This window comes from Pelmatolapia mariae, linkage group LG16_19 (genome assembly GCF_036321145.2).
Source record: "Pelmatolapia mariae isolate MD_Pm_ZW linkage group LG16_19, Pm_UMD_F_2, whole genome shotgun sequence".
In the NCBI taxonomy this organism is placed as follows: Eukaryota; Metazoa; Chordata; class Actinopteri; order Cichliformes; family Cichlidae; genus Pelmatolapia; species Pelmatolapia mariae.
Genome location: NC_086241.1, coordinates 55396619 through 55468707, shown reverse-complemented (window position 1 = coordinate 55468707; position 72089 = coordinate 55396619). Strand labels below are relative to the sequence as shown.

The window sequence follows — 72089 nt, the reverse complement described above, 5'->3', positions numbered from 1 at the left end:
ATAAATGCATATATCGTTGAGATTACTTGGTCTCCATATGCAGTACACCTATATTGTCTCAGATGTTTAATCTCCCTCAAGATATATGTCATGTGCATTTGTCAGATCACCAGGCAAACACTCTCTATGTGACTGGTAGCCTGGCTGCCATGACCACAAAAATGCAGACAACACATGCACAACGTAATCTCTGCTGAGACCTGCAACATTCATATGATGTAAATGCAAAACAGCATGCGTAATTGCATTCCAACATACCCCAATAATTTTGCTCTATGGCTGGATTTTGAAACCAGGTAAAATATTGCAAGAAATTAAATAAAACAATAGCATCCCATTCCTTTGTTTGTTTCTGGAGATACTTTAACTTATATTTTTTTATACTTTAACTTTTCATTTGATTTGATTTTTTTTTTTTGTGGCAAAATTAAGTGCAAAAAAAGAGAAGGAGACAAATGCACACAGCTGTAAACTGCACTGCGCTGAGTTAAATTGGCAAACAGCTCTTCTTTCTTTTCATTTCTTCTCTTTTTTCATTTTTTTTACTTCAGGACTTAGAAAGAAATCTTTAGTCCCTGCTGAGATGGAGATGGATGTGTGGGTGCCCTTCCTCTTTGATTACACCCAGCTTTGCAGAGTCATCCTAGAGGAGAAGGGAGCAGCCTTTTCCCAGATCACCTGCAACGGTGAGCTGCAAAAATTCGTCTGTAACTGTATGCGCCCCCCCTTCCCATCTTTGTTTTCACTCTGACCTTCAGAAGATGCACACAAAGGCTCCCCTCAGCTCAGGCTGCTTGCTTTCCTTAAATAAGAGGAGAAGGGATGAGCAGAGAAAGGGCAGCTCTTTCAGCATTCAGAATAATGATCAGCTTTTCTCATCCCTGCACATTACAAGTAAATTCTCACAACAGTTTGCTCAGTAATAAATCACCCAAACACTCCGTCAGAGCTGAGGCCAGTGTCTGATTTGATGCATGTCATATAGACTAAAAGTTCCCCCAGGCCACTTCTTTATGTAGCATAAGTATTGATGCGCCTCGTGGAAGCAGCATCGGTGTTGCAACACATTGCAGATTGGTGAGATCCTGCACAAGGTGTGTCCTGCGGTAGGTTTTTCTTTTCCTTTTTTTCTTCCTTTTTTTTAACTAAGTGGGTGTGGCTTAATTCTTCACTGCACCAAGGCAAAACTTCCACTGGATATCTGTGTGATAGGTCAGCTCCAAACAAGCTCCAGCAGCGGACACAAAGTACTGCACCTCACACATTTCTGGTGTACATTAATCCCACTTTTATTTTCCACAGAAAAAAAAGATGTTAGTTTTTTTTTCTGATCTGTTTCGGTTACATTTTAAAACCATTCTATGAAAAACTGTAGCACCAGAGCAGATTTCTATTGCCCGTTCTTTGATAAAAATTTCAATTTTGTGCTATTTTTCAGTTTTTATCAGCTCGGTTTGGGGAGAGACATTTCTTTCTTGTATATAAAAAAAGAGTAGCACTTCATTTCTTCTTCCAGTCATTTGCAAAATAAAACAGATAAAATTTTATATCTCTTTTCTTTTTCGTTTAAATCACAACAAATACATTTAAAGCAAATAAGAAATTAGGCGGTATTTAGCATAATCCAAGCAGGGAATCGGCTTTCATGATGAATATTATATATTTATATATTCATATGTATACATATATATATATATATTATGTCTATATACAAGTATGGCACTTGATTACACAAAAGCAAGAAAACACTTCACAAATAAAAGCAGTGGGCGCTTTGGTGTGTCATAAATTAAGGAAATCACAGACGTTAGCGTTTTGCAGCAAATTCACCAGATACTGTTTTGCAAGTTAGCTATTAAGCAGTGGAATGGATACATGTGTTAAGGTCAGTGGTGCAACACAGGCAACAAAAAAACATGAAGTAAGCTGATGTGTTTTATCTACGCTGAACCATAGTCAGTAAGGATTTATATATCTATATTTATATATAAATCTGGGTGGTTGATTTTTTTTCCTTTGTATGGTGCCATTTAATTAGGTTGGTGCCAAAAACAAAACAGGTGGAAAGAAAATGTCTTAAAAACACCGTCAGGTCAGTAGCACATTTGGATAAGATCAGGCTCTCAAGTGTTCACCTCTTAGTGCAATTATTTTTGCATTTACTCTCTTCAAGTACAGCAGAACAGCCCCAGAGTAAATATGTGAACACGTTAACATGGTCTCCGTTTACCATCCTACAGAGTATAAACGTTACTAAAAAGTTGCATCAGTGCAAGAATAAATAAGTAAACAAACGTGTAATCCACGCTTGCCATGAAGTCTGTCAAAGACCAACAAATTAAAAAAAAATTGCCCACTCTTTAAGTCATGACACGAATTCGGCGTGCACAGCTGTCCATCATGTCCATCATGGTTTTTGTTTTTTGTTGTTTTGTTTTTTTTTTGTTTGTTTGTTTTTACATGTTTTCTTCCACGTGTGTTACACATAAGCTGAGTCACTGGATTGAGTACGGCCAAAATTAGGCACACTCATCCTTGGCAAGTCCTTATTTCGGATTTCATAAATGGACTTTCGCCGAGCCTGCACGCCTCGCACGGCCGTTTTGATTTTCCGCCAGCCCAAGTGATTGAGTTCTGCCAGGTTCAACACCACACAAAACCCACTGACAGCGAACATGAAGACCAGGAACACCGTCTTCTCCGTAGGTCTGGAGACGTAGCACTCGACATCTTTTATGCAGGGGTAGCGATCACATTCATACACCGAGGGGACGTTGAATCCATACAAGAAATACTGACCCACCAAAAAGCCTATTTCCAGCGCGTTTCTGAAAACCACCTGGATGATGTAAAACCTGGAGATGCCCTCTTGTCTCCTCATTTTGGACTTTGTAGTTCTCATGGCCGAATTGGGGATCTCTTTGACTTCTAAACAGTCTGGCTCGGCTTCTTTGGTGGAGTTCTCTGTGTTCTGAAGTACTCCATTAACAATGGTGTTCTTTATCTTTTTGCTCTCGTCTCGTTTCAGTGAATCTTGATCCTTATCTAGTGTCAGATAGACTGTTGAGTAGCGCCGCTCCTTCTGCTTGGCCGACTGATGCACCGAGTATGTGATAAAACAAAGGCTCGGAGTGCACACCATGATGATTTGAAAAACCCAATATCTAATGTGTGAAATGGGGAATGCCTTGTCGTAGCATGCCTGGTTGCAACCCGGTTGCAAGGTGTTACAAACAAACATGGTCTGCTCGTCATCATAGACAGTCTCTCCAACTATCGCTACGATTAGAATCCGGAAGATGACCACCACTGTTAGTAGGATCCTAAAAAGCAAGCAAACAACAATGTGAAAATACGTGTAAATATGTACGGTTACTGTAAGCGTGGTTCAGTTGTGCGCTGCCTCGGTGGCTGATGCGCTTGGAGTCAAAATCTGGCGTGTTGGTGTAGGGAGCTGTCCAGTGCTGAAACAGGACGCTCTTTGACGTGTTATGTGCTTCTAACAGCGTTATTCTCTCATGGATAATGTCACGTCTGTATATAGAGCGTGTGTTTTATGATTTAATGGGAATGACATGTAGGAATCGGTGTTGCCGTTACTGTACCTGTGTGTGCTTTGTTAATGGAAGGAGGTGATAACGCCGACTCTCGTTCAATCTTTGTCTGCCACCCATGAGTGCACAACCACCACTCAAACTCACCACCAAACATCAAATGGATAAATGGATGAATGAACACATGAAACGACACATGGATTTTAGTTTAGGCTTTCAACTTCGCAGCACCATCCCAGGTTCTGAAGAGACAGCTGTTAACTGATCTACTCAGCTGTCTCGCTTAGGAGGAGGAGGACGACGACGACGACAAAAAAAAGGATATCTGTGGAACAAGACAGAAAAATCCACAACACAGACACGAAGACTGGGCACCATGCTACAGAAGATCCTGGAGGTAAAAGACAGAAACGGGGGACTGGGAACCATGCTAAAGACGATCCTGGAGGCTGCTGCGTTTCTTCGGTTGATCTTGGTTTTTGTTGGTCATCTTACCTTCCGATCATAGTAGAGTGCTGCTGGACAGCAGCCTCCAGGAGCCTCTCTAGTATAGTCCATTCCCCCATTTCTGAGCATCCGGAGGAGACGAGAGCGCAACGGCACTGTGTTCAAATCCCTCCAAAAAGAAAGGGCTTTATTTCCCGTCCGGCTTCTTTCTGTCTATTGCTGTTGTCAGTCTCCACAAGGCTCGATTTTAGCTAAAAAATGCATCCGTCACGGGATGCTGCTACCGTCCTCGTCTCTCTCTTTCTCTCTGCGCGCTATCTGGTTGGTTATGCGCTGAGCGCGCAGCGCCAGTCCTGCTGTGTGTGCCGAGCGCTCCCACAACGTTGCCACACTTTTCCTTGTCATGAGAGTCTGAAGGGCTGATTACTATAAGCCCTCCTATTTTCGATCTTCAGATCAGTTTGATGGGCTGCGCGCTGCGTCTGGATGGAGGGAGGTTGGATTTAATGTCTTGCCAGCGTTAATCCGCCTTTAAGTAGTCTTCCCCCCTCCCTCCCACGCGTCACGTACGTGCAGACAGGTCGGTGGAGAGCAGCCAGAAGTATCAGGGTTTCTGATTTCCAGGTACTTAGTTTGGGACATAACGTGCACCGTCCAGTGGACTCTGCTGTAGACTAGGGTGTCCAGAGTGCTAGAATCAAAGGTTTATACATTTTTGCATGGCTTGCTTGAATCAAACCGGTACACTGTATTGTTACTTAACACATTGAGGTACAGAACTGCACGTGCAGCCACATACAGCAACATCTATATTTTCTGGACAGTGCTTGTGGGGGCACCGTGTTCTGAGAACAAGGTCATTGGGACTTTTCTGTTTTGTTTTTTTGTTTTTTTTTTAGTTTATAGAGAAACGCACACTTACAGGCAGGCTGCGTCTACCTAGTGTTTCACATTGCATCAGTTTTAACAAAATCTATTGTTTTATCTGCGGTTCTAGGTTATATCTGAAACACAAAGCGAATGCAGCTTTATGGGCTAAGTGGAGGCAGTATTTCTTTCTTGGAGCAGACAGCTTTGCATACCCGGAGGATTCCTCCCCATGTCGCCGTCATCTTTGCCCGGTTGGTAGCTGTTGTTTCCACCTCGGGCAAAGATGACGCTCTGGATATAGTGACAGAGTGAAAGTACCATCCGAGTTGCTAATCGCTTTACAAGGCAGCCTGCCTGTCTGCCTGCCTCTCTCTGTCTGTGTGGAAGTTTAAAAATAGAAGCAAAATATGTGACCCCGCCCTGTATAATGCTCTGAGGCTTCAACCTATGGCACGGCACTGTGTACTCATGCTAATATTAGACTATTGTGTGGCTTATAGAACATGTTAAGGCAAAGCGCCCCCCCACCCCAAATGTATATGTATGTATATATATGTATATGTATATGTATATGTACATATACATATATAGGAGCTTTATTACACAGACCTCTTTATATTAAAATTATAGCTGGTTTCAAACACTTTGTGTCCCCATATATCTGCATTTCTTAACCTCGGAGACGTGGTTTTCTGGTCACGTGACGGTGGCGTTTTCACTAAATGAAACTTTGTTAGGTTAATTTCTCATGAGGTGGCTTATCCTCTCCGCTCACTGTAATCTTTTCTAATTCAAATCTTTAATAACCATTACTCATCCATCACGTGATGAAAGGGCAGAGCTTTGGCGCTTAAGGGAGAAGGAAAGAAAGGGGCTGGGCAGGCTGTTTGTTTATTAATAAACTTGTACATCTTCACATAAAATTGCACTTGTGTAAACAAAAAACATTAACAGCAACGCGCGAATTGCTGTTTTTAGTCGTAACTTCGGTTGTAATAAAGGGTGAGGTAATAAAGGGTGAGTGCAATGCGGAGGTGGGCAGGTGGACTCTTAGAAGCACTTCCTGTGGACAATGGAGGGTCCAGCCTCGTCGTACTCCTGCTTGCTGATCCACATCTGCTGGAAGGTGGACAGCGAGGCGAGGATGGAGCCGCCGATCCACACAGAGTATTTCCTCTCAGGGGGGGCGATGATCTAAACACAAGCACGTTTGTCAACTTGGGAAAATTACAAATAAATGTGTTATTCAACAGTGTGTTAAGTTACCTTAATCTTCATGGTGCTGGGGGCGAGAGCTGTGATTTCCTTCTGCATGCGGTCAGCGATACCCGGATACATGGTGGTGCCGCCGGACATAACGTTGTTAGCGTACAGGTCTTTACGGATGTCAATGTCGCACTTCATGATGCTGTTGTATGTGGTTTCGTGAATGCCAGCGGATTCCATTCCTTGGCAAACACACAGAACAAGTGAATGAGTTTTTACCTCGTGCAGCAAAGTACACCTCTGACAGCGCGGTCAGCTGCCACAACAGGTGCTGAAAGGGACAGCTCCGCCAACAGCTGATGCTGGCGGAGCTAACGTCAATGTGAAGTGGAAGCCACTGCTTTAGACAACTGATATGCATTTAACGGTGATAAGGTGGTAAATCGGTGATGGATATATCGGAAGCTCCACTTGGTAGCCATAGTTAGTCACAAATGTGAGAAATAGACGTGTATATGCTTAGAAAACAATTCATGTACAAATGTGTGGTAGTATTCTATGAATAGGCCTAAGGAATAATTAACAGTTATAAGCAAGCATTAAATATTGAGAGCCATATTAAGACCCAGATATTAGACTGATTCTTTGACTGACAGCTACCCCTCCTGCTTCACGATTGGTTCACATTAATATTGTAACAAGTTCCAGCTTGGAATTGAGCTGATGGAAACGTTCCTTACACCAGAAGAAAGTGAGTTTAACAGTCTGTACATTGCAGTGAAGGTCAGACTATACGTGAATGACTATTGCAGGGACTTACAGTTAATTCAGCGCGACATTTCAACAGTGTCACTGCAATTAAATTAGTGCTTAGATGTTGTGTCCGCTTTTACGCACCAATGAATGAGGGCTGGAAGAGGGTTTCTGGGCAGCGGAAACGCTCATTGCCGATGGTGATGACCTGGCCGTCGGGCAACTCGTAGCTCTTTTCTAGAGAAGAGGATGAGGCGGCGGTGGCCATCTCATTCTCAAAGTCCAGAGCGACGTAGCACAGCTTCTCCTTGATGTCACGAACAATCTCGCGTTCAGCTGACGGAGGTAGACAGGCGTGTTGTAGTCAGAAAAGAGGTACGTTGGACACAAGATAAATCCCTCCTCTGATACCGTGTTATAATAATTCTTTGTACTTTATACCCGTGTTGATTATTGAAATAAAATAAAATAAAAGTAAAAATGATGTTTGAGTGATGTTTTAGTGCTTTACAGGTCGCCCTTGTTTGAAATTTGTGACTAACGTTTTACACTCACCGGTTGTGACAAACGAATAACCACGCTCCGTCAGGATCTTCATGAGGTAATCTGTGAGGTCACGGCCGGCCAAGTCTAAGCGCATGATGGCGTGGGGAAGAGCGTACCCTTCATAGATGGGGACATTGTGGGTCACACCATCACCGGAGTCAAGGACAATACCTAGAGCCAACAGAGAATATGTAAACATTTAATGTACTTTTTTTAATCTATTGAAATGCTGCACAGCACCTGACGGAGGTCTGTGTCATACCTGTGGTACGCCCAGAAGCGTACAAGGACAGCACTGCCTGGATGGCCACATACATTGCGGGGACATTGAAAGTCTCAAACATGATCTGTGTCATCTTTTCTCTGTTGGCCTTTGGGTTGAGGGGGGCTTCTGTCAATAGAGTGGGGTGCTCCTCTGGGGCCACGCGCAGCTCGTTGTAAAAGCTGTGGTGCCAGATTTTCTCCATGTCGTCCCAGTTGGTGATGATGCCGTGTTCAATGGGGTACTTTAGTGTCAGGATTCCTCTTTTGCTCTGGGCCTCGTCCCCGACGTAAGAGTCCTTCTGGCCCATACCAACCATGACGCCCTGAAAACATCAGGAATCGGTGATGTGATGTAGTGAAGGAGTTATTGATGATTAGAACAAAACATGGCTGGTCGGTTTCCTCCAGTGTAAACAATAGATGCGTGCGCAATTACGCACAACTCTGCTGATCCTTGCAAAGCCTTAGATTATTTTTTGATTAAGTATAAATCATGCATACACGTCTCTACAGTGCCACTGTTGTGTTTATGAACAGTTTAAATTACCTGGTGGCGTGGGCGACCAACAATGGAAGGGAACACCGCTCGTGGTGCGTCATCTCCGGCGAATCCCGCCTTCACCAGTCCAGAACCGTTATCACACACCAGGGCTGTAGTCTCCTCGTCGTCACACATGGCGGCAGGTCTGCAACAGACAGGCGGGTGCGCGCACGAGCACGATTAGTTCCGATAACAGTTGTCCTGTTCTTTTTATTTTGTTTGTTTTTTGATTGGGCGATTAAAGAGGTTCCCTTCTCTTTATAGGTTCAGCGCAAACAGCACACATAAGATCGTTTTTGGTGGATCCTGAAGCCAGAAAACTGGTTATGGATAATAATAAATTAGTTTTATGTAATATATCATATGACAAACTACATATTTCACGAATTTGAGAGTTGAATATTCGGATATTTAAGTCACTAACACTAGCGCTGTGTAGCGTAAAAGCGTTGTTAGGACTTTGCATCAGTTGTAATCCACAAAGAAGTTGATGATCCACATGTCGCTTTTGATGAAATGATCGGTTTAATTTAGATAATGATTCTTGTAAGTAAAAGATGGAGGTCATTGCCGTTTGCATTAAAGTCCTGGATCGATCCTAGTGTAATAAATCCAGTGTTTGTCATTTTTCACTCCCATTTGATCAGCTGTGTGAGTACTCACCAGATCAGCACCAGAGGCCGACTCTTGAGTGTGTAAACCAGGGGTGCTGAAATGTCATGCCCCGCCAGTTTATACTCTGACAGTGTCCATGAGAGGGGGGCAAGCAGTGCGACCCCTTCTCCATATTTGGTAGCCCACTGCCCCATTGACAACAGCTTCTCCATGAAAGGCACGACAAGTAGAGGGATATCCCGCGCGGACATCTGTGCCTGCTGCCCATTTATGGACGACAGGGATGCGGACAAAGAGACAATGAGAGGCTTCCTTTTGATCCCTCCCGATAAATCACTGTAGGATTATTTAGAAACATCGCCGTGTCTGGAAAAGTTCTAATCTAGTCACACATTTCTATCTTACAGAATTGTTTGAACCCAGCCAAACTAAGTAAATTCCTACATTTAAACATGGGTTACTCTTTCCTGTATAATCATTGTTTACTCAATTCTGTCCATAAAAGAACTGAAAGGTGTAATATTGGTCAATATATACACAGCTTTTTTTTTTTTTTTTTCTTTTTTTTTTTTGGGCTATTGTAATATATTTGCTTGTAGATTTAAAGGACACAGACTGTGCCAAGTGTAGAGACCACTTGTGCCACAAACCTGGTGTGAGCGGCTCTTTGACTTTTTAGAAGCTCCAAACCTCACGTGTTGATTTTGTTTTAAACAAAGCATCTTCCTGAAGAAATAGTCTTATTCTGGTGCAGCAACTATGTATATGTTTAACATCCTCGACTTGCCACGAGGCAAAGGAAAAGAGATGTTCACAGATGCATTCAAATATTTGCATAAAATCTTTAAGTTTCCATTACAGTAATGGTCTCTCTGTAAAATATTGATGTTGTGGCCATAGTGCACACTGCTTGTTTGCCTTTGGAATATACTCTAGTTCATGATTGAGCACCTTCTGTTGTGTTTGCATTGAGTGTATTGAGCATAAAATACATGCATGAACCCACAGTCAAAAATAGAGGCAATTACTTGGTCATAGTATAATGTCAAAGGTCATCGTGGTATGCTGAAGGCACTTCTACTTGTTTCTTTCTCTCTGTCTGAACAGATAGTATTACCTCAAACACCAAATACTGTTCTAATAATTACCTTGTGATGTAAGAACAGCCAGGGATAATGCATTCTTCCTTGTAGGAAACCTTTGCAGATAAGTCAGACGTAACGCTGATACTATTTGCTGTTTCCGACATCAAAACAATAAAGAAAAAGGGGAAATCTTCTGTTGTGACATGTGCCATATTCTTTCTTTATTCCTGCACTGAGGAAAGAACAAGACATAAGAAATGACATTGCCAGTATACTTGAAACAGACAGAGCCCAAGTTCTGAAGGCTGTAAAATAACATTGGCTAAGAGCAGTGGATGGTCCCACCACAAGGAGGACAAGACAAAAGGGCACAGCAAGCCATGAATCATATGCTGCTGTCACCCGACCCCAAGCCATAACCCTTCACTGTGTGACTCTTTGTTTTGGTGTTATGTAATAATTGGTAGGCAGTGGTCTGCTTTAAGCATCCTTTTGCCCCAGCATTTAAATATATTCCTAATATTTTTTTGACCATAGCTAAGTTAAGTCCATCTAGGAAGGCCAGCACTGTAACTGTAGCTTAAGGTGGACATCTTTGCCCGTGTTTCAAAATATTATAGTTTGAAAATGACATTTCAGTGTTAGCCGCTGTTCTCTGCAGGTTCTGTCACTGCCAGGGTTCGTTCTTAGGATATATATTGTGTAACCATAAAATAATTTTTATGTCCGTTTTCCTAGCCTGTTTTCCACAGGTGTGAAAGGCTCACACCAGTGCCTGAAATATACACAGAGACACTTGGAGGCTGCTCAAATAATCCTGTAGTGTGACTTTCACTTTAGCAGTTACTGAGATTAAATCATTGTGGCATGATCGTTCTTGTCCCGCTCACAACCCCTCTGGAGATCATCATCATTACTCAGCAGCGGAGATGAGCTAATAAGGACAAAAACTGTCCAGAACAAAAAAGTATATTGATTTTCTATGGGGAATTCATCATTAATAAAGCGCAAGTCTTTATAAAGAACCCAGCCTGGATGGAAGTCATTCACCTGATAGAGGCAAGGTGTTGTACCTAAGTGGGAAAAGTGAAGGGCTGTTGAAATGTCCCAGGATTGAAGCATTTAATCGGTCCATCAGAAGCTCGCTTGATATAAACTGTCTGGAAATGCTTTGGCCATTCCAACATTCATCTTTCTTGAGCACCAGGAGCCACTGAAAGGTCACAGCCAAAAGAAGACATGAAGCATATTGCTCAGTGAAAACTGGGTGTCCTCTTTCTGGCCCGTGCACTGAATACTGAGTGACATGTTGTTGGCTTAAGTTAAAGTCTTCTGCTGGGTACCGCAAAGGAGCGCACGGTTTGGATCACTGTCACTATGCCTGAAGTTACACTGCAAGCATTTGCTCATTCATTATCACTGATACTTGGACAGTAAGCTGCACTTTCCTAAAGTGCACAGTTTCCAGTTTTTAGACTTTATGAACATCTGTTACATAATAAGCTCATGAGGCTACTCTGAAGAGAAAATAAGTGCTGATTTTGGCGAAGAAAGTCCAAGTTTAGGTCTATCACATCTGTCTACACACATGCAGAAAATGTTACATTTTTAATTGAGTAATCTAAACAATATCACAATTCTTAGTGTATTTGTTTGTTTTCTATAACTAACTAATATACAATTCACAAAAAACGCCAACAAGAAATTCATATTTTACAGTCTAAACATGTTTTTCCCAATAAATCACTTAAACAATATTTTTTTTGCTAAAATTGTTTATGATTCATTCAATTGAATAATTAAAAACACAATTAATAGACTAATTTTAGTCTATAATTGTGTAAATCTTTGCAAAACAAAACTTTGCATGAATCTAATTATACGATTTTTTGTAATGTAGTTACACTGTTAACTAATTAATCATATTTCCATAATTAAGGTCTTAATGCAGCACAGTAAAACTGGGTCAAACCTCTTTACTTTGGGGGATGTTGACTTAAAGACATCCGTGGTGAAATATTTATACTTGTTTACTTAGTCTGTGATCATCTATTTCCTGATTTAAATTATTTGAGCATACTGAGTGTAGCATTTTCATATACTAGATTGCACAAAATAATGGGTCCAAACATGCTTATGGTATTATATATGCTCATTTTTTTGATGCAGAATTTATTGACTGTTTAATGTAACCAGCTATGGGAAAAATAAAATCTCAAATTCCCATTTAAGTGATTCCCATTAAAGGTAAAATTCCCACTTCTTGTTTCAATTGAAGGGCATTTTGTAGACAAGATACAAAGAACAACTACAACAACAAAAAACTTTGCAAAGGTTCTGAGACCAGTAGAAGTTCTCCCTCCTGGTGTCCAGACGAATGGCAAACTGACATTTACTCATATAGCTAGCATCCACATCACCATGTGTTTTTGTGTGCATGCGGGCGCCTGTGTTTGGGGGAGAAATTACAGAGCAGTATGTGGCCAATTGAATGGGGAAAGCATATACTCATCTTGTCTTTTTGCCTCCCAGGTTTCCCTGAAGCCAACAGGAACAGACTTTTTCCATAGCCAGTCTCAGACCCCAATAAAAAATTTACTAGCTCCTCTCTCTCTCTCTCTCTCTCTGAATCAGCATCAAGGCCCATTGCCTTCTGTTTCCTCTGCCAAGATTTCTGGAGTGAAAAACAGACAAAGTTGAATTAAAATCTGGCTTTTCGCAAGTGACTTTTCTCCTCGGGATATTTGGGAGCAGAATTGGGCAGACAAAAAGCAATCTAACTAGGTCTCATATTGCACCCACATAAATATTGCAATATGCATTTGGGCATTGGCTACTTCATTTATTAAAGAAATCTGTGTCAGATTATAGCCGGCATTTGAAAGAATGATTGAAGTTTTGTCACAGTTTCAGTCAATAGTGAGGGCTAGAAAATGGGGATAAGAAGCAGTTTAGTTTGAACATGAATAATTTATGAATCAAATTTGAATAAGCTTCAACAATGACAGCTACACGGATTTGTAGGTAGGCTGCTCGGCAAGAGTATTTTGGTAAGTATTTAGAGGCGCTCCTAAGTGTTGAATCCTGAGCTATTTTGGTGGTGGCTGAGAACACATGATGCCAGTCAAAACTGATAGGGAAGCTTCTGACTTTTTAAGCAAAGAACCAGCGCACCCGAGGACGCCCAGCTAAACAGGCTTTTGCTTTTTGCCTCGCACACATTTCAGCTGTTTTAGTTAGCCTCCACAGCATATACATATTTGCAATTCTAACACGCTGCTTGTGTTGCGTCATGCACCCTACTGGTTTCAGAGATGCTGTTATGGAGGTAAATCTGCTCCACACTCAAAAGGAAACTATGCCGCATGAAAGTACTGCACATTTTCCCTCCAATAAATAGTTCAGTTATGCACTGCTATTTCATGACCCCATCTGCCCCTTTGGGATTTCTTTTGAGCTGTAATTCTGTTTCATGTGGTGCTGTTCATCTCACCACCAGCATCAAAAAGTATGTATATTACAAGATAAAAGAAGGTAAGGTGCTTCAGATGGACCTTTGAGCTGACTTTTTCATTGAACTTACTGTGATGTTTGCAGTGAATATATATACCGGACACTTTACACTTTATTAGCTACACCTTGCTAATACAGAGTTGAACTCCTTTAGTTCAGTTCCTTCAGAACTGCCTTAATCTTTTATGGCATAGATTCAACAAAGTGCCGGAGATATTCCTCAGAGATTTTGGTCCATATTGATATGATAGCATCACACAGTTGCAGAGGATTTGTGGCCTAAAATTCTATGGTACAAATCTGCTGTTCTACCACATCCCAAGGTTATCTATTGAATTTGACTGTGGAGGCCGTTTGAGTACAGTGAACTTACTGTCATACTTTGAGTTTTCTGACATGTAGCATTGTCTAACTGGAGACAGCCATCAGAGGATGGGGACACTATAGTCATAAAGGGATAAACGTGGTCTCCAACAATACTCTAGGACAGGGGAGTTGAACTGCAGGCCTCGAGGGCTGGTGTCCTGCAGGTTTTAGATCTCACCCTGGGTCAACACACCTGAATCAAATGATTAGTTCATTACCAGGCCTCTGGAGAACTTCAAGACATGTTGAGGAGGTCATTTAGCAATTTAAATCAGCTGTGTTGGATCAAGGACACATCTAAAACCTGCAGGACGCCGGCCCTCAAGGCCTAGAGTTCGACACCTGTGCTCTAGGATGTGGGGTTTAAATGATGCTCAGTTGATACTGAGGGATCTAAAATGTGTCACGAAAATATGTCCCACACATTACAACCGCAGTACTCTGAGCCATTGATAAAAGACAGTATGGATCCTTGTTTTTGTGTTTTTTTCTGACCCAATTGTGACCCTACCATCTGGATGTCACCGCAGAAATCAAGACTCCTCACACCAGGCAACCTTCTTCAATTTTGGTGAGCCCATGCAAATTGTAGCCTTAGTTAAGTAGTTGGACCTGGTGCGGTCTTCTGCTATTGTAGCTCATCTGCTTGAACGGTTGATGTGTTGTGCTTTCAGAGATGCTGTTCTGCATATTTTGGCTGTAACAAGTGGATATTTGAGTTAGTGTCTCCTTCTGATCAGCTTGAAGCAGCCTGGCCATGATGCTCTCTGGCATTTCACCCAGAGAACTGCTACTCGCTGGATATTTTCTCTTCTTTGGACCATTCTCTGCAAATCCTAGAAGTGGTTGTGTGTGAAAATCCCAGTAGATCATCAGTTTCTGAAATATTTAGGCCAGCCTATCTGAGACAATAATCATGCCATATACAGAGTCACTAAAATCACATTTCTTTCCTATTTTGATGCTTAGTTTGAACTTTATCAGGTCATCTTGAGCATAACCCACATGCCTAGATGAATTGAGTTGCCACCATGTAACTGGCTAATTAGATATTTGCATTAATAAGCAGTGGAAGCGGTGTGCCTAATAAAGTGGCTGAGTGTATTTTCTAATGCCTTTGATACCTAAAAAAAAAATAATAATAATTTATAAAATGTATTGTTTTGTTTTTTTTAATGTAGCCAAGTGAGAACTCTTCAATTTAGCTTTTAGTGAAGTGCAAGTATAGGTGCAGTTACCTTAAAACTGTGATTAATACATTGCCTGTGTAAATGTATGTAGTTATATTCCACCACTGCACATGCTTTCAATATATTTTTTTGCTGATGAGTCATGGCAGAGCCCCCATTTCAAAGAGACCAGAGTGGAATGTTCCACATAACCTCTGGAGCCACATTACCTTTTGCCTTTTAGCTTTGGTTCTTTTCCAGGTTGCCGGTTACTACAAGTGAATGGTACTGGGGGGGAAAGAAGCTTTTATGCTTTCATAGTAACCTTTTTTCCCAGAAAAGAACAACTCATGAGCACAGTTACTGCTGGTCTCACGGCTCAACAAAGCTTTACTAGAGCAAATCTTACTCACCCCAACAGCAGTAACAGAGCAAAAAGGTGGCTTACAGTCACTAAATTAGTATGTGCTAGATTAAAATGATAATTTACCATGATCTTCCTCTAAAATGTTTGGTCAAGCACAAGCATTCCCTCCCCTATTTGTCATGGTAGCTCACGGCACACTGCACTGAGTCATGTGGGTTGAATGTAACAATTAGCCTTAAAGAAATGGAATTAAACATAGGCTAATGTCCCTCTGAGACACTACATGGAATAATAGCATAGACTTAACTTGACTTAAGGTCAAAGTTAAAGTTTTATGGCAGTTTATTTGAAAAAGACAAAGAAAAAAGGGCATTAAGGTCAGAAGAATGTGGAATTGCGTAATGCTTGAATAGCCATGAATAAAACACAGAATAAAATAAAGTAGTGAATAAAATGAAAACACCAGTAATGAAAAGTGTTTAAGAAATAGGAAACAGAAAAGAATTCATTATAAACATCAAAACAACAAAAAAGTATATAAAGTATATGGTTGTATGGTTTTATCTGAAAGTAATTAATCAAAGAAAAGTAACATACTGGTTACTTTTTTGCCTTCTGCCAATACAGAGATTTGAACAAGATCAACATCTTCACATTGGCTAGTCTAATATCTGGCTCTATTTATCTTATACAGTGGATAATGTGTTTATTGAATACTGAATGTCCAGTGACCTAGCTCTAGCCTTTAATCACGTAAAATAGTTTGAATGTAAAAGCGACATAAAGTCCAAAAAACTCAGCAAACAGCACGTTATCCAATTATCGGATGAAATATCTCAGATTAATTATAATTGGCTCACAAAGCCAGGCTGAGAACCATTTAAGTTTTCCTTTGGGCTTTCACTTTTAAAATTTTCAATAACTTTCTCAGACTGGACCCCACAATGTCAAAACGCCTGTTCAGCCCTGCAGCACTTTGAGCCCCCTTGACGGTAATTCTTTGGAGAGTTTTCCCTTTTTTTTTTTTGTTAAAACTTTTCAGTGTTTACTTAAGATGTATGTTTGCAAAGGAAAATTGGGTCTATACACTGAACCTTAACCTCAAAACTTTCATAACAAGTTTATTGTTTAGTCCAGTGCCAGTTGCAGTCTCTAAGTTATTACAAATTCCTCTGTAGAAATAATAGTACAGATAGAAGTAGCTTAGACAATCTTTGAGCTAATGGTTCTGAACACTCCATTTATCATTGGAAAGTTGACACTAGAGAAGTGGATAGAGAAGTTTATGATCTACCCGCAAGTGCGAGGGTTAGCAGCTCTTTGCCAGTAAATCATTTTATTTTAACGTTTATTTTCTGAGTGCTTTTCCAGTGTTTTGCTGACTTAGTGTGGTCAGTTTGGTGCTGTGTTATCAGAAGTGCTCTAGACAGTTTTTACTACTAAAAATAAATTCTTATACCGTGCGACAGTGGCCATCAAATTCCAAACAGGGATAAAGCTGACAGTGGCTGAAAAAAGTATGTCTATATACATATCTTTAAAAACTCTAATATTTGTGTGTACTGCTTACTTTACTGCCTCCAGGTGGCCAGAACAATCATTTAAAGTCATCGTTTTGGTTTTCCTCATTTTCTTGTTGTATGCATACATTTACAGCAGTGGAAGCTCATATTAAACAGACAGGTCTCAGCTCTGTAGGATGTCAAAGAGAAGGGATATCGTTAATGTGGTCATATTAGCTACATGGCAATGGTTGTGAGCCCCAAAGAGCCACTTACCTGCTGTCCGTACATACATATACAGTGGCTTGCAAAAGTATTCGGCCCCCTTGAACTTTCCCACATTTTGTCACATTACAGCCACAAACATGAATCAATTTTATTGGAATTCCACGTGAAAGACCAATACAAAGTGGTGTACACGTGAGAAATGGAACGAAAATCATACATGATTCCAAACATTTTTTACAAATAAATAACTGCAAAGTGGGGTGTGCGTAATTATTCAGCCCCCTGAGTCAATACTTTGTAGAACCACCTTTTGCTGCAATTACAGTTGCCAGTCTTTTAGGGTATGTCTCTACCAGCTTTGCACATCTACAGACTGAAATCCTTGCCCATTCTTCTTTGCAAAACAGCTCCAGCTCAGTCAGATTAGATGGACAGCGTTTGTGAACAGCAGTTTTCAGATCTTGCCACAGATTCTCGATTGGATTTAGACACCAGACAGGTCAGGGATAAAGTTATTGAGAAATTTAAAGCAGGCTTAGGCTACAAAAAGATTTCCCAAGCCTTGAACATCCCACGGAGCACTGTTCGAGCGATCATTCAGAAATGGAAGGAGTATGGCACAACTGTAAACCTACCAAGACAAGGCCGTCCACCTAAACTCACAGGCCGAACAAGGAGAGCGCTGATCAGAAATGCGGCCAAGAGGCCCATGGTGACTCTGGACGAGCTGCAGAGATCTACAGCTCAGGTGGGGGAATCTGTCCATAGGACAACTATTAGTCGTGCACTGCACAAAGTTGGCCTTTATGGAAGAGTAGCAAGAAGAAAGCCATTGTTAACAGAAAACCATAAGAAGTCCCGTTTGCAGTTTGCCACAAGCCATGTGGGGGACACAGCAAACATGTGGAAGAAGGTGCTCTGGTCACATGAGACCAAAATGGAACTTTTTGGCCAAAATGCAAAACGCTATGTGTGGTGGAAAACTAACACTGCACATCACTCTGAACACACCATCCCCGCTGTCAAATATGGTGGTGGCAGCATCATGCTCTGGGGGTGCTTCTCTTCAGCAGGGACAGGGAAGCTGGTCAGAGTTGATGGGAAGCTGGATGGAGCCAAATACAGGGCAATCTTGGAAGAAAACCTCTTGGAGTCTGCAAAAGACTTGAGACTGGGGCGGAGGTTCACCTTCCAGCAGGACAACGACCTTAAACATAAAGCCAGGGCAACAATGGAATGGTTTAAAACAAAACATATCCATGTGTTAGAATGGCCCAGTCAAAGTCCAGATCTAAATCCAATCGAGAATCTGTGGCAAGATCTGAAAACTGCTGTTCACAAACGCTGTCCATCTAATCTGACTGAGCTGGAGCTGTTTTGCAAAGAAGAATGGGCAAGGATTTCAGTCTGTAGATGTGCAAAGCTGGTAGAGACATACCCTAAAAGACTGGCAGCTGTAATTGCAGCAAAAGGTGGTTTTACAAAGTATTGACTCAGGGGGCTGAATAATTACGCACACCCCACTTTGCAGTTATTTATTTGTGAAAAATGTTTGGAATCATGTATGATTTTCGTTCCACTTCTCAAGTGTACACCACTTTGTATTGGTCTTTCACGTGGAATTCCAATAAAATTGATTCATGTTTGTGGCTGTAATGTGACAAAATGTGGGAAAGTTCAAGGGGGCCGAATACTTTTTCAAGCCACTGTATACTGTTTGTGAGGGGCAGCCAATCAGAAGAAAGCTAGCTGGAAAGTAAATCATGTATGTGGAAAGCTGTGTTGAGCTTGGCATGACCTAGAGAGCATGTCTCAATATTGTCTCCTTGACTTCAATTTAATTAATTTTGTGATGAGACTCAAACATCTGCGACCCCCTAATGTGAAAACACAGGTAGATAAAACTCAATGAAGGAAATGTAAAATGAATCTGTTCAAATCTGCAGCTCTCTCTTTCTCCCCATTTACTTTCAGTATTTCACGGCATGGATTTTCCTCAAAATACGTGCACCAAAAGTCAATTAACAAACACGAAGGGCAAGTTCAAAGCAGTTTTAATCGCATTTCCATATATTTCCATACAGACATTACCAAGTCTAAATATTTTCATTGTTAAATTGGCATTTTCGTTCTTATCGTCTCCACGCAGCGTCATTGTGAATTAAACAGCAAACACAGACCATACACCGCAAGCCTATTTTCTTCCTGACAAACCCATGCAAATTTCAAATCTGCAGTTAATTACATGTTACCAGTGAGAGAGGAATCAATTTTCCAGGACTTTCTGGACCTTATTGTGACATAAGTTGCTGGAAGGTTTCTCAGGGAATTGTGCACCAGTCGTGCTGGAATAGCTCCACATAAATCAGACATTAACAGTTCTTCCTGAGGTGAAGGCTTCGACCTCTGTTTTTTCTGGTCCTGATCAGACAGGATGGATTTCAACACAAAGGCTTGCTGTGCCTCATGTTATTGGCACAGGTTCTGCCCACATTAGCTCCCTCCAGGAGTAAATCAGACAGTCGGTCCAGGCCAAGGCAGGTGGTGAGGGGGCTGATGAGACCGTAGAGACCCCCTAAAGCGATGCTGATGGGCCAGCCAATGAACAGCAGAACAATGAGCCATATGATGCACCAGAAACATGACCCGCAAGTGGCCATCTTAGTCTGGAAAAAAAGAGAAGAAGCTTAGAATGATAATTTCCCCCAAGGTGGGCACACTTTCCAAAGGCAAATGCTTTTACTTTAGTTAAACAGCTCTAACACACTGTGCGGTAAAGAGCACTTTAGATGGCATACAATAGTGGGTCAGTCACTACAATGGCTACTGTGTTTCCTGTGAGCGGCAATGCTTCTTTAGTGATGATAGGAGATTATTAGATTGAAATGTGTCATGTCAATGATCTGTATGTACAGGATTAGGCACCAGTCTTGACAAAGCACGATAAGCTGGTAGTAATCACCAGATCTGCATACCCACTGGAGGTCAATACTTACACAATGCTGAAGACCTGTGCAGGCACATTAGTCAGCCACTATGAGCAGATCAGCAGAGATCATAACTCATAACAAGTATACTGTACTGTGCAAAGTGTGCATACATCTGACTTGATGATTTATAGTAGTGTAGCAGCAAAAATATGTAAAGACCTAATTATGAGAAAAGTTTTTTATTTTACAAAATGCAATCTTATGCCAGAGCAATCAGGCTGTAAATGTTTTTGTCCAATAAAACTGTACAAGATCTGCCCCAAGGACAAGCCTTGAAGTTGAGATTGTAAAACTGATGGTTTTACGAGTGTGAAAGTGTTGTGTGTTGTCAGATTCCTTGAGCTTAGTTTAGGTTTAAGACACAATGGTCAGATCCTCTTCCCCTCCAGGCTTTGCTGTCTTGACTCTATGTAATGTGTAATTTCCTGTTGTGACACTGCTGTCACGTAGTGTTGGGCAATAGATTAAAGATTCAACACGAGTGTGTCCCATGGTGGATCCCGTGCTTTGGTAAACGCTCTCACTTAATAAAAAAAAAAAGACGAGGTAGAGGAACCACTAAACTACAATGATTACAGGAACATGATGTGAAAATACTTAAAATTCCTCCTCTTCAACTTTTATTTTTTGCTTTTGCATTGTTACATTTGATCACAAGCACCTTTAAATAACCAAATAACAAACACAAATAAACCTCCACCCTAAATCTGAACCTATTAAAAGATGTCAATTTTATCAGAACCTCTAAATTCACCTTACAAGTCAGCAAAACGCTAATGATTATTCAACACAGTTTGACTGCATGCTGTTAGTCTCACTCATGAATCAGCCCTTAGCAAAGGTTAGAAGTGAGAGCTTTGCAAAGTAGCTATTAACCCAATGAATACCTGCCGTGTGAGTACAAAAGACATGTTCACCTTCAGCAGGAAAGAAGAACGGTTCTGGAGGACGTGTGCACCTGGTTTCCTTCTTGCTTGTAGAAAATCTCCCAGATCCTCCTGGAGATTCACAGAGATGATGATTGTGTGAGTGTGTGTGAGCAGTAGCCACGTCCCACCAGTTAGCTCTAATTTACTACAACAAGGTACCACAGGCAACTAAATTCTCATGAGGCAAGCTGAAAACAGAAGTTTAATAGAGGCAGGATATTACACAATGCAGACATTCATGTGACTCAAGAGAAAAGTATGCCTGGTGTCATGGGTTTCTAGGAGCTGGTAATACGACAGAACATTTGATACATCTGCACCTAGGCTAGTTGTTCACTCTTAGCGTAAAACCTATAAAATATTTAATCCTTATGTGACACAGTACACACATTTTGTTGTTGGCTCCATGTCAAAACTTTCAGCAATTTATATGTGCCCAAAGTCCTGAGCCAACAGAGGTAACCTCTTATCTAACCCCTCATTCTAATCCTTTCCTTAGCCAACAGAAACACATGTCTTATGACTCCAGAATACCTACGTTATACCTTAACCTAGAGTGCCCTGCACTCAGGAGACAGGAAATAAGAAAGACGTTTCATGGCTCCACACTTGACTGAGTTCCACTGATGTTACTCCACATCCAGCAACACATGGTTCTCCATCAGGTCTTTTAACTAACCCAGGCACAAGCAGCTGTGCAGCTGACCTGTTCCATCAACCTGCCTGAGGTATGATGTAACAATAAAAATAAAATGCTCTGGTGCATGACAGTGAATTAATTTCCAGTCTGTGTTTTTGCCTGCAGGGTTGTGGACTGTGCTAACCTCATCATTTTAATTAATTTATTGACGTTTAAATGACCAAGTTCCGGCTGTTTTAATGTCAACATATATAGTTTGCCTGCTTGATTGTTTTCTTCAATCTGGTCATCATATGTTAACCCTAACATTTATTCAGCTGTGAAAACACTTTGCTGTTAGTGCACAAATCATGAATGGCAGATAATTTAAAGCTTGCTGGTTGAGTGACTGTGTACATACAAAAGGGAACTTGAAATCCCCCAACACGCACACTTGGATATAGTGACTGACCTACAAATGGAGCTTTTTTGGAGCTTCTGTTGCTGATACAGGCTCAGCCAATGAAATCTGAGCTGTACTTTATGCAGAATGAAGTAGATGAATATATAAAAGTATCATGACAGAGATTCTATCAGTCAAAGAAACCATTTTTTAAAAGAAGGGAAATAATGGGGAAAACCTAGGGTATGTCAAATTACACCAGAAATGGACTGAAACTCAGTGACGACAGGTCTTTTGGAGCAATGACTCCAAACATGTGAAATGTTTGGTTTAAATCCTTTTAAGTACGTAGAGGAGATCAGGGAAGGGAACAACAGTGAGTGTTTACAAACATCTGTAGAACACAGTGGAGACTTCTCAAGGTTTGGAGCTGCATTTCAGCCAGTGGTGTTGGACATTTTGTCAAAATTGATGAAATTATGAACAAAGGAAAGTACCATCAGATTCTAATCCACAATGAAATACCATCTGGAAAGTATGTGATTGGAAATATCATATTTTTCAGCATGATAATGATCCCAAACACACTGCCAGTGCACTAAGACAGAAAAACACACAGAGAAACACTATCAGTCTTGGACTGACCCCTCCCCAAGAGCCCGGACTTTAAACATTATTAAATCAGTGTGGGATCATCTTGACAGATATGGAACAAAAGGCAGCCAACATCCAAAGAAGAGCTTTGAATGTCCTTCAAGAAGCCCGGAGATTACTTAAAAAAATTACAAGTGAGTTCAAGCTGTTTAAAGAATAGAGGTGGTCATACCAAATATTGACTTTCAATCTCATTAGAATTGTACAAACTCTTTTTTTGCCTTATATACTGTATTTATATAAATGTTTGCACATTCTAACAAATTACTGCACTTACGTCACATTTCGTTTAGCAACATATAAAGAAATGAGGAGTGGATTAATACTTTAGCACAGTGCTGTATGTGTTGGTTGTGTGTGGGACACCCATAGAATGGTATTAGTATAATGATGATGCCACAGTCTGAATAGGTTTTTTTTTTAATAAAGTACTGATAGTAACAAAAATCAAATGTTTTAGAAAAAATAACAAAACATCACAATGATCTTCTCTCAGTAGAAAACAGATTTAAAATAGGTGACTAAGCACTACATTTTTCTTCAGGGGATCCACTTGGTCCCTCTATGGTAGTCCCATGTCAGGATGTTCTACTGTTCTTGCTCATCTGCGCTCTCTCCATCGCTGTCGCTGTCTCTGCCAGGATGCTCTGGCATCTTAGCATGGCCGTCAGTATCCTTGTTTCCTTCCTTCTCGCCGGCGTCCTCAGAGTTTGGCTCTGTGCTTGCCGTTCCTTCTGGGTTTTCCTGCTCCATGGGGGTTTCCTCCTGTGGCTCCTTAGATGTAGCAGTGGTCGACAAAGCGCCAGCATCTTTTTGGGTCTGTTTTGGAGGCAGAGCCAGTTCTTGCTGTTGCTGCTGAGAAGCCAAAAGAAAAGGGAAATGTTCAAAACACAAAGGAAAATATTTCCACTTTTTTTTGGCATTATATTGTCAAATATACTCAGCTAACTGATTATAAAGAGCACACGGCCAAAACTGATGTAATCTTATACAAAAGCCCTGCAAGGAGTCCATCCTTTGCAATTTTCTTTAAGTTCTTTTTGCAGAGCCTATCAGTCTACCACAATGCCACTGAACACCACTATGAACAGCGGCCTCTAAAACGTGTATTACATTACACACGTCTACGCATATGAAGGAAAAAATAAACATCACTATCTTCATGGATTTACTGCAGCACTCAAAATGCATTAGTTGGATTTAGGTGTTCGTAACAGCGTGGCAAATAAGTGTTTGAAATATAGGTGTATCTACAGGAACATATTCTTTGTTGAGGGTATTTTAATAGAGATGGCTTTATAATAAAATGTCTCTTCCTTTTAAGTACATATGTTTTTAGTATCTACTATTATTTCTCTATAAATGACGATAAATGTATGTTGAAAAACTACATTTTTCTGTGTAGCCCGTTCCTTCTCTACATTTCTTACATCTGACCTATTTACTGTACTCAATTAAAAGTTAAAGATTAAAAATACAAAAATGGCAGCTGGGGACAGGCGCTGACAGCTGCCAGGAAAGTTGATGACATCTGTAAGCGTGTCAACGCAGGATGGTTGCCAGTTTTTAAACTGCCTCAGGTGTATCACAGAAGAAACTTTTATGATATCGCAGTATCATAAACATAGTAGGTGTGCTGCTGGTTGATTTAAATGGCTCCTTTCACACAGTCCACTTTGTGGTTTTTACCTGTCTGTACTGCTGGGAGGTCTGGATCATGTGCATGTACATATTATACACCAGGTTGGCCATTTCCGGCATGTTCTTCACAATTTGGTCAGGCTGTCCAGAAGTATCTCGCTGAAAGGTAGAAACAAAAGAAGTTTGATTTCAGCCCAGGATGCGATCAGAGAGGAATTATAATGAAGAACTTTTATCGGTCTTGCTAGGGATCACTCTTTCAGGCACACGGACTTGGTTAAGTATTGATCTGAGGTAAAATGTGCAGGGAAATTACAATTCAGCAGCCCACTGCTACCCGCTGGTTATTTGAAACAAATTTCCCTCTCCAGTGATCACTGCTCATGTATTACCAAAGAAGTCGGGGATGCAGAGTTTTTAATTTGATAATATTAGTATGCAGACAAGAGTCTTGCAGGCTAAACTGAAGACTGAGGCAAGCAGAATATTCAATCTGCTTGGCGGATGCCTCTTAAATACAGGGGAGATGCCCTCAGAGGCCCTGGGGGCATCATGTCAAAGTATACTACTCCACAGTTTAACTTTGTGTGCTTTCACTGCAGTAAAACCTTCAACACGGGGGGGGGGGGTCTATATATTTCTTAGTAACTGCATACGATTATAGATCAAATATGTATGTTTCCATATGAAGCTTTAGGCAGCTTTGTTTTTTTTTTTATAGCAGCTTCTGAATTAGCACCGTTAAATAGCCCGTGACACTTCCAGTTGAGTGTTGCTAGACAGAGTCTGACTTTTAATCTGCATGTGCGTGTAAGCAGCGGGGGTTTACTGACTCTAGATAGATGGGCTAAGCAGGGGCCACATGTGTGTGCCCGAAAGAACTGTCCCCCATGGGGATGAACACTCCAGTGTCAGAGAGGCTATTGGGTATTTTAGACATCACTGTTGCCAAACACGCCTGTCAGTGAGACACTGTGACCAGACAATGGTCGTTTCATGCTGGTCAGTCTGTGGTTTTGTCTTCTGACCTTTGGGGTTAATTATAGCCATAACTGTGTTTCTCATCTTTGCAGCTGGTCTGCAGAATGCTCTTAACAGACTGGGACCTGGGTAAAGCTGTAGTAAGAAGTGGGACCAGTGAGGACCAATATTCTGAGTGGAATGAAGATTCCACTCTGAATATAAAAAGGGGGGATTAGACCGAGCCAGTGGGCTGTAGCAGCAATGACGTGGTGGGATGGTGAAGACGGCACAAATTTTATGGAAATGGGCACTGGCCTGAACCGTGGGAAAGAAGCTCAGTTCTTATCAGCATATCTGCGGCTGCTTTTAACCATGTAAAGCACTTTGTGCTACAGTTTTTTTTGTATGAAAAGTGCTTTATAAATAAAGATTGATTGATTGATTGATCTCCCGCTTGAATATCTCATAATGGGGCAGATCTAATATGGTAGGTTTTATGAGATCAGCATGTGCATGTGTATGACTGCTTACAGGCTGTTCCTGGTTGTAGTACTCGTGTGGTCTAATGTGTAGCTGCAGTGGTCTGGCAGTGAGCTGGTTGAAGGCAGGAGTCAATTCGAAGCAGTTCTGAAACAGTGACACTCGGGCAAAGATGTACAGGCCCAGTCTGGCTCTTGACATGGCTACCACCAGACGCCTCACATCCCTGTGGAGAGACAGAAAAAAAGGATTGACTTGAGGGGAAAAGACGTGAAGGGGTGGTGGTAAAATGTGTGAAACTGTAAAAAGGAGAAGAGATCCTGCGTAGGGGCAAAAACAAAAACTGAAGTGAAGAGATCACAGTGAAAGAACCGAGTAATGGTTGAAGGGGAAGAGAAGAAAAGGCAGCATAGTGTACGAGGAAAGAGGTTTAGCGAAGGATAAGCGGCACTACTTGAGTGGGAAAAATACTGAGGATAAGAGAGAAATACAGAAATGGAAGACAAAGGGCATGGATAAGCACTGCAGGCAAGGAGTCAGAGAGGTAGGAGAGCATGGGAAAGGGTAGATGGAATAGGTTACTTTTTTATGCCATCAAGTAGTATTAAGAGATTAAGGACAGAGGCAGTCGTTTCTCTGAGCTTTCTCTGGCTTGCTGTACTAGCCAAAATACTTGTCTCTTTGCTCCTCTGCAAAAACACTACTCGTAGTACACATCCCACTATACTGTACATTAGCATTCTATACAAAACACACATACACGAGGAGAGGGAGAAGATTTGGACAACTGTAAACACCACAGAATGAAGCATTTACAGGGGGTTTTCCCTTTGAACCTTTTGAATCCTTATATTGTCTCAGTTATCTGCACAGTTAAATTTGGTTATAAAGAAAACATGTAACCATTTAACTGACCTGTAAGTCTGTGGTGTGAGATTAAAAATTGGTGAAAGCATTTGAGAAAGAAGCTGTTTTTACTCAACCAGCTCTGGCAATAGTCTTTATTTTGATGCTGACGAATAAGACACACAGCCATGTTTTTGTATATAGGATACTCTTAAGTATAGCCAAAAATATGAAATGTGGAGTCCACCTGAGCACTTCATGAGATTAAGAGGATTAATCTTTGCAATATGCATGATGAGTTCTGTGAATATGACAAAAAGGCTTATGGGAGCCATTGTGCAGGGTACGAGTGAGTAAACGTGAGCAGCCTATAGATTAATGTGAAAATTACTGCACATTTCAGGCAAAAATGGGGGCACGCTACAAAATGAAACATTTCCACAGAGACAAACTACCGCTGCCTAGACCAATGAGCACAGACATGTGGAGCAGATGAACCAATCATGAAGCACTATAGCCTGTGGACATGGCACTACTGAGAGACGCCCACCTGGACTGTGCTGTGACATGACAGGGCAAAGTGGACGGTGTGTGTTCCAACATGTGTGTTCGTGCATGTCAGAGCATCCCTGAATTTGTGCTTCCCTGTCAAAGTGTGTGCTCCTGCATGTGAGCGTGCCCGTGTGTATCACGGGAATGCTTCCCCTGTCAAAGCGAGGGTCAGCTCATCATATGGTCAGCTGCATCCCCTGTGGTTGTCACGGCTGCGGATTGCCATGAGGAGAGGGGCAGGGGCAGGGGAGAGAGGGGGAGGAGGATTGTGAGGTAAAAGCCAGTGGTACACCGCAGTGATCCCATTATAAGAAAAACACAATGAACAGCACTAGGAGCTCCCATGAAGCACTGCTCTCTCAACCACTTAGCTGACCATTCACAAGCTGTCAGGGATGCCAACATATGAATGACCATTATGAAAAACTATAACAACAGACTTAACTAGACATTTTCTGTTATATTTTACATTAATGGTTTATTCTGACTGACTCATGGTGGTTGATTTCTTATTCACATCCCTCACAGTTAACCTCCTAAGACCCGAACTCTTCCATGGCATGCATTTTTAATTTCTCTTTGATATTTGGGCTGATTGGGACCCGATGAATGTAAAAATAAAGAATTACCAGATTTTTTTTTTTTACCTAAGTTTTGTTTCTGAGAAAAATGAGAGCCACATACGAGGATATTCATTTTAAATTTCGATAGAACAGTTGCAGTATACTGTCCTCGTAAGTGGATATCAGGCCCTTGTTGAGCAAGATTTAGTATTTTGGTCTAAATAACCCAAAATGTGATGTCCACATGTGGACGCCAGGTCCTAGGAGGTTAACAATAAATATTAACAATTTAAAAAGCAAATCTGAAATTTGACGCAGCCCGACAGAATAATCACAAAAAGGTTGATTCAAATATTCTTATATGAAATAACCACAAACATTATCAGTGATTGACAGCTTGGTTTTCAGGGCCTTGAAGCTCAGTGTTATCAAAAGTCTTATTCAAGGAGAATAGAAGCTCTAGAACTATTGTACGCTCCCTGCACTGAAAAACTGCTACACTGAGAATGTGTAAAAGGTGGGATGTAATATCGAGTCAGAGACAAGATCAAATGAATGATACAGAGAGGAGAGCAGGCACTGCCAGCAAGATAAAGTACCCCTCTCTGTAGTCAGCTGCAGTTTCTCATTTTCAGCTACATCAATTAATCGCTCCATCTGTGAGATGAAGAAAGAACAAAATAGAGTTTTTAAGTGTTTTCTGTGCTAGCTAAATGGCCACGGTGAAGGGTGGGGTGCACAGAGCTACAAAGGGAATGGCTTATAATTTGGCATGTCAAGTAGAAGTGCTGTGGATCATATGCCTGGTATAAAACCCTTGGTTGTTGGAATCTCACAGCAGCAGAGAAGTGAAAGATCATTTGACTACAAATTAATTCAGTGACATGGGGCAAAGAGGCCATAGCCAAATGAACAGAAAGCAGAGAGAAAACAAAACAAAGCTGCCAATGAAAGAAGACGCCATGAAGGGGCGTGTAGCAGAGCAGTGATTATCCATCATACTGACTGAATTACAGTTTGCCTTTGATCAGAACTGAGCTCTTTGTTAGTTTTTGTCAACCTAATCATCAGAGCACAATTATTTCTCTTAATTGGAACAAAAACTACAGTCAGCTCCATAGATGTGTCCTTAAGCACCTTTATCCTCCCTGCATCATAATTAAGCTCATACTTACCTCAAAACTGCAACACTGTTATTTCCCTCAGCAAACTTTATTCAGTAGTTACACATGACAAAAAGAGAAAGCCTCCTGAGAGCAGCTGTCTCACGAGAATTAAGTGCCAGCTTTTCTGCAGTGTTATTTCCCTGGAGGATGTTTATCTTAGGTGTATTTCATATTACACAAGTATTTTAAAGCAGAATAGCTGCTGAGAGCTGAAGGCTATTTTGGATCAGATACTTTTTTTCCTGCTTGGCATGCAAAGAAGTAATTACCTCAGGTGTCCCACAGCTTTGGTGCGGACCAGGGAGAGGATGATGTAGTTGTTCTGCTGACCCTGGAACCTGTCCACTGTCGTAATCTGTACAGACACAAACATATTTATTATTCAACAACACGACACACAAATGCACATAAATATCAAAGATATGCTAACTAAGCTCCGGCAGCGGATACGCTTTGCAAAGTAAATGAGTGTTTGCATTTTAGGTAGGTGGAGGGATTTAGCTGAAATGTTTAAAAACATGAGCGAGACTGCTTTCCGTCTTAAATTCTTTTTCTTTGCCTTTTCTTTCTTTTTTGAGGGTGAACGTTAAGAGATGGCAAGGTACTTTCTTGTTGCTGCCGTTATCGCTGTGGGCCACACGGGCAGCCAGCAGGGTTAATACGGCTTAAAGGGCATTTGCCACCAGCAGCCTCTTACCTGGTCTCCTGGGAATCAGGGCCACTTGGGAGGGGGAGGGGGAACTACTTGACTGCATCAGAGATTATTTCAAGGAGACAGAAAATGTAGAAGTGGCTTTCTCTGTGGAATTTTTTTTTTTTTCCTAAGCAAAAGGGAACCCGTGTCAGCCAATTTGCTTTTATACCCCAGTAATCCTGTCTTGCTGAGAAGTGTACTTATTCAACTACATAAAGAACTGTGCTGTGTTTTGACTTTGTCAGTCATGTTACTTTATGTAATAAAGCTATCATAAAGCATGTGCACTTCAAACTCGATACAAGGACTGGTCTTGATGAGATGCAAAAATGTGAAAACTTTCATACCATACTACCTACACAGAGTGTGCACAGCCTTGACAGTGTTGGAGAGTGTATACATGGAATATGCTCCAACTTCATAAGCTCTTTCATGATCATATAGCCTTCACTCTGTTTCTATTTTTAGTGGTGTTTCCGAGTTGGACTAGAAATATCTTAGGGATGTAAATCTGAGTCCAAAACCACATTACACAGTGTCTACACTGTGTAAACAGCATGTGTGTAACTATAGACTGAGAAGTTGATGTTAATGCAAATAGTGTGATAGCTGGGTGCTCCTGTTGTTTTTAGTTAGAAGCTACATGGAGATGTTAGTGGTTAACGCTTGGTTAAAGTATGCTGCTCTGGAAAAAAGCTGCAATGTTTAAACATGTGTGTACACATACCTCTCGCTCGCTCTCTCTCTCTCTCTCTCTCTCTCTCTCTCTCTAACAATTCTCTCTCTAGAGAGAGAATTGTTAAATAAATAACTGATTTAAATTTGAAAAACACATCAGAGCTGGAGTGTCCCCTATCTTGCAAAGGGTAACAAATTGAGTTTAAAAGCCAAGTTATTAAGTCCCTTTTTTTAAGTACTGTACAAAAATGCTACTGTATAGTTACATACGACACATGCTAAAAAAAAACTCATAGCCAGGCAGAAAGAGGTTGGCCTGTCCTTTATAGTTTCGCTTTTTAAAATGGATCAATAGGACATCAGCTTCCATTGAGGAGCCATACAGGCCCGGAACTACAGCATTCAGTAACTAGCCATGCTAAATAAATCATCCTGTGGTTGTGGTTACCACCTATTAGTAAATGCAACCCTCAGTGAACCTCTCCAAAACTCCTTTTGGATAAGAGGAAGGGAATGTGGGGAGACTGTGTGTGTGTGTGTGTGTGTGTGTGTGTGTGTTAATGTGTAAAATCGAGAGCGATGGGACTAATGAGGTATTTATTTACGTCTCCCTGTTGCTATGTAGAACAGGTGCAAGACCAGAGGCAACAATATGTTGCTTTTACAATAGCAGGAGATATCGTTGGCCGTATGCTCAAATTACACATCCATGGTATGCATGCACGTACTGACACATGAGAAACGGTGAATCTTGGTTTGCAGCAAATGTGGTTCTTTAGAGAGGGAGTTATTCTTAGCCTACAGAAAGTGATAACAAAGCCCGGGTCGACATTCTCCCCGAGGTATAGCATTCTGCATGGTGTTTAGTTATTTATGAGAAATCTTCCAGGGAGAAAATTACAGAGGTCATGTCATTGTAGCACATGCATGTCCGAGGACATAAGGAAATACACACAGCGAATACACTGTGAGATACACAAACAGCTATTGTACTGCCAAATGTTTTCTTCCAACATGCCTTCTTCTTATGGCGACAGTGGCACACTATTAGATGATGATCAACCACTGATCTCTCCCATCATATTTTCTCTGTTACTCTGTCTTACTTATGGTAATTACTGCTGGGAATGTGCACAAGTCAGACCTCTGGATTATTCAATTTTTCACAAGAGGAATGGCAGGGACGCCAGAGTTAACAGCTTTGTCTTGCTTGTGTGTTCAAGTCTACATGTGTCTCAGGATTTCAGATCTAAGAAAAAAACCCAACAAAAAATATGACGCCAGGAAATGTTAAGACACCTTTTCTACACATTTCATGTTGTCAAAGAGGCTAGTACTGTTGCTCTCAGTATATGAAAGCTGTGTGTTTTTGGTCAAGGAGAAGAGTTAGACAGCTGCAGAGGGTCATTCAGAATAAGGACTGAAACCTTAAATAGGTACTTTGTCACTTTGCATTCATCTCTTCTTGACCCGGTTGATGTATCTTCTTACTAACTAAATAGTCAAACTCTGACAGTCAGACTTCCAGCACTTCTTCATCAAAGAAAAGAGAACCAAATGGATATTTTCTGTAAAACTCAGGAAAATAAATAAAAAGTATTTGCGCACATGCTGTATTTACGCAAACTGTTGTTTGGGATTCAGTAAAAACCTTGAGCAAGCATGTTTGACGCTGGCACTGTGACTTGTGCTAACTGGCCTTCCTCTGCTTTTCTTTCTAATTAAAGTTATAACAGTAAAGTAAGCTGGATGTTGACATTTGCGCTGTTTTACCCTTTGTGACACACTGTCAGACACACTGTGGACACAGTGCTCAGCGCCATGACCTTTCAGCTGCTCAGCATTTTTTCTCACAAGAGCCCCTCTTTCTATTTCATCTCTCTCTGTCTCTGGCCATCTTTCATCTCAGCAAATCTAACAACCTGTCACTCCTGTCACTTTATTACTAGGCATGCATACTGACTAAGGCCATGAGCACAATGAATGATGCTTTATGTCTTGACATTGCAGGACATTTCACATGGCTAAGCAAAATTTCTGGCTAGCTGTCAGGGCAGGGAATGTACTTCAAAACAAAACAACAAGGTAGGGTTGCACAGCAAAAAATACAGACACAACAGTATGGAATGAGTGAAGACTGAATCACAGTGGACGCTATAACAAACCACTATTCTAACCTCCAAATTGCTATCATACTTGGAAGAACCTGCTTCCTGTCTGCCTGCTTTTGGACAAAAATGGCCTGTGTATATTTTTGATTCACTTTTTATGTACTCAGCAGGAACAGATGAGTAATGAGTAGACAGTAAACTTTACAAAATACTGTGTGACAAACAAAAAGATTCAAGTTACATACTATTTACATTGTCTGGGCATTTGTGGGAAATAAAAATACATGTCTTCTAAAATAGAGAACATACCTGGATTACTGCTCTGAGCATTTATTCTTTAAGTTTGACACAACGGTTAATTGTGAAGAGCCACCTCACTTTAACACTCCTGCTGTTAAAGAAATACCAAAAAATATGCACAACTAAACTAAACCGATCGCAATATTACTGAAGGCGTGCTGCTGCTGACCCTATGCTACCTGACATAACAACGCTCCACATAACTGTTGATATGCCATTTTCACTCCACTCTTACTGGAATGCCGAAAGAGTCTGTGACATTGTTAAGTGTGTGAAAACCCTAAAAGAACAGAGACCGAAGAAAGGTGAGACAATGTGTGTAGGGGGAAAAATGAAGAGCGAGGAAAGCATAACCTGAGGCTAGTGAGTAAAAGCATTTAGCAGTACAAACAGAAAGTGGATGGGAAACTGTGCCGGCGGGTTGCTGACTTAACACACTGTAAAGAAAGGAAAAGAGGAGAGACAAGAGAAGTTCGGGGGAATAATATAGACTAGAAGAAAACAACCTAACTGTATCCCTCAGGGATGAACAGACTCTCCCTGTATTCACAGTCAGTCAAACAAATTTTTCAAATACTTACACACCTCTAATTTGCTTTACCTGTTACCACTCTGTCTTTTACCCACCGTGAAAAACTGAGATTCACTAAAATTCAAATAGTATTTTAAGTTATACATGGATAAACTCCAGTTCAAATATGTAACTCTTCTTAAAATGAACAGACAAACAATACAGTTTACACATTAATGTTAATGAGCGACAAACACTTAAGGAAATCCCTCCAAGATGCTTGGAGAGCTGTGAATATCTTTCCCAGTGCAATGGAGGATAAGAGGTTGGTGCAATAACTGCAGCTGGCATCCGGAGGTGTGAAGAAACTATCCATGTCATGTGTGATACGTGTTTCCAACACGCTAGTCGTAGCCCTACACATATATAGGTGGTGAAAACATGTCTGACTGAAAAATGGATTCCTTTGACACAAGAGGGGATTAATGTATCACCCTCAAGTGTGTGATCATTCATTTATAATCAAGTTTGACTGAATACTCGTAAAACCCAGTACTTGCTACAAAACCTGTCCAGTAATGGAGTGTGTTTATTTAATCACCTCTTGCTTGTGCTTTGATAACATGACACATAAGACTGCTGCTTCTTAATTGGTTTGTTTCAAATGGTGCTTACCTTGTGGGGCTGACCAAACACTGGATTTCCAGCACAGCGTTGGTTGATGACATCTCTGATTAGGTGTTTTTGTCCATTGTAGGTGGTGAGGATGCTGATGCGCTCAGCTGGGTAGCCCAACAGACGCATGTACATGTATAGAGCCACAGAATACTCTGCCTCTGCCAGGTTCTTCACAGAGAGAGAGAAAGCTTGGTCAGAATAACATTATATTACTGAAATAAACAACCATTGCTGCCCAACCTCTGGGGCTGAAAAATGAAACTTGTGCTAAAGTGGCACATATTGCAGTCCCTCAAACTGCCACTTATAGCTGGCTCCAAAAGAAACTCAGTCCCTAATGAATTCCATGTTAACCTCCTAGGGCCTGCCGTCCACATATGTGGACATCACATTTTTGGTTATTTTGACCAAAATACTCAATTTTGCTCTACATGGGCTGATATCTACTTACGAGGACATTATACTGCTACTGTTCTATCAAAATTTTAAATGAATATCCTCATTTGTGTCTCATATTTGTCTTAAAAACAAAAATAAGGTAAAAAAAAAATCTGGAAATTCTTTGTTTTTACATTCATCGGGCCCCAATATGCCCAAATATCAAAGAGAAATTAGAAATGCATGTCGTGGAAGAGTTCGGGCCTTAGGAGGTTAAAGGAGGTTTTGATAACCTCAGACCACCATATTTTATAATGACACCAGGGACTATTGAGTAAATTGCAGCCTCTTGGTCACACACAACACATGCCTGCACACCATTTGCTTGCATCAGCCAAAAAAAGTGATGATACATAAATAAGCCTGTCCTGCACTGTTATATACTACTGCGAATCATGTGTTTTGCACATCAGTTATGAGACCAGTATATAAGCTGAGTATTAGTATAATGACAACAAATTTTACTTTGACAGGAAACAGCTGTCAGCACCAGAAACATGTTGTGTAACTAAGTTACAGTGAATTGGCCTACTGCTTGTTCATCATAGAAGGGAATGTTATTCATACATATTGAAGTATATATAACATAGTGAAGCAGGCAAGAGTCATTTAACAAGCTAGTGTTCGGCTGCAAATTTGCTATGTTGCACAAATATGGTGAAGTTTAGCTAAAAGAAAATTGGCAGCTTAAGTAATTTAGAATAATTAGTAGGGGTGCAACAATACTCGTATCGATATTGAACCATTCGATACACTGCTTTCAGTTCGGTACGCATGTGTATCGAATACAAATACAAAATTTTTAATTTATTTTATCAACTTTTCTTCTGACGATGCTGTCTGTGTTGACCGCTCAGTGAATCTGCGTTCGACTACTCCGCCTAGGCTGCACTGTCGAGCACAGATCCACTGAGCGCAGTGCAAGCTAGCTAGACAGAAGTTCAGCTCGTTGCAACATGGCAAATTGAACCTCCCCCTCCCTCATTCAGATCTGGCGTTTGGAACTATTTTGGTCTTCATGTGACGTATGACCCTGAAGGTAAGCGCGTCATGGACAAAAGTAAAACAGTATGTCGGATGTGCCACGCAATGCACAATTACATTGGTGGGAACTAGTGCGTTAGCGCAGTTAGCTTGTTAACGTGTTGACGCCGTCCAACCCCACGCACGGGGCGATCCGCGGTAGCTCGTTAACGGAGATTTGCCGCGTTGTGGCGTTAATGTCATTTCAACGAGATTAACGCTGACAGCACTAGTGGGAACACAATGAATATGACTGCACATTTACTCCGACATCATCCTAGTGCAAAGACAAGTGGAAGCAGACAAAAACAACAAGCACGCATGCTACAAACTTTACCCGAGCCATTTAGACAGCCGTTAGCACATGATTCTCCTTATGGGGACCTGATATGTTTAATATGCTGCTGAGAATATAGCCCAGAAGAAGCGTATAGTATAGCTTTTATTTTGGAAAGAGCCATTTCTCTGTAATAAACTCTCTTTTCCAAAGATGAGTGATTTCTCGATCAGATAGATTTATTTTTTATTATTTTGTTGTTTCAGCAACATTAAATTTAAAAACTGTACTTTTGAGTTAAAATATAAATTTAGAATTTTAATAAATGACAAATTAAAAAGGCATGAACATTTTTTTTGTATCGAAAAAATATCAAACCGTGACACCAAAGTATCGAATCGAACCGAACCCAACCGTGAATTTTGTGTATCGTTGCACCCCTAATAATTAGCCAACTTGTTTGTTGATATTGGAGTCCATTTCTAAGCTACCACTCGCTATTGAAGCTCTCTGTTTACACTGTGAGCAGACGAGAGGCACTGAAGTGATCGGAAGCAAGTGTAAACATCAGATTTCTGGAATTTTCACGGAAAATCACAACCCCATCGTTTAAATGGTAAATGGCCTGTATTTATATAGCGCTTTACTAGTCCCTAAGGACCCCAAAGCGCTTTACATATCCAGTCATTCACCCATTCACACACACATTCACACACTGGTGATGGCAAGCTACGTTGTAGCCACAGCCACCCTGGGGCGCACTGACAGAGGCGTTAGACACTAATGTCTGTGTCTGGGGACACAGACATTAGTCCCCAGTCAATCTGAGGCAACTAAGAGAGTCAGGGACAGTCTCTTTTTATGTTGCAATCACTCAGAAACTGGCAATGAAAAGCATTTAACCACTGAAAAAGGTTACCTAACGTACATTTAAAATGCTCACCAACATGTGTTTTTTCTCTTTTTTGTCACTATGCACAACACAGGAGCTCTCTGTGCTTGATAGATAGAAACACATTCAAATAACCACACTGACAATGGCTACAATGTTACTACCTACACCTATCTGATATAATGATTTCTCTTTCATTTCCAATTACAAATCTCCAGGACCTAGAACTACATCAAAGTTTTTCTCCCAATGTGAATACATGTAAAACATTATTCACCAAATTAACAATCAACAAATTCCCGAGCTTGTGCACCCTGGTTCCAAGGCTACATTCTGTCCTTCAAATAAAACCCAAAAAAGAAAAGGAAAAAAAGGCAGCGCCATGTATTATTCATTCAGTTTCAATTAAATGTGGACTGCTGCCTCGCATCTTTGATAATAATGTATGCAGCTTCATCAACAGTTCCTGAGCTAGCTGTACTAGAGTCAGCACATCAAAAACAATGACATCCTTTGTTCTTAGTCCCTTATTACCTGCCTACAAATGGCACAGATATTTAAAAATCGCAACTTCTCCAGCAAAGTTACTTCTAACCCTCTGCATTTACAGATCATCTACAAAACCAGAATCATGTAGCAAAAGCCAAAAATGCATATCTTATACACACACAATTAAATAGACATTCAAGTAAAAATCTGTGACACTTCCAGATTTATGTCTTTCATTTGCATGTCTAACATACATCAGATCTAAAGCCTAAACCCCAAAAGAAGCTGGCAACTATTACAAGGTCAGACCTAAGCCATTGAAGTTTGAGCCAGTGGTTCATGACTGCAAAAGGACTAGATAGGATAGAATGATCAAACATGCACTGAGGAGAGAGGGTTACATACAGATACACTTTAGAGTAGATACAAGAACATTATTGATAATGAGAGGCATAAATTCAGGCTACCTGTAAGTAAACTCCACCATGCAGGTTGCTCTTATGCAATTTAAAATGTAGCTTGTAAAGCAGAAAAGTCTATAACTAACAAGCCTAGTGGCTGAGGGAGGCAATTTTCAAACAGAAGATGTGGATTTAGATAGGCATCTTACTCTTCATGAGCCATTTGACAACAGTGAAGTACTATCAGTTGGCTGAGACTCAAAAGGGAAAGAGCTTTAGCAAATGAGGCAAAGCACGGGAAAAAGACCCTTTGCACTATATTTTGTGCACACAGTATTTGTGTATGGGTTATGCACAGTTCATGTGCAACCACAAAGCAGTGGTTGTGGCAGTGTTTGTTCAGCTGCGACATGTATTCAGTGTACACTGGATACAATTGCTCCTCTAGTGTCAAATTTATCCCCTTTGGTTTCCAGGAAAGTGCATCTGTGTGTGTGCTTGTCAAGCATAACGAGTGATATTGAGGAGATTCCCTTGAGGAGACTCAAAATGGCAACTGGCAAATAGAGTTGAGGTTCATGTGACCTGGTACTGCGAGAAGCACACATGGCGCTGAATTAAGAACAATAAGAAGCTTTAGGGACTTGAGTGTGCACAGCATGAATGTAGTTGCAAGATTCATGAAGCAATATGATCCACTTAATGGGTATGCAGGTTCTAAATTCAAAGCTTCAATTTGATATTTCAATCATTACACAGGATACCATATCTGAAATCCAGTGCTGTCGGCTCTGATTACTACAAACTCTTAGTATCAGGGGATGTTTTATTTACAGTATCTTACATTTCTATAAGCTATACTATTTTTATTTCTCTTCTTGGAGAAATGTAATTTGTTTTTTGTTTTTTTACTTGACACTAATATGTGATCTTCTTGGGCTGGTGCAGTGCCAAAGTAAACACCCCTATCAACCCTGCCCTGTGCCCAGACACAGTCTTCGTGCCTCAGCAATGTCAGGATGAAACACAGTCTGTCTTCCGGTGTGAAGGACAAACCGCCTGGTCTGTGCTGGGCAGCCAATGTTAGCTGCACACTAAGCAGAGTGATGAATATATTATACGGACTGGTAGCTGAACCAGTGAAATTTAAAAATGAATGAACTGCTGTACAACAACCAATTTAGAGGAAATGGGGGCTAGAGAGAATATGCTTCTGTTTCCTGCTGGAAGTGTGAATGTGTTTATTTGTAACGGAGTGTAGTTCCACAGCTTGTGTAACATGAACCATTTCAGCTATTCAAACAATTTCTGTACCTGTGCTGCATATATACACAAAATAATAATGGTGTTCTGTTTGGAGTATTCAGTTATTTCAATTGAAGTAGCTCATACTGTAGGCAGTATACTATTTGAGTTAAAAATAAACATTTTACTTCTAGAATCACATTACAATGTTATCGTATGGGGGCTATTTCCCCTTTTTTTTCAATAATTAATCATACTTTGTTGTTTTTACATTTTTAAAGTTAGTATTAAGATATTGGCAATATGTTGGACAAATGGCATACAAGGATGTGCAAGGATTATATCAAGTGTGTTCATTCGTGTGATCTACTAACCTGATAAAAGTAAGGGTTGGGCTCAGATTCTCCCACCCCATTGAAGTCTTCCACGTTAATTAGCTGGAAATCAAACGTCAGGCCAGGGTTGGGCACCTGAAACTCGGGAAGTTGCTGAACGTGAGGCAGGTTCCCCAGGTGTTTGTAGCGCCAGTTGTACAAATTGCACAGGCTGTGAGATAGCAACACAAACACACATTAGGTCACATCTGTGTTACTGTAATACAGTTTCCCTGACAGGACCACTGGAAATTTTAATCAATCAGCACAATCAGGGTTCCCACAGCTTAAGGCAAGGCAGATATATTTATTGTGTTTAATGCAACTAAAACTGAAATGCAAGACCAATTTTACAGTAAATAAAGAAAAATGTTGCAATTTCTCCATTCCAATTCAATTTCTGGGGGTTAGAAATAACCTCGCTCAGTTATTTAAACAATGCAGCACATCTTGGGCTGAGCCATGTCCTGTGAACTAACATCCCAAATATCTGGACTGGACTTTTTTTTCTCATGTCAAAAGAGAACAAGCACATTTTTTTTCTTCTTACTTCATACTATGTTTAGACAAGTGATGCACAAAACGCCAGATTTCAGGCATTTGATCTTTCTTCATTGGTGTTGTCATTTTTGTGTATGTTACCATGATAACAGGTGTTATTCTGATTATGTTGCTATGCTCTGCAGTCTGCAGTCAGAGAACAGATGGGCTCTTCTCAGTAAATCCAGTAAAGGTATCATTTCCCAACTCTGGCTGTTTAAACAGAGTCTGCCTGACCATCCTGCTCGCCCGGCATTACTACACAAATGTTTTCTCCAACAAAAACATTTATTTTGACAAAGGCTCAATAACTAAATATACTAAATAGAACTGATTTATTTATTTATAGGTTTAATGCAAACTTGAACATTCTGAGGCAATAAGTTAATAAGTTTGAGTTTTTAGAATCAAGGGTAAGACCACTGACTTGCATCCATAAAATAAAGCACTGTAAAGCATAAAGGTATATAGAAAGAATAATTACTATTCAATTACGTTTAAAGAACTGTTTCCAAACTACATTTAAACATTACGTTTTTTTATCCTTGTGAGCCCCTGTGGGTACTGAGATTGTATTTTGCTTGGTGACCCACCTTGCACGTGCACGGCCCTGTGCATCCAAGTCTATTGTGGGCACACCTAGGCGCACAAATCGGGTGAAGAGAGACTGCTCCATGTTGGAGTACTTCTGGAAAGCCATGTTCTTGATGACTGGGGGCAACTGGTGGTGGTCGCCAATCATGATCCAACGCTTTAGCCTGCTGTAGCCATCCTCTGGGTTCTGCAGATAGAGGAACATAAGATGAACAAGCAGTAAAAAAAAAAAAAAAAAAAAATAATAATAATAATAATAATAAAATAGAGATACTGTGGCAATATATAGTGATCAGTGAAGGTGCAACAGTTAATTTAGGTTTACATTTTAATTTCCAAATCATCATCTGGCATGCTTACTCTAACACAAACATATAATGTGTCATACTGTAAAATGCAGTGATGTTATTTGGAGCTGGACCTCACAAAGATCTAATATCCCACCCATTTTCTAAGATTATTTTAAAGGGTGATCACTGGTTGTGTTTGAAAAGCTGGTAGTAAAAGGGAAGGGGAGGACAAAGATCCTGGCCAAAGGCTCTGACTGGCACAGTGGTGAGGAGAGATAATGAGGAGTTCTGGCAAGGTTGCTGGATAGGCTGGTATGCCTAATGATCTTGTCCGTAAACAGAAATTACAACACAGAATGTTAGTCATAGCTACCAGAGACCAACACCATTTTTATGGAGCCCATTAGGAAAACTTTAATGGGGAAAGTCAATCTGAAAAGGGTACTGATGTAAAGATTAAACTACACAAACCAGTGACAATGACAAATCCTGGCAGGTTTTGTGAGAATAATTTTTCAGTCAAGATTAACAGTCAAAACAAGTTAGCATTTTGGTTACCTGTAGTAATAGAGGGATGAAAGTCTCAATTTCCAGAATCTGTGCAGCTTCTTCCATCAGGATGTTGTCATACTAACAAAGAAAGAAACAGCTTGATGTAACTTCAATACATAAACTAACTGCATCCAAACAAAATACAACCAGATTATTGGGAATGTTTTTTTAAACTGACAAAAGTCTACCTTAAATCCCAGCTCCACTAGGTCGTGACGTTTGAGTGCAGCGTGTGTGCAGGTCATGGCAATGATTTTGGCTTCTTTCACTAGCAGATATTTGGAGCGATCCAGTCCACTTCTTAGCAGCTCGAAGGCCCTGAATTCCTTTTAGGATAGAAGAAAAGTGATACTCAGGAATGACGTCACAGAGCTATGTTATAAAACCAGATTGATAGGGAAACAAAAAAGTAAAATATTATTATGAAGAATTAAAATTGCTAACATTTATTCTGTATTGAGTCATTTTTAAAGGTTTTTTTCATACTAGTGTGGGGGATGACTTTAATGAACAATTAGTATGACAGATGATGGCTAATATAAAAATCTCTTGTAACATAATAGAATCTTAAATTAAAAAAAAAGCACATTTCAATATTCAGAAATCCAGTCAGCACACATCACGATGCACTGAGTGGCTTATCTTTCGTCCAAGTGTTTGAATTTCTCCAACTGACTCTACTTTTCTTTGCTGAAGTGCCTAATTCAAAGTGACACCCGGAAGATGAACCACAATTCTAAACTTCAACAAAGTCATGATGGACATCTAAATGACTGGAAACTTACAGTACTCCACTTTTTAATGAAATGTATAATTAACATAATCCCTCTGCTTTCTTCTCTCATTAGAAGTGAGTGTCCTCTTTTCCCATGATGCAGTGACAGAGACTAGCCAGCCGCAGGGCTCTCCTGTGAAGTATGTGGGGTGTATTTTGTTTTTCAGTAGCTGTGGCTTGAGGAGCATTTTAGCAGAGATTTTCTTACATGGGTTACACTGTAAAAGAAAATTTGGGGGATTTTTTTTAACCCAAAAAACAAATCAGTTCATTTCAGGGTGGTGATATGATGACACTACAGAAAGCTGCGGGGGGATGCACAGAAGAGGAGTAATGGTAAACAGGCAAGCTATTTTCAGGTTGGTACACTAGCTCTGGAGGGTAGGGATGGAGGAAAGGAGACTCGGACAGCACCATGGTATAAATATTTAATGTGTTACTATTTTAGCATTAATATTAAACTAATCAAAACATGGAATATTGATGAAGTCTATTTTTAAACCCCATGGTACCAAATGAGTTGAGGAGTGATATTAAGACAGTTAGAATTCATAGAAGTTGAAAAAACTAGGAAAAGGGAACCAAAAATAAGTTAAAAAGTGGAATGAAACGGTGGAATTGCAGAGGAGTAAACAGCAGATGTCTATACATGAACGCAGGAGGCACACTGTGTCTCCCTCTCTCTCTCTGTTTGCCTAGCAATACATTCTTAGGATATTCCTTTGACAGCTTATTCAAAACTGCTTTTACATTTGAAAAGGTAGACAGATAAGCATATTCAGCACAATGTTGCTTCTGCTACCCTGCACCACACAGAGCAATACTTCTTAATGGGTGTACAGATTACACTGCAGCATGGGTGAGGCTCAGGGAGGAGGGAGGAGGTGCTGTGATGCAGTGATACAGAGGCCAGCCAGATAAATCAAGGTCACAACACATGTTGGGATATTACCTCTAGCCAATAACTTTTTATTGCTTTTCGGAGACCACCTTGGTGTTCCCATAAATCTGAAATGTTTTTGTTATCCCTACAGAAACACTTTGATGGGCTCAGAAGGAATAATAACAGACTTTCAGCTGTGTTTGAGAGCGTGAAGGGGTGTGAAAAAGAGTGACAGAGAAAAACACAGAGCCATGAGCATATCTACAGGCATAACATGCAAGGCGAAATTTTAACCTCAGAATAAACACATCCACGATTGTGGATAGTCACTATTAGCTGACAACAGTCTGTTAATGTGGGGGCCAGGTAGGTAGTTACTTGTGCAAGAGAGAATGTGCAATACCTGGAAAGACAGCTGGTATGAAAATAATCAAATACAGCAGGTAAAGCTTATATGTGGGTTTGAGTGAAAAGGGATATATATTTATTGCTAATTTCAATTTGTATTTAAACATTAGTTTTAGATTTAATGACAAACTATCTATGAATAAAATTACCTTGTTTTTTTTTTTTTTTACTCAAGTAACCAGTTTACATGCCACTTGAAGTTGCTGGCCCTGTGACCTTCTTACCTCCAGCTGGGTAAATATTTTCTTGATGTGGCGATAGCAGCCCTCTGCGATGTCCATGTCCTCCTCATATGACCGACCTTTGAACACAGGCTGGGGTGCATTGGAAAAGTACTTGTGGAAAGGAAAGTGTGCAGCAACAGCCTCCACCTCCACGTTCTTGCCCTGTTTTGGTTTTACTTTGCTCATGTACTCTTCCCAGCGGGATATCACCTGTTATGGGGAGAGACAACAGTCACAGAACACCCTCTCAAAGAGTCCCAGTAGTGATATTTAGTATACACCCAAGAATCAGACATCTATGTCTTATTCGGGTTTGAGTTGCAAGTGTTTGTCACCTTCAATAGAGTCAATCTTTTCTAGCAAGCTGTAATTGCTTTAAAGTGGGCTGTTATGCATGACAGGTGGTGCTGAGATTATGCTGAGAGAAAAATCACACCTGTTCACACCAATAAACTCTTAAGGGTCTGCAGCATTTTATTTGGGCGATTACTAATTAAGGGTTTCAAAAAGTAGCCTTACTTAGCCACGGTATTCAGAAAATGACCAGGGGTATTTTCTCACATGAGCGATGTTTGTATGTTCTCATACAACATTTGTTTTTGGACAGCAGAAGGAGGAGGACTGCCAATCTTAAATGGCTCTGCCAAGCTTAAATTCAGACTATAGAAAAATAGATAAACAAGCAAAAATGAACAAATGAGAAGCAATAGGCTCACTCTTGCAGAGGTGCTCCTGCTGAGTATCTAATAACCAAAACCAAACAGCAGGGTAGCTTATTTCTATAAATACCCCTTTAAAAAAACAACATTAAGGATAGCATTAATGAGTCTGCTAGAGGACTGAGCTTAATTGCATGTTGAGTATCTGTCTGCACAGATTATTAGGACTACCATGGAAACCTTCATGATATGTACAAAGTCACTGTTATCAAAAATCACTCACATTCACATGAATAATCAAGGAAGTATGCTCACGGTCAAGTTATCACTACACCAACAACCTCCTGACAACATCTTCAAAAGACAAAGAACTATACAGTTGGGTCTGAAAATGTTTGAACAGTAACACCATAATTTTGATCATTTTGGTTCCGGATGCCTACACAATAGATTTTTCCCGAACAACTGAGATTCAATTACAGTCTTTAATTAGAGGGGTAAACAAGAATATTTTTACACAACATTAATTTAGCCCTGACTGAAGGTGAAACCTTGGACTTCTGTGTCAAAAATGTTTATTTTTGGAATTGTTCTATTGAAACTGGGGAAATTGTAGTAGGTAATTGCTAGCAGTGGAAATTCTCCTGCAGCCTGAGGGGACAGTAATGATGAGGTGACAGGAATAAACAGAAAGCATTAAGAGCGTTTCTAAATATTTATATTCTTGACAGAAAGAGCAGAATGCCAGGGGAATGGAAACTTCAATAATGTCTGCATTTCATTCATCAACTGTCTGAGGAGGAGGATGGTCATTACAGAAATCCATTCTAATTATTTCTGCAAAATATCTCCTTAACTCCATCTGAAAATCAATTTCAAAATCTCTACACAAATGGTGCTTAATGCTTAATAGAAGGATGGATATGAAAGTCGTTTTTTCCCCTTACTTAAGTCACACACAAAATGAATAAAAGATCAGAGTTAGAAGTACATCCAACATGACACGTGAATTTTTTTTCTATATCACAGAAATACATGTACTGCCTTTTCACTGCAAGAACAGACATGGCAAGGCAACATTTACAGCAACGCCTCAAAAACCAGGCCCTTCTGTTTCCAATGCTGTGTGGTCATGAGGTTATATAATAATCCTGTGACAGCTTTGCCCTTGACTTCAACTTCTGAGTGCACCAAAACAACACAAGTCATATCCATAACTGTGTGTGTGTGATATCAAAACAATAAAGCAATTGAGAAAACTGAAATGGGCTTTCTATCTGAACAGTAATTTTTTAGGATGTTGATGCTGATGTTTTGAGTTTTCCATCCTGTTTCTCACTGATTACTGTCTTTTAAAAATTACCATTTGTTGCAAGTTTATCAACATCAAGGACAGATACCAATTTTTGGGGGGAGTGAAAAGTATCAGCTCTTTTTTTCCCTACCCGGAGTTCCTACAGGTGTTTCTGACACTGGAGGATAAACACAGATGTCTGCAGTGGAAAATTGCCTATACTTGCTCATTTAGATTGCAGCTATTCACAGTCTTACCTGGTAGAGGTAGAAATGTCCAGCAGTCTCACAGGTATAAGAAACATCTCCTGGGACATCCAAGCTCTCCTGTAACCTTCCTACCTCTCGGAGAAGCTCCAGTCTTCTGGCCAGGACGTAGTTTACCCTTCCATATCTGAGGAGAGCACAGGAGTGTTAGTCAACAATCTAAACAGTTAACCCCTATAAAAATAAGAAGGCAGTTGGAACGATCAGCCAGCTATAACAAGCTATCACAATATGACACGAGTGATATTTAATCGAAATCACACTTCCTATATAAACCCAGAAAAAAAAACATGGCATAATAACTAGGGTATGTTTGATTAATTAATGCATAATTAAAATTTGGTTGTCTAAGTGAGGCGACTAGCTAAAGGTTAAAAATCTGCATGCCTAGAACAACTTCCTCAGTTGGAATTACACTAACGTTCAATGGCCGAAAACTAATTTGCACCGCATAACAGAATTAGAGATGAGTAAAACTGTTGTACATAGCAGAGGAACATCGGTTTGCTCGTCCATATTTTTCTGTTAGCGCTGGCTTTAACTGCTGGTTTTGTAGTAAAACTTAAATAATAAATCTTATTTATATCATTGGGTATATGTGTGTGTAAGGTTTGAGGGTGTATTTTTAACAGGCATTTAAAAATCCATATCCTCCAATCTCCAGGAGAAACAGAAAAGTAATTTGTAACAAATTGCTTTCCACATAAAGTAAACAGGAAATGAGTAATAAATCCAACAATGGTCATGACCTAAACCAGCATGTCTCGTGACCTGCATGCATGACTCATAGCAGCACGTAGTTAAACGTGCAATTGAGCAATAAGAAAACCTCAGACTGCAACTTATGGCAAATATGTGAGACAGGGTCTTGTGATTACTGACTTGACAGTGCAGAATATTGGCTGTCTGGTTATGGTCACCTGGGGATATACTTCCTTTTCTACGTTCTAACGTGCATCTCATTATACAGCTAAACAATACTGCTGAAAAATGTCATCTGATGGCAGTGAGACAACAGACAGGAAGAAGGAGGGGTTACCGGGTAACACTAGAGGTGAACACTATTTTTAGACCCTCTCCAAAGATTCTCGGTCAGCAGATGACTCAAAGACGATCACACTGCTCTGCCTGAGTAAAATTAAATAAAAGTGAGAAGTGACCTTGCCTCTTAGGATGACACACCTGTAATACATTCACCAAAAGCCTAAAATAGATACAAAGGTATAGTGCATGTGCAGTGTACATTAATCTACAAGTCTGTCTTAGTTTTTTCGTAAACTCTGATAAATGTAAAACATCTGAATGAGAATGGTGTATTTCATTTTCTGCCCAAAATTGGAATCATAAAATGATCTTGACAACCTGGGATGCAAATGTAGACCATCCAAAACTAAACAAGGCCTTCCTTAAGCCATCACCAAGATCCCCCTTCTAAAACTCATTAAAATGGCACAAAATGTTTCATGAAATGCATGGAGGCATTGTTAATTAAGGCTGTAGCTTCCCCCTTTGTTAAGCACTCAGAAAAGCACTGCCGTCCATTTTTTATCTCATGTACAGTGTTAATTAAAACTCTCTGGCTCTCTCCTCATTCTGGTGTCAGTGGGGTGGAAGAAGTGTGGAGTCTGCATGTTGTTGTGAGGCAACTGGGCAAGCGGGAACATGTCGACTGCTGCTAGCTAGAGCTCTTTCTTTTATGTCTGTGTTGCTGCATAATTTAAGAACGCATGAGACTGCCTTCATGTGCGGATGCCCAGTTTCCATAAATCATCATTCATACTACAACCATGCACTCCCAGTAGACAGCAGTCATACAAAGGGTACAGCAAATGAGAGGCATGTGTAACTCCTCCCTCGCTCCTTAAGGAAAGCTGAGAGCTATAGGGTGCAATTTGCTCAGTGCCACGGATGGATGAGATGGTAATTAACATTGTAGGGTATAAGAACACTTTAAATAGTAACAGCATAAAAAATGTATTAAAATTCAGTGACACTGAGCTATTTATATTCAGGAGGTGGCAGGAGAGCGCTGCCTGTGGTGAAAAAAAAGTTTCCGACTGGTACATTTATTAAAGTGTTAAATACATTAGTGATTATATAAAACTGTACATGTTTTGAGTATTTTGTGATACTCTGGTTTTCTGAAGTGTGCCATGAGTACAGTGACCCCCACCTACTTTTTCATGCTATCTTACTACGTCTCAATAGTACTGAGTCACTATCCTTAAAGGCTCTGTGCCCTGCCTCCATTTTTGCATTTACAGCTAGTGTTAAGCCTGGGTGTTGCATGTATTTGATTATACTCAGATAACGTCAGTCACCACTGATTTAAAAATGGTTTCTTCCTGATCTGAACAAAATAAACGTTCCTAAGTTTTGGGTATTTTGATTCATTTATGAATTAATTACACTGTTGATAATTCCTAATTAAACAGACCTTTCTATTCTTGAAGTAGATTAAGGACATTACTACTGCTACTTTTCCATCTAACTTATCACCAATGATCTTAATTATTTATTTAAACACTTCTTACTATGTATTAAGTTATTTACTTGACTTAGTTGGTTGTTTGATTACGCGCATGCCTATTTAATTAAATTTGACTTCTATGGTGCCAGCTCACAACATGTCATCACCAGGTGCTTTTTATCACAGCGTAAATATCTTGTAATATTAAGGGAAACATGCAAATGCTCCAAACAGTGGTAAATCCATATAATTCTCTCTACATGGCCTGCTGCTATCTTATTAAATCTTATTTTAAAAACTGGGGCAGAACCAACCAATCAACTGTTGTGGTCCAGAATAGCTATGAATGGGTTACTTGGGCATGTACTGCTTCTAAGTGCATGGCTGCTGAGACAGATCCCTTAGGCTGGTGGAAAGGACTGAGAGTCCAACAATGCCTAGTGAAAATAAACCGGGTCCAAAGCCTGACATATGAGAGTGTAGCAGCCCTGTCAGTGTATTGACTCAGACCTACTGTGTATGTGGGAGATGGCATTAATGGATGTGAGTTGCCTCTGCAATTTAGATACACAGTAACTCTGAATATTTCTTGAATGCACCATCACTTGTGGGAAATTGTGTCTCAGTTTTCACATATGCAGTACTGTTTGGTTAGCTGTACCCATTTGTGTGTGTCATCATCCACCTGTTATCTGCTTTCCTCACCTGCTGAAATCCTTCTCAGTCTCCAGCTCTTCCTCTCCATGGCCCAGACGCAGAAGGTGGCGCTCGTCGATGTCTAGGGCCATGATCTTTTCAAAGAGTTGGTTCAAAGCCTGATGTGGAATGAAAACAAATCTCTTTCATTTGTATGTAATATACTTAAGTCAGTAAAATAATTTGGGAGGGTGTGCAGAGTCTTATACAGGAAAATAATTATCATCAAACTATACTTCTGGTGTTTAAGGTTCCTTCTGGCATGCTTCCCCTTAGTTTAAAGCAGCTAAAGATTACTTTATGATTAAATACTGAGGGGAAAAGACCAAGGCACAAGGGAGCTTAGATTTTAATTTCTCCTCCATGGTTAGAATATGACTCTTGCCTGATTAATGGGCAGTTCTGAGAACAAGCTTTAAATTCTCTTGACAGCTTTACATTTAGTTGATCAATGTGTTATAGAAACTTTTCAGAGATCAGACTTGCACGTGGAGATGCTGTGTGCATATATGGAGGGGAGTGTTGACCTGATTTGAATGTGTGACTATGAGGGTCCTCTGCTCAGGGAAGTTGTGATACAGGTTTGAGATGATCTGAACGGCAACATCGGTCTTTCCAGTACCCGGTGGTCCCACAACCTGCAGGAACGAAGTAAAAATGGGATTATGTCAGAAGAAATTAAGCATTTTAACTGTAGGACATAAAAAAAATAAGAAATTGGAAGTTAGGTTGCAAAGGCAACATTTCTGTAGATTACAAAGGTAGACCTAAGCCAGTGGTATCCACATAAAGGTAGGGAACATAGCTAGTGAAACAAAGAAGAAAGTTGTAGGAGGAACAGAGGAGGGATAAATATTTTCAAGCCTCTCCTGGTTTACAAGTTATCATGATAATAAGCTCCAAATTTACTTACCTGGGGGGGGGACAGCACATTAAATTTACTAAATTAATATTCATGAAACAGGTTGGTCTTAGTGTGGGTCTCTCAGGTGAGTAATCTCTGCTAAAATTAGTAAGCACAATTACACATTCATGCATAAATCAGTGCGTAATCAGCTCCTTCGTTTCTCTACATGAAAGCTAGGCAGACCAGGAGGTAGTGTGTGCTTGTTATGGCTGCTAATGACTGTGACATATGCCAAGAAGGAAGGTTAGAAGGGGTGAAGTGAGTGGCAGATGAAGGCATGCATACAGAGTTGTTTTATGGCTCTGGTGATAGCCTTCTTGCCATATTTACCTCAGCTAGCTGCGCAATAAATAACTCTGATCCCAATGCCAGTTTCCAGTCACCACAACAGAACAGCACTCTTGTCACAACAGTGTGTTAAACAACTTTTAACATAAAAATAGCAGGTTGGGGTGAAATTTTTGTGGTTGTGCATGTCAACTGGTGGCTTTAATCCTATTTTGACTATTTCACTGGTATAGTCAATGTGTACTCCTCAAAAGTACACAGGGAATTTTAGTGAAATTTGATGTTTTCCATAAGTATACAAGACGGAGATGAGTTAGTTGTTTTTTTTTTTGTCAAATACATAATAAGAAAATATCATAAATAGATAGCTTCCACACAATCTTGAAACTAAAATCAAACACTGGATTCTTACCATTGTTAGACCTGGCTGCATCCCGGCTCGAATGGCTTCAATTTGAGTAGAAGTGAATGGAATTGTGTTCCTGTAAGACACGTACATGCTTGAAATTTATGAATCAAGTAATTTGATACTGAATACCCTTGGAAGCATAAACTCATTTGTATTCAAATGACTTCATTTGTTTTTCTAAGAGATGCTTTGTGCTGCAAGTGTTGAGATGCATTTGGAGACCACACTGAAAGATTGCCAAGTCAGGGCCTCCCCACAGACATGCTGTTGCTATCAAGATTTGAATATCAAAGTGCAAACTGAAAATGCTCAGGAAGCACAGGATGAATCTCAACTTTTCATGTAGTACACTAATTTTTGGGTGTTGTGATTAGTACAGGAATATTAAAGCCCCTTCTATTCACCATTCATTTCTATCTATAAATGTGGGCATAACAACAACCAAAACAGCACCACAATATTACATCCTAAACACATCAGATACCATGGAAACGATCATAGACAAATAAATCAGAATAGATTAGTAGCTCAGTGTAGGGTACCTACGATGCGCATAGCTTAGAGATTTGCACCTCCACACTTCTTATATTGACAGAAAGTTTTTGAATAACAGGTTAAGGACTTAATATGCATAAGATTATAAAAAATAAATAGCCGTGGAACTCAAGAACATATTAGTGTACTATACAATGTGAGTAGAAGGTGTAATTGCATTACAGAAACAAATCAGTGCACTGTACAATTACTTGACAGTAAATCTTATTAAATGATAAATGGAAAGGTTCGAGTATTGATCTCTCACCGTTTGGGCTGATTGTAGGGATATGGCCCACGATTGGGGGTAACATAGGGTTCGACAATCAAGGTCTTGTCTTCCTCTTTGTTTTCCACTTCTTCATCAGCCTTTCTTTTCTTTCCTTTGTCTGCTGTGTTTGAGGTGGGAAATGTGATTCTGATACAGCAAAAGAGAGAATAATAAGGATAAATATCATGTATTATGACATATTTAACAATATATAAACAATTATATAAATATGGCTACGCAAACAGATTCTGATTAAGATTGATCAAACAAAATATTTTTCTTTTAAAATTCACCTGAATGGGGGAACCTGAAGTTCAGGGTTCTCCTCAGTGACCTTTATGGTGTTACCAGGGAAACATGAACGCAAGTGGTCCAATGACAAAAAGGTGTCATTGAAGTCCAACGTCGAGATCTGATTGGGCATTTTTGAATAATGTGCGCTGCCCGGGTCACCGTAACCTAAGATAATGTCATGAAGCCAGTCTGGGACGACACATTCTGTGTTCATCAGATGTCTGATGGTCTCTAGCACAGCCTGAAACAGAGAGAGAGAAACATGTTACAGATGACACTGAGCACAAAACACACAAAAACACAGTTTAGCTGGGTAAGTTATAAGTCTGTCAATTATATTTTAATGAGCTGCAAACTGTCTAATACTTTGTGCATCAAACGGGGAAGGGTGTTTACTTTTATGTCTGTCATGCTTCAAAGATGGAGATGTTGCCTGAATATCTGTTAGCTGCTGCGCTTTTCAAATTCAGAAAAAAAAGCGCACTTCAAAAACATCTGTAATTGCTGTGGCTGTGAAAGACAGAAACTGATGTGCAGAATTAGAAATAGCAGATCTGAAATGCTCTAATGAAAAGCTTTTAAAGAAAGACATGGGGGGGGGGGGGGATAAGTGTTTTCTTCATGCCAGTTAACAATCTAATGACGCCAAGCTACATAAAACCAGTAATAAAGGTCTCACATTCTCACATACTCACATGTTTGATTTTATCATGACCTGAATTCCATGATGTGAAATCTGTGTAACAGGTCTTGAAATCAAAACTTGAGGTTTGCATTTTGTTAACGTTCTAAGAACCACTACATGTTACACTGACTGTGTACCCCAGTCAAGATTGTTCACAGAAAGCATCACAACATTTTGAAACACTGCGAGTTTACTGCTACAAGAAAAGCCTTGGACGAGAGTTAGAGGGACCACTGAAAAGGCCTCATTATGTGGCAACCTCAGAGTCACCCTGGCCCCAATCTCAGAGCTAGAACACTAAAGACAGTGATACATCACTCAGGGCGATGTTGACAGAAGCAGAACTCAAGGTCTGAAGCTAAAGCAATCCAAACCTTGAAATTGTTTTCCTTAGGTTTGCGTCTCATGATGATGTTGAAAGTCTCATATGGGTCTTCGGTGTTACTCTGAATACTGCTGGTCATGTCCTGCTGGTACTGGTTTGGGTCAAGCCATACACGAAATGTTCTGACATCTCCACGCAGCTTAGGCTTTGGTTCAGGACCTAAACCAAAGTACCAAGGATTATTTATTATAGCAATGAAATAATGAAAAAATAACCTTAAAAAATCAGAAACAGTATAGCATTTTAGAAACATTGTTAGAAAGTTTTATCCTAATACTAAACACAGGAAAGTAAAACTAAGGACAGAGAAAAAGAATAAAGATCAATGTTAAGTAAGTCACTGTGAGCAAGTCAAAGTAATTAAACTCATATATTCTCAAATTAAAAAATAAAACCCTTTAAAAAGAGCTAAGACTTTCAATGCCTCCTCAGGAAGAGGAATTACATGGAGACACTTGATTGACTGGCCATGGGCTTTAGGCCTATTCCCATTAGGGGGCCTGTGTGGTGCAGTGTGCAGCTATCACAGATTTCTAAATAGAATCTGTGTGGAGCTGCAGGGCACATAGCAGAAACCAATCCACTCCAATTCTGACATGTGTTCCCATGTGCAAATGTGCACAGTTATGTGGGGCTCAATAAAATCCACCTTACCAAAATGAGTGTGGTGATAGCTTAAGAGTGGAAGCTACACCCTCCACACTATTCAGTAACAATGTAGCGAGCTGGAGTAAGGTGTCTCAGCTGTTATAAAAGATATTTATGCCTTTGTATTAAGTTGTCAGTTATTAAAAGGTGGGATTAACTCAATACTTAATGTAAAGGGACATACATTGTTCAAGTCATTAAAAATACATTTAAACCATCGTAACTCATATAAATGTTCTACACTTGAGCAGTTTTATAAAATGGTATGTCAGTTAGTTACGAGTGTCCCAAAATGCACACGTTGCCCTGTGTCCCCCCCGTACGTTCACCAAATGCCCAGTGATTTATGTGACATCTCCCCTCAACACAGCAAGCCAAAGTACCACTTATCCCTGTTGGGAAACTGAAAGTTTAAACAAGCCAACATTTGCAGGACATGTTCCCCAGCATGTCTATTTCTAAAGCCCTTCCCCTCTGCATATTTAAAACTTCATGAAAGAATAAGGGAAGGAAGTTTCAACACATGTACACATGTTCTGACTCCCACACTTGCAACCAAAAACTGAATCAACCAAGATTACTTTAAGGACTGTTGCAGAAATGTTTTTTTTATTTCATAATCTGCTGCTGTTGCCAATACATTCATCTAAGGTGATTGTAGCTTATGTACCACATTACTTAATTCTGCAGGACAAGTACATTAAGTGCCCTCTTATAGATAAAGCAAACCAGAGCAAGCCCTTCAGTTAAATCCAATAAGTATAACAAAGAGGAGAGCCAGCAGCTCTCAGGTGTCATTGTTGACCACAGGTTAATGAAGTCTTAAGGTGAAAAAGGCCAGGTTTCACAGTGACAGTCACCATGACAACACCAGTCTGACCCTCTCCTGAGGATTAGCTGCTAGGGCTGACGGTGTACAGATCTGATAGGTGGATGGATGTCAGGTGTCACTGCTGTGTGTGTGAGCCTACGTATACAGGCACAAACGCATATGAGCATACCTTCCTCAATGACACGCCCCTTGTCATCCAGCATACCCTGCACCTCACAGCCTCTCACATACACAAGGCCAGTCTGATCCACAAATGGCTGACGCCGGTCAAAACGTGTGCCGTAGAGCAGCATGGGGCGCACCGTGATCAGAAAGCAAACATCATGTTTCCGCAGACCTGCAGGGGGGGAAAAAGGTTTATGGGTGTTAGACTTATAGCAAAAAGAGGAAAGGAAATGACTTAGAGATAAAACATGGGAGAATGTAGTATGGTGGGGGAAGAAGATGAACCACCCTGTCAACATTTGCCTGATCATTAAAACCTGAAGCTCTAGGGAAAGAGCTACTGGAAGTAAAGAATGAATGCAATATCTAACACTTAGTGAAATACAAAATATAAATAAAACTATAAAAGTAGCTGTAGAGAGAACAGGGTTGTCAGTTTGTGAGATATATATATATATATATATATATATATATATATATATATATATATACACATATATTTAAATCCAGCAGATAATCACCTTTTTAGAAATATAGCGATTACTTTTTTCCCCCTATAGCATTCATTTTCGCTAGTAATCAATCCAAATGCACTGGCATACATTTGCTTAGGAACATTGAGCTGGCATCTTTTTCCAGAAAGCTATAGCAAACAGCCAGTCAGAGGCCTCGGTGTGTGTTTTATGTTCCCTGTGAATCACGACTGTCAAGCTCCTGTTGACATTATCTATAGCTGCCTCATCAACCACACTGAGAGATAGAAAGAAAAATGACCAGGAAATAAAACAAAGGCTCTGTGGTAAAGGCAGAAAAAAGGGTCATGAGCCTGATAGGATAGAAGTACGGGAAGACTTTATGGTGATTATAAACCCCTGTAGAACTGTACAGAGGGGAAAAAACCAGGAAAACTAAAAGTATACCAAGGTAATATGGAATGTGTAGTTAATCCATTGAAATAGGGTCAATTTCATAATCAGTTTGTTTGACTTTATAATGGTCCGCTACTTTTACCTTCCCACTCATGCTTGATATGGTCTTGTACATTGAGGTTGATAGTCACATCTGCGCGAACACGAGCAGGCCAGCTCTCTCCGATGTTGGGCTTGGCAACCTCAACTATGGAAAACGAGGTGATTGGCTGAGCCATCCTCGCCCAGCCTCCAAACACCACTCCACCATACTCTGACTGCCTGTTAGAAAGACAAACACAACAAGAACTTAAGACAAGTGCTGTGGGCTGTTGTCAAGAATGGAAATCAGCTGGATTTAGGGCAACACATGGCACTACTGCTTACTTATTTACTTCTGCAGGAACAACAAGCAAGTTGCTACATCACTTGACATAATGGGAGCACTTATTATGTTAAGCAATGGGTTTTAAAATGTGGTGAACCAAATGCCATAAATTATTGTCAATGTGCTGCGCCACCACGTGAGAGGTAGACAGAGGATACAATTCTTCATTAATTAACCTAAAAACACAAAGTATGCTATAGATTATTTAATGCTTTATTTTTGCATTAAAAGAAACATCATTCCTACTTCAAACTATGTTTTTCTATTTTTTTTCAGTGATGTTTGCATATTTTAACCAAGAAAACAATAAGGCACTACAGATTAAGTGCTCTGTGCTGCCAACAAAATTGATGACATCTCACCATGGTTTCATGCGCCAAATCACATCTTCTATGTCCTGTCTGATCTCATAGGTGGACTCCAGACGAAAGAGGTTAAAGTTCCTCAGCAGGTAGTCGTGGAGTGTCAGGAACTGGAGATTTAGCTTTGGTAGAGCCAGACAACCTGAAAAGACGGAACAAAACTAATAACCGATGTCTGCATGTTCAGATGTAAACGTCTGTGAGACCTTGTGTTATAACACTGCATATATAACAGAATATCACAAGATGTGGGTATATTTAGTATATGCAAATATGAGGCACAGATTAGACAGATATAGTAGCATGTATTCTATTTCATGTCAACTCACATAGATACATGCACAGACATGCTAACTCAGTAACAATTCACACATTCATTTATAATACACACCTTCTCCTGAGTAATACTCTGTTGGCACAATGTTCTCGTCCCAGATTATCTTCTCCGTTGGATAAAGGGGCATCTGGTTAAGTTGCTCAATCTGAGAGATTCTGCGCTCATGACGAGACACCTGTATGTGGATGGCAAACAGCAAGAGAGAAAAATGACACTGAGAACATGTTTGGAGAGAAGATGTCAATAAGCAAATGCTGCACTGCCCTTTTGGCCCAATGTTTAGGATTCTTACTTCCTCCTTTAGACATAAAGTTATAGGCCTTTAATATAGTTTCATTTCTCAAATTAAATATGTTTTTTTCTGTTGAACTCTTGATTCTCTGTGCCTCATTTATCTACACTATATGGAAAAAAAGTACTGTGCCACCTACACCTACAGGAGCTGCTTGGCCATGCAAATAACACAATGTTTACAGATGTCTGATGTTTATCTGATGTGTCAGAAACATTTTGCACTGAGTAGATGTCTGAAGATGTGATGCAGAGCTGAAACAATTTAAAACAGTTACTTATACTAATGATTTATTTGTTTCCTTGACATAAATAAGAGGGAGGATAAATAATGTCAACAATAAAATAAACTGTAAAAAAAAAAATGCTGTCATCTGCTATCCTTATAACTGGTTCATCCTATATGCTGTCTGTTATGACTGTGTTCAGTCAACTGTTTTACTATAACTTACAGTCCTGCAACCACTTGTTTTTGAATCTATCTGTGCAAGGATGTTGGTTTTAGGGTGTAACCTCATGCACACACAAATGAAAGCCCTCAAAGAGTCTCCTGCAAAAATTTATTCAGATAAATAAGACACAGCTCTTCTCCGTCACGTCTTATGTGTAATTGTACTAAGGACAGCTTTGAAATAACCACTTTGATGAAGAGGTCTGCAACGAACAGCTAAGTGTGTATTGGAGAGACTAGACAAACAAGGGTCCCCCAGATTCCAGGAGAGGTTTTGAAAGAGAAAATTAGGAGAGCAAGCAAAGGGTGACTACAGAGCAAAATCAAAGCTTAGGCTTCTTCAGAGATTCCACGAAAGGAAATAAATAAATAACTCTCCATCATATTAGTCCTGCCTACGATTTACTCTATGTTACAGAAATGCCCACATGAAGCATTTATTGGATTAGAAGGCAAATTCACAAGGGGCAGTGCAGTCAAACTGCAATAATAAAATATGTATTTGAAGGTAATGAGATTAATTATTTTAAAATGTAAAATCCAATCCTAGTATACGGTATTGCCAAATGACCAGTGAATGTTTTGTAAAATAACTGTTTATAAACACCAGTGATACATCTTTTATATTCTCAGTTGCCATGTAACCAATGCCTGATGTATAGGTTTATTTAAAGGGTTAATTTAAAGTATCAGGCATTAATCATTGCCTACAAATCCTGGAATAAATATTTTAATATTTTATTTTTTAAATTTCAAGAAACATGTCATAAAAACAAACAAAATGAAACAAAAAAAACACTGATATGCTCACATACATAACCCAGTAAACCCAACAGTGCACTTACCAGCAACTCAAGCAGAACCTCTTTCTCAATAGTGGTGTCTTGCCCTTCAGGCAGTTCAGGCAGCAGGCACAAATAAGAAGCCACCTTGTGGAGCATATTGGGACTACAGAGAAAGAAAAAAACATCAGAAAAAGAAGCAACACTTCTGTCTAGAGCAGGTATGACAATAAGTAAATATTAACTAAATCCTGTCTAATGTTTGGTAAAGACTCGAGTGATAAAGATTATAAGAATACCAACCATAGAATTTCTCAATTAAGAATACATTCTTACTATTATTTGTCCAACATCTATATTCTTCATCTATATACAATCTACACAAATCCCTGTTTTATTCAAAGAAGTGCAAAGATAGTATTTCAGAAGATGGGGAGAGGTGCAACAGTGTTGGGGAAAATCCTCAACAATTAATTGTGTTTATTAATATACAGCTGCAAAGACATTAGTGATTTTATAATCTACCTTGCACAATACTGAAATGCCATGATCTTGCATTACTTAAAATAAGACACCATTCTGCAGTGGAATCCCTCCATGTGCTTGGGTATGCTCCTACAACAATTGTCAGTGTCATTAACTGCATGAGTAAATGTGCAGAAACTGCAAAGTCTATGATGCAGAGAAAAATCGAATATAAACAAGACAAAGAAATGCTGCCACCTTTTGTTACAGTAGAACAGACTTTTTCAAAATGAGGTGAAGTGGAAAACTGTCCTGTGGTCTGACAATTCCAAATTAGTATTTATTTATTTTTTGGCAATCATGGATGGTTATCAATCCACTAAATGGTAACATTGTAAACGTTTTAGAATAGGAGCCTCATCAAAGTCTTATTAGTGCTTATTAGCACTGTGGCACAAAGTGCTTCTGTTTGCTTTGACACTGCATTCCTGCTCTGTCAGCGTGTATGTTGAGGGGTCGAGCTGCACTGATGAGACAGGATTATGAAAATCAAAGCCCATCTCCGCTTCGGAAGGCTGAGGTGTGGCTCTCCGCATACAACCTATTTTAATCAGGCTGACACACTGTGACACAGACAGGGTCTGGTGCCCAACAAGGGACAAGGTCTGGACACACTTTGACAGGCCTGGGTAGCCACACGTGGACTGACCAACTGTAGCCGTGTATGTGCATGCATTTTGCTACTTGTGATGCCACGCTCGAGCAGTGGGGTGGCAATTCTGCCAATGATGCAGTTTGGTGGCCCACTGGATGTCCTGCCATGGATCATGTGGACATTCCTTCCCTTAGCAACAAAATAAACGCAGCACAACAACTCACTATAAGAAATGCAGATGGCCCAATCAGGTCAGAACTGACACCTAAGCCACTGGCAGGATATGGTAAAGATGGGGGTGGGGGGCATAACAGGAGTTTTTCTAAAGTTTACTGTATATCATGTCTACACACTTTTCTGAGCGAGGTTTTGGGGAAAAAAACCCTAAGAATTCTCATGTTACTGCCAAAAATGTGTTGTGTGACCTTGACTTTTGACCAATAACAACTAATTTCAAGAATTCCCATCACATTTTGTGGAGATATTACATTCACAGGGATAGGTGGTACTGATGGTTGAACTACTTGCAACCATAATGCAACTGGTCACAGCTGTGCCAGAGGCAAAAAAAAAAAAAACAGATAAAAAGGATCTAAACATCTGTACAAACATCTCCACAGTGACTATAATCCAGAGCACCAATCACAATCCTTATTTTAATATGCTCTGCAGTGAAGGTTAACATTTGTCACAATTAGGATTCTTTTCTGTTTGAATTCAATATCATTCAATTCATTTATGGCCACAAATGGCACTTCACCTGTTGTCACATACCTGAAAAAAGTGTTTATTTGTGTTTGCGTATATATGTAATAGTATGGGTGTGTATAAGCGTGGGCTAGCTAGCTTTTGTGTGTTTTGGGGACTTAGTGGATAAATTCAGAGCGGCAGGTGACTGGGAGCTTAGCCCATGGGTAGTACAGCTGGAATAAACTGGCATTAGCAGGAGTTGTTTGGATGAAAAGTGCCTCGTTAAATCTGATCGTATATTTGGAGTAACCCAGGAGCTGCTTTGGTGACAGTTGTGGAGCAGTGAACAATGCCGTCCTGCTATATTCAAAACCTTAATTCTATGGAAAAATGGAGCAGAGCTCCTGCTCCCTCTAATGCACAAAATGGTTCAGCTAAGTCTTTACCTGATTCAGCTCAGCTCGGCTCATATCCCTTTGCCTGATTCAAAGAAATTTAATGTGGGGTTTAAGCTTTTATAATCCACCACTGAAGTGGAAAGAAATATGTATATGGAGACATTGCCAGCTAAGACAAATTTTGAGTTGTTTAAACAACTATCACAAATAAAGAACTTTCATACAGTAAAAACAAAATAGCAATCACTTGGTGAATTAGAATAAAGCCGAGCCAAACACAAAGACCTTAAAAAAGTTTTGGTCAGTAATTTGAAAGTGTCAACTTCAAGAAAGATAAAATCTTGAAGTAATTACAAATTACGAATGAATCCATTTCTTTTCACTCTCACATACACATGAACAAGTGAAAACACACACAAAGGCCAGTTCATCAAAGTGAGGGTGCTTTTTGGCTCCTTGGCAAGCTAATATGATCTGACAAACACAGCTGTTCCAAGAGTTTATTCTCAAGCCACTGCAAATCGATTAGATTAATGAGGCGTGCCTCTCTCTCCGGCTGGTACCAGCTGCCTGTTCAAGGGTTCACTAGCTGCCATTTAGCAGGAAGTCAGACAGCAATGGTGGAGCTGCTATATTACAACACAGGAGCAAGATAATCATGGACATGGGCCTCAGCTGGTGGGATTGTTGGGTAAGCAAAAATCCTACTATATTGCTCATTATTATTAAATTTTTTTCCTTCTTTGTTTCAATTGTAACTTGTACTTTGTGGTGTTCAGGAGAACCTCTGAACATGGTAGCAATACGCTAGGAGCTGATTCTTTTGGACGTATACGCTGAGAATTTGAGCTTTCAAGGTCAAAAGGTACTTGAAAATAAGGCAGAATGATGAACACAGAAAGCCTCTAATAAACATGCAAAATATTTACACATTAGCAATCATGCCAGCTAAAGCGATGTTCCATTGCTAGCTAATTTAGCAGTTATGATGCATATCCTCCCATCACATCCTTTACAACATGCTACTTGTTTTAAATGATTTTAATTACCTGAGATGCCCAAAGTGTTTGGTCAAGGATTCTCGGGTGTCTACTGATGCGACACTGGATAAAGCAAAGTCGTGCAACTCTGGGAAATGAGCAAAGGCTGCCCTCTGCAAGACAGAACCCAATAAGCAGTGCTATGAGAGACTGATGTCTAGATACACATCACCATTGTAATACATAACTGTTTTTTCCATGAAATAGTTTCTTGAGACAGTTACTGAAAATGTGATTCATAAAGATATATATAGAAAAATCAACAGTCCTGAATACTTTACATTCATTCTTATTTATTCAGTCATTATATTCACATTCAGCATAAAATGAGGAAAGAGTTAATTTCTTATTACAACTATGAAAAAAACTGATCTGATACTCTGGTATATACATTTCTCTCTGCAACAGTTACTTTGATATATAAAACTAAAGATGCTTATGAGGCATGCTGGAAAATCAATCTATTCCATTACATTACATGGAATTCTGTTTTTTTCAGTCCCATTACCACAGGTGTATAACTCAAGCACCTAACCGTGCATCCATTTGTATGTAGTACTATATTACCCCTGCAACAAGTTTTTTCCCTCTTTGATATTCGATATTCAACTGTAAGTAGTATTACTGCAATCGGGAAGCATTTAGGAAACACCGTAACTTAGCCATGAAGCAGCAGTCCACATGAAGTTACAGAGCGGGGTTGCAGAGTGCTGAAGTGCATAAAAGTACGCCAATAGACTCAATAACTCTACAGCTCTAAACCACCACTGGCATTAACATCAGCACTGTGTGCTGGAAGCTTCAAAGCATTACACCTACAGCTGCTGCTGTGTAGCTGGCCCAGTACTTTTATCCATATAGTTTATGCAAATGAAATCATATCATATCTGAAAATCATTTTATATAATTCTTACCTGCAGTGAGGTGATTCTGTCATAGTGCAAAGTGGTCATCTCTTTCTGAGTCAGTGCATTTCCTGTCTGATCACTGATTTCAAAACCAGTGTAGAACTTCAGCATGTCCAGCAACTAGAAAGATGAGGAAATAACAATTAATTCTTTGTGAACATGAATATTGTCATTGACAAGTTTTAATGCATATTTGCTTATTTTTTTTTGTACCTGACAGAAGAGATGCCCCTCCTTCTCTCTTTTTGTGAGGCTGGAGAGGTGACATCTGACCACCAAATGAGAGTCATCCAGCACTGTATTGAACCAACGCCTGGTGGGCAGCAGTGCCTATACACACATGAAACCATGTTTACAGCACTGGACTTTATATTTGTGGAAATAAGTCCTCACCTCCAAACAATAACCAACTAAACTACACTAAACTAAACTCTACTGGTTTGCGAACAACCATATTTCTCAGCATCATGATTATCAAGGCAACTTACTGATTGCTGTTTTTTCATCTTGAGGTTAGTTTTCAACATAAGACAGTTTGTCTTATTTTTCGCTTTCTGACAGAAAGATGTGAAGACAACATGGCAAAAACTGTCTAACTCTCTTCTATATTCATTATTTATGTGGTTGATGCTTGCAGCACAGGAACATGACATAAAGGCAAGAACAGAGGAGACCTGTCAAAATGAGATAACAGACCTGCTTTGGTGAGAATATAACAAAGAACACTTTTGAGTGAGAGAGCATACAGATTCACACTATAAAGAGTGCTGCAAGGACAAAAAAATGAACACTATTGTGAAACCAAATCTGAAATACAAAACTGTGAGGCAAAACACAAACAAAATATCTATATCAATCATGGAAAAGTGATGTTCAAGGCAGCATGTGCTGGAGTAAGAGTAAGACCTAAAGAGTGAAAGAACACATACCCTTTATATGCAACAGCAATCTCTGATCTCAACACAGTTCTGACAGCCAACACAGAACTGGCTTGATAATAGGTGTATTTTTCTCTGCAATCATTTTCATGTTGTCATCAGAGAGTGGAAGTATGGATTTCAGGCAACTGAGTCTTTGTATAATGATAGTGCTGAAGGACAGGAGATGTGTCTGGGGACAGTCAACTGGCCAGCTAGTAGCCACTGCCAGAAACGGCAAGGCCAGCCTTTCAGCAGAGGGCCAGATGACATCCATTGTGCTCACTCACTAGTAACAGCAGGTCTGCCCAGGCAGGAGGCGTAAAAATCTTATGTGACACTGTGTCTTAACACCACCTTCATTAGTCAGGAATTAAATAATTATGTGAAGTTCTGCGTCACTTATTTATTTTTTTAAAAAAGGGATACATCATAAATATTTCTTATATTTAAAAGCTATTTCATCACCCTCAAAAAAAAAACCCCAAACTGACTCTGTAACAGACAAAAACGCATCGTGATTTCCACAGTTGAATACACTCTATTGCATGGCATCTACGGCAACTAAATCAAGTTTTCTTAGTTTTTATTTTTTCTCTAGGAGAAGCTTCCCGCGCCTCAAAATATGGAGAAAAAAAAAAACAACAGCTGCAAATAGTACACCATGATTTTCATTGAGATTTGGTGGAATACATTTTTTTTCTGCAGATCTCACATCTAATAACGCTGCAGCTCACAGCCGAAAGAAACTGACACTTTTAAATAACTATCTTTCACCTACAAGACCTTTGCCTCAAGTTTCCAGGCAACAGTCGAGCACACGGCAGTTAAATTAAGAACAGAAAACAGACATTGGAAAATAAATTCAAATCTGCAATCTGTTATAAATTTAAAGAGACCAACAAATCAAAAATATCCCCCCAAAACAAAACAAGGATATTTTAAATAAATTGTTCCTTCAAACATCATTTTTCTAAAAAGGGAATTGGATGTCCCCAAACGTTATGTCATTGGGCTTTGTTATACTTTACAGTTTGTAGCACATGTCAAAAGCCATCACGCTGAAAATAACCTCTCATACTATGATCAGACTACTGCTTCAAATAGTGCATAGCTTTGCAGAAAGGAAAGAGAGAAGCACAGAGAGCAAAGCTGATGCAGAACATTTATCCAGTGACTGTTAATGACATGAGTTAGCTATAAATGTGAAGGACAAAAGACAAACAAATGAGATCTGCAGAAAATGAAGTCTAGACTGCTTCCTTCATCAGGATATCATGATTACAAAAATACTGTAGAACTACCCTTGTACTGAAAGTCCCACAGAAACAAGTCTAAGAATGAATGCATTATCTCTCGACATAAATAAAAAATTAACATGGCTGAGAAATGTATGATTAAGCAGGTTGTGCTTTACCTCCAAATCAATCATGAGTTCTATGAATCTCTCGCAGTAATGCACTTGGTCCATGGATACAGGCCCTGTGGAAAATAAGAGGGCATAATTCAGGTTATAACTTTGGCTCAGGAAATCCACATTCACAGCAAAAGATAAAATATGATGAATAGACAAACCCAAAAAAGACAGGAAATATTAGATGTTGCTTTGTAGAGGGCGATGTGTAGCTTTCAACAAGGACACGAGGACAGCAAACGCATATGGACAAAGCCAAAGTGCCATGCTGAGTGTGTGACCCTCGCTACGAGATGCTGCACGGTTAGCACAGCAGCATGCTGGGTCCCCAGCTCTCATTAGGCATGCTGGTGTGTAAGTGTGTGTGTACACTTAGAAGTTGAGCCATGCAGTAAGTATTGGAGTGATGTGGATCCTACTGGGTTTTAGATTCTGATCTAATCTGTCAGGTTTGATTCTATCTAAACACACGAATACACACATTCTGTTTTTAGCATTCAGGTGGGGGGCCTGTGTGTCGGCCTGCATTACAACATAGCGGTGAGTGCCGTTGGCTGTGTGGCAGCTGGAGCACATCCTCCTTGGGCAGCTGCACGACTCGAAAAGAAAGAAAAGGCGTGCTGCAACTGGCAACAGTTTACATCCATTTCTATCCAGACTCATATAACACACAGAGATAATATGAAGACAATCCAGTATCTAATCAAATGTTAAATATTCTCACAAATTTCACTCCTGCTCCTGAGATATGGCATTCAGTAAAAACTAGAAGGGTGTTTGTGCAGAACATTACGGTGTCATAGTGACCTTTGACCTTTTTGGGTATAAAAAAAGCATTAGTTGACCATTTTATCTTATTAGACTTTTGTGTGGAATTTCGTTATAGTCAGCATATTCATGCATTTGAGGTCATAATGACCTTGACCTTTAAACACTAAAATCTCATCTGTTCTTCTGAAAAACTGCATCAAGGCAAGAGAGAAGAAAGGATAGCTGGAAAACATAATGCATTATCTTGTGTCAAATTAGCCATTTCTGCTTTTCACAAACACCGATACAGCATAGAATCGCATTTTCTTTGTGGCAGCATTGCATTAACACCAAATTTTCAATATTTTATTAAATGAATTAAAACACTCTGGGAATGCTACAAACAAAAGGGCTCATCTCATGCACCACCATCTTGAGTTAGCTGAGCAAACTTAATTAAATCAGCTCAACTGAAAAACCATCCAACACTGATCACGTCCTCAATTGTCAAAGGTTTGCAAATAATTGCTATTTAGTTGATAAATGTAGAGAAAACAGTTTGATGCTGTCAGTGAGCACAACTCAAGGGAACTCAGCTCAACTGGCTGCAAGCTGGTTGTATTCTGGTTATGCTGCTAATAGAACAAAAGGGTTCGTAAGCACAAAAGTAACAGAACCTGCCATAAATGTTGCCAAAGTTTGAGTCGGTCTGCAGTTGAATGGGGGTCAAGTTGTCAGTTACATGCAGTCTGTTTCTGATAATACCACAATTAACTGCAATAAACTGGAAAATATTTATGGCAGGTTTTAGTGGCAGTGTCGGCATGCTTGACAATCTCATTTTGCAACAAAAATAACAAAAATATCATGCGTAATGAATTGTGATGATATTGTACCATGTCTAGTATTTATAAAGAAATGTAATTTTTTGTCATGTTTTTCATATTTGTATAGCAAATCAAGTCCACTTTTTCATCTGGCTTGCATTTCTCAGTTCAGCAGTTTTACTTTAAACCATGATTCAATAAACAGAACACATTTCTTTTTCTCCAACATCTCTGTCTCTTAGTTACACTTACAGTGAAACAGCACTTCTGTTTGATGTGGATTTCACTGCTGTGTCTAATACCTCGAGGTGCAAACAGCATTTAATTATGCAAATGATTAAGTAAAGGAGTGTATATTTATGGATGAATACCAGAGTGGAAATAAAGCTTGTGCATGTGAGTACAATCTTACTATGACTAAGATTTATAAAAGAGGGCCATGCACACAGATGTATCTGTTAATTTTACAAAGAGAATGCTTACACACATTAATGTTTTTGAGATTTATGGATCTGACCAATTATTTACGGTGAAAGTCCAAGAGATAGTCACCTGGGCTCTATAAAAACCTTTTAAAAACTATTAGGACGTAAAGAAAGTCCATATTAAATTGTTGTGTAGAGCTATTTCCCAAGAGATATACAAGCATTTTTTTTACCTGTTGGTGGAATTGACGCAAGAACTCCGTGAAACTTTTTAATAAGAGCCGAGAGGAAGGTCCTCTCCTTCTTTGCCCTGAGGAAACACGAAGAAAGTAAATCAGAACAACCTAGAAACAGATTCTCTAAATCTGTATAGATTTCTTTGAACACTCAAGCAAAGGAAATATCATTACTGCTCAGCTGTGTCAGCATCCATCTTATCAAATTTCTTTTTTATTAGATTCCAGAACTTATGCAGCTTTGGAACTTTCTTCAGCTCGTGCTGGAGTCTGGACTGTAAAAATGACAGAAACAAATGAGTAACAAATGAGTGTAAAGAGGGATTAGTCTCATAGCAAGGAAGCAATCCATTCCTTTAGAATTATCAAACATTACTTGGTGTGCCAATAAACACCACAGCTTCTTAATTAAGATAATAGTTTGACATCTTACTGGTAAGAGGCACATCCACATTGGCAGAGAGATGAGCTGCTGCACCTGCTCTCTGATCAAATCTACCTCCTGGGAGGAAAGTGCAGAGAGAGAGAAAGAAAAAAAATGAGGGAAGATTAAGTGTGAGAGGTGGGGGTTGTCAAAATGCATTGTGCACTATACTTTAAAAAAAATATTATACTTCAATCCCTAATAGGAGTCTCCAACTAAAATATTTAGAGGCCTTTATGGGATACAATCAAAGGGCAGCAGGCTATCACAGCACATTTTAAGTGAAACATCTGCAGTGCTTCCCTATGGTTTAATGCAACTGCAGAGGATACAGATGGAGATCACCCAAATTGACCTGTCCTGTCTATTATTGCCATCTAGTGGACAGTAAAGATAATTGCATTAATTCTTACTTATCTTGCCAGTACCAGTACATCAGGTATAACATCATGACCACCTGCCTAATATTGTATTGGTACCCCTTTTGCTGCCAAAACAGACCTGACCTGTCGAGGCATGGACTTCACTAGACTCCTGAAGGTGTACTGTGGTATTTTGGACCAAGATGTTAGTAACAGACTCTTTAGGTCCTGTGGGTATGAGGTGGGGCCTCCATGGATTGGACATGTTTGTCCAGCATGTCCTACAGATTCTCAACTGGACTGAGATCTAGGGAATATGGAGGCCAAGCCAACACCTCAAACCATTCTTAAACCATTTTTGCTTTGTGACAGAGCACATTATCCTGCTGAAAGAGGCCACAGGCATCAGAGAACATAGTTTCCATGAATGGACCTAAATGGTCTGGAACAATGCTTGGGTAGTTGGTCAGTGTCAAAGTAGCATCTACACAGATAGCAGAGCCCAAGGTTTCCCAACAGAGCATCGCCCAAAGCATCACAATTCCTTTGCTGGCTTGCCTTCTTCCCATAGTGCATCCTGGTACCCAGTGTTCCTCAGGTAAGCAACGCACCCAGCCATGCATGTAATGTAAAAGAAAATGTGATTCATGAGACCAGGCCACCTTATTCCATTGCTCTGTTGTCCAGTTGATGATGGTACTTTTGGCTGTCCGCATGGGCACCCTGACTGGTCTGCGCCTATGCAGCCCAAACACAATAAACTGCGATGGACTGTGTATTCTCACACGTTTCTATCAGAACCAGCTACAGTAGCTCGACTGTTGGATCAGACCACACAGTGCCTTCACTCCCCACGTGCATCAGTGAACCTTGGCTGCTCATGACCCTGTCACTGGCTCACCATCATTCCTTCCTCGGACCACTTTTAATAGATACTGACGACTGCAGACTGAGAACATCCCACAAGAGCTGCAGTTTTGGAGATGCTTTGCCAGAGTTGTCTAGCCAGCGCAATTTGGCCCTTGTCAAACTTGCTCAAATCCTTATGCTTGCCCAATTTTCCTGCTTCTAACACATCAACTATAAGAACAAAATGTTCACTTGCAAACTAATATATCACACTCATTAACAGGTGCCATGATGAAGAGATAATCAGTGATGTTTACCTGACCTGTCAGTGATCATAATTCTATGATGATCACGGTGAAAGTCCAAGAGATAGTCACCTGGGCTCTACAAAAACCTTTTAAAAACTATTAGGATGTAAAGAAAGTCCATATTAAATTGTTTTGTAGAGCTATTTCCCAAGAGATATACAAACATTTTTTTTACCTTGTACGTGTATGCTGACATTGCTTCCATTATGGTGTAAGAAAGTGTCTTAATTTGTATTATTTAAATCGTCATGTAATTGGCTTTACATTTTAAGACACTAACCTGGCTTAAATAGACAAGTCATGTCATTTTATAATATGTAAATACTGTCTTTAAAATATAAACTGATGACTCACACTAACACAGGCACAAAAACAGACATCACTGTGGTAGTAGAATAACTCTAACTTCTCTGAATGTTTAGTTATAAGATATCAGTGCAGTGGTACACACCAGACTGTTGAAACAGTGGTCCATAAAGACCAGAAGCACAGTTTGTTCCTTCAGAGTAAGACCAGCCTGCTCATCTGCCAGAACGGCTTCCATCACACATTTGAAGAAAAATGGAAAATGGCTTGGTTCCTTCTTGAACACCTGAAACACAGCAAACAACAGAAAATGTAAAAAGCAGAGCTCCTGCATTAGCTGTGGCAAACACAATCAAATATAGACAACATTTAATGATAATTAAGCTAAACTTCAACAAATTACTGCTTTTTTTAATGACTTTTTTTTTTACCTCCCAGGCTGGAACATTTTCTCTGAACTTCTCATTGACAATGCAACAAATGGACATGATGTAGGCATTGCTGGAAACCTCTGGAGTGTAGTTCACCCACAGGTAGTTTTCAAGGTATTGGCTGAAATATTAGAAATAATAAATTAATATCCATGCAGCAAGTAGTGTTGTCAAATCACTGTTTTTCCAGTGATTGTTTAAATATAACATAAAGAAAACCCAGTAAAAATAACTTACCTGAATTCAAGCAGCATAATTTTCCTAATGGCAAATCTGAAAATATAATGGGCACAATTCAAAAACAATGAACAGTGAAATATGTCCTTTATATTTTTTAAAGTGTTTCATAGGGGAAGAAAGTTCAAAATTCACTTACTTGGAGTTGAGAATCTCCTTCTCGTAAACATCTTTCATCACCTAACCCCCCCACAAAGAACATTCAAAGCATTATAAAAGCACAGAAATTTAGTGTTAACAAACATGTGCTTGGTAGTTTGCTGACTTGACTTACTATCTGAAACTATATGATAAATGATAAATCAATCTCTATTAGATACAACATGACCAAATCTTTACAGTGCTCCCACTCTGGGCTGATACCAAGGATTAAAATAACAATTAGGCCAATAAGCAGTTCCAATATCAACCTTTACTTTATTTTTGTTTGAACTTGATCCAAATTATAAGCACTGCAATATAATGGAGCACAAACTGTGGCAATTTTCATCACTGAATGTTACACTGTTTGCCAAAAGCCCTGGTTACTGGTTATCACTAATAAAAGTTATACCAACACCTCTGAATTGCAAAAGTGCAAATAACTCACCTTAGGGTCAAAAGGTAGTTTATTCTTTGCATGAGGCGCCCAATATTTGTTAGCCAACTGAAAAGGGGAAATGTGAAAATCACACATAGTATTAAATATAAACATGGAAGATGCAACAAATTGTTAATTGAACATATGCCATAGTTACAGCCATTTGTCCTATCCTATCTCCTTAGCCCATACAAAGCTATGTCTTTATGTTTTTAGCATGACAAAGAATGCAACAAAAGAAAATCAGGACACTTTTTTTTATCTTCAGCATACCAGCATCATGGAAAAACTTCACAACACAGTACTGAACCACATATGCAGAAAATAAGTGCTGTGATTACCTGCGTGACATATTCCGCATTTATCTGGGATACAGACGGAGTAGCAGCCTTTTTAGCAGGGGTTTCTTTCTCCATGGTGGCCATAATAAAATGACGACTGTGAGAAGAAGAAGAAAAAGCGCAGAAATCATTTGTTTTAAAGTATCGACTGATACAAGAATCTGTTTTCAACTTGAGGCTTTGTAAATATACGGTAGCTAGACGAATACAGGGTAATTTATTGTTGAGAAAGTTCACAATCTCGGTTAAAAAGTAAACTAGGATGTGCAGTTATAACCACGAACTAACTGACTTTCCTGTACTTTAATTAACATCGAATTAAGAGTTACGAGTTCAGAAAGTAGTAACATGACATTAGTAACTGTTAGCATTTTCAATGAGGTGATATAGCTAATTAGTAGCATTTAGACACAACTGACTCGTTAATCGTTCAGTATTAACTCCAGTTCAGTGGTATAACGTTACCAGAATTTAGCTCACTAACCTTTTTTTTTTCTTTTATTTCAGCATGAATGTAACTGCCGTCGGACTGCTGGTTATGTACCTCCACAATCAAACGCGCTGCGTGCGACTAACTTCCTGAAAAGGTACGTCCCTCAAACCGTCCCCTAATTACGAAAGCTTGCAATCCGTTCCGTTCCCCCGGTTTCGTATTTGTTGCGTGTGGAAACTGCTGGGAAAACTAAATCAGCTTTTTATTTTGGCGACAACGCAAGAAAAATTAATTGGTTAAAAAAAAGTGACGGAGCACGTAACAAAATGGACTATTTTCAAGTGAATGTGCATGCGCAAAGAAGACTGGATATTTTGATCAAAGGATGTTGAATAAAGTGCTGCCAAGCAGGAGGGGGACAGGAAGACCACAGAAAAGATTCGTGAATGCATTGAAGGAGGACATTCGGAGGACTGGTGTGACGGAAGAGTATCCTAGAGATAGGATGAGATGGAGGCAGATGATGCACCATGGTGACCCTAAAGGGAGCACCCAAAAGATGACTTTCCACCACATCAATACATGAAAGAAAATGATACGAAACACAGCCAAATACAAAACAAAACAAGTTTTTTCCCCATTATAAATACAAGCATTGTTACACTAAAAGTAAACATTTTGTTTAACAATGAGTCAGCTGGTGTTTTCTGACATGTCCAGTCTGCGCGAAAGCTTTGCCACAAATGCCACACCTAAGTGGCCTCTGTCCTGTGTGGACAGCATAATGCTTTGCGAGTTTAGAAAGAGACACAAACTTTTTGAAGCAAATGCCACAATGATTCCTTTGGTCTGTCATTTGAATATTATTTGAACATATGTGCCGCTTAAGATCCTTTTCATTTAGAAAACTCGCAGTGCACCTGTCTCATTCAGAAACACTGAGTGGTGCACACCAATCATTTTCTTGTTGGATCTGATTCTCAGCCACTGAACTTACCAATTCATCACTAAGCAGCTTGTCGCCATCTGAAACAGTTCTAACTCCTTTAGTCAGCATTCTCATGCTCAACACTTGAGCTGGCATTTTTGATTCTCTACTTCAACAACTAGTTCAGTGGGAAATGAATTGCTAAAATTGTATGTAGCCTCTCTTTGCTTTTTTTCCGATTCGTTACTCTCCGTTCAAGGCTACACCTGGATCTGCCAGCCAATCAGCATCTTAGGCCTCCAAGCCCTGAACTACCTCTTTATTAGCAAATGACTCGTAACCAGCACTAGCATACAGTGACTTTGGTTTGATTTGGCATCCAAATCTGTACAATGAATACATGTTTGAATACACTTATCTGGAAGTAGGCTTTTTCATTTCACTTTGGATACCGTTTGGAATTTCGTTGCAGTGCCTGCATGTTTGCTCATGAGGTATCAGGTTACCCTTCTGTGGGAATATTTTGCTACATGAAACACATCTGTATGACCTAATCCCACAATGAGTGACCAAGTTTGTAGAGCATATTCTGCATAATTGAAGCTTCTCTTTTTTTTACATGACACAACACCTT

General features: G+C 39.8%; 3 protein-coding genes and 1 long non-coding RNA gene across 6 annotated transcripts; all 4 read right to left on the bottom strand.

Moving 5' to 3' along the window:
- Positions 1-2408: 2408 nt before the first annotated feature.
- Positions 2409-4513, bottom strand: gjd2b (gap junction protein delta 2b). Its single transcript, XM_063496927.1, has 2 exons — positions 4050-4513; positions 2409-3323 (listed from the first exon to the last, which is right to left on the bottom strand). The coding sequence occupies exons 1-2, from the start codon at positions 4118-4120 to the stop codon at positions 2480-2482; spliced, it is 915 nt and encodes a 304-aa protein (XP_063352997.1). The 5' UTR covers positions 4121-4513; the 3' UTR covers positions 2409-2479.
- Positions 4514-5788: 1275 nt separating this feature from the next.
- LOC134645963 (actin, alpha cardiac muscle 1) lies at positions 5789-8316 on the bottom strand. 2 transcript variants are annotated; one of them, XM_063499610.1, is made up of 6 exons: positions 8188-8316; positions 7639-7963; positions 7386-7547; positions 6975-7166; positions 6138-6319; positions 5789-6065 (listed from the first exon to the last, which is right to left on the bottom strand). In XM_063499610.1, exons 1-6 carry the CDS (start codon positions 8314-8316, stop codon positions 5922-5924), a joined length of 1134 nt encoding a protein of 377 aa, XP_063355680.1. In that variant the 3' UTR covers positions 5789-5921. The 2 variants fall into 2 exon arrangements, with proteins under 2 accessions (XP_063355680.1, XP_063355681.1); XM_063499611.1 differs by lacking the exon at positions 6975-7166.
- Positions 8317-19063: 10747 nt separating this feature from the next.
- Positions 19064-21781, bottom strand: LOC134645342 (uncharacterized). The gene is made up of 2 exons (XR_010096545.1): positions 20934-21781; positions 19064-19692 (listed from the first exon to the last, which is right to left on the bottom strand). It is a non-coding gene; the product is annotated as an uncharacterized LOC134645342 (long non-coding RNA).
- A 1250-nt stretch (positions 21782-23031) lies between these two features.
- Positions 23032-70677, bottom strand: aqr (aquarius intron-binding spliceosomal factor). 2 transcript variants are annotated; one of them, XM_063496925.1, is made up of 36 exons: positions 70579-70677; positions 70095-70191; positions 69763-69819; positions 69313-69353; positions 69174-69209; positions 68937-69057; positions 68651-68791; positions 66690-66758; positions 66431-66531; positions 66254-66330; positions 64022-64086; positions 61901-62017; positions 61694-61807; positions 60789-60892; positions 57595-57697; positions 56062-56182; positions 55671-55812; positions 55024-55202; positions 54017-54184; positions 52357-52526; positions 51297-51538; positions 51001-51150; positions 50202-50271; positions 49122-49232; positions 48604-48713; positions 45420-45555; positions 43210-43419; positions 41108-41245; positions 40926-40997; positions 40077-40264; positions 38944-39115; positions 33802-33972; positions 29102-29187; positions 25757-25931; positions 24311-24421; positions 23032-23476 (listed from the first exon to the last, which is right to left on the bottom strand). In XM_063496925.1, the coding sequence occupies exons 2-36, from the start codon at positions 70176-70178 to the stop codon at positions 23210-23212; spliced, it is 4419 nt and encodes a 1472-aa protein (XP_063352995.1). In that variant the 5' UTR covers positions 70179-70191; positions 70579-70677; the 3' UTR covers positions 23032-23209. The 2 variants fall into 2 exon arrangements, with proteins under 2 accessions (XP_063352995.1, XP_063352996.1); XM_063496926.1 differs by having other exon boundaries at positions 23032-23473.
- Between the last annotated feature and the right edge of the window lie 1412 nt (positions 70678-72089).

Bases quoted from the DNA above. Each gene is read 5' to 3' on its own strand.
- gjd2b (XM_063496927.1), bottom strand. From the start codon at position 4,120: ATGGGGGAATGGACTATACTAGAGAGGCTCCTGGAGGCTGCTGTCCAG. The intron at 3,324-4,049 runs GTAAGATGACCA...CTTGCTTTTTAG, and splicing joins CACTCTACTATGATCGGAAG to GATCCTACTAACAGTGGTGG.
- LOC134645963 (XM_063499610.1), bottom strand. From the start codon at position 8,316: ATGTGTGACGACGAGGAGACTACAGCCCTGGTGTGTGATAACGGTTCT. The intron at 7,548-7,638 runs GTATGACACAGA...TGTTGGCTCTAG, and splicing joins CGCTTCTGGGCGTACCACAG to GTATTGTCCTTGACTCCGGT. The intron at 6,066-6,137 runs GTAACTTAACAC...GCTTGTGTTTAG, and splicing joins CCAGCACCATGAAGATTAAG to ATCATCGCCCCCCCTGAGAG.
- aqr (XM_063496925.1), bottom strand. From the start codon at position 70,178: ATGGCCACCATGGAGAAAGAAACCCCTGCTAAAAAGGCTGCTACTCCG. The intron at 69,210-69,312 runs GTAAGTGAATTT...TTATATTTTCAG, and splicing joins AAGGAGATTCTCAACTCCAA to ATTTGCCATTAGGAAAATTA. The intron at 68,792-68,936 runs GTAAAAAAAAAA...GCTGTGTTTCAG, and splicing joins AAAATGTTCCAGCCTGGGAG to GTGTTCAAGAAGGAACCAAG.